Here is a 72,089-nt window from a genome sequence, read left to right on the forward strand (position 1 = left end):
GGTCAGCTCCAGAAGCACTGTGCTTCAGGTCAACCCAGCACTCCCACAGCTGAGGTGAGTATGAAAAATATTACCATGAGTGATTCAATTAAGTACTACATTGTTATTTTATGTGCCAATGGGTCATACCACACATGTTCTTGTCCTTGTGCCATTTATGTAATCCTCCGGTTTCACAGTTATTTCTGGACTATATGTGATAGCAGGCCTGCTTCCATTCTCAGCGGAGATCTCAGGATCTGCTGCGTCTTCGCCTTGTTCCCAGCTGAAAGTAATCCAGCCATCAAGCGCAGCCCAGTAAAAGTTGACACAGGCTGCAGTGGTGAGTGATCCACAAATGCCAAGCCTGGCATGTGGTGTGTCTCCTGCCTGCCCCTATCATGATAAAGCGATTGTTCATGCACGGTTATTTTATTACAGTAGCAGTCAACCCTCGGGGTCTCTTTCTGCATCCAAGTTCGGGAGGCTTCATCCTATTGATTTAAAGAATGAACGATCATCAAGGTTTGACAAGACAAGTCAGAAAAATACAACCTTATTCCTGAATGTCAGAGGATGAAACAGGAGTATCCTCTCGGCATCTGACGGGTCAGTGTGCACAGCAATTTATTAATGGTGTAGTCAGTCAATGTTCAGTATTTTTTGTCGGGAGATGTCAGTGGCCGTGACATACAGGATTCACTGTTCACCAGTAAATACATCTCTTGAGCTGGATCAATGAGAGTGCCACTGTAAGGTAAGTAATGGAAGCCGGCCATAAACTCCATTGTTGTTTTTGTCAGCAGTCTGAACACACTATTAATCATGGGACAGCACAGATAAAAATAAGTTACATGGCAGTTTTTTCCAGTAGAGGTCCAATGTGTAGGATTTAGGGCAGAAATAGAATACAGTACTCATGAGTACATTTTTATTAGTGTCGAATCACCTGAAAATAAGAAGTGTGGGGTCAATATAGGACCAATGCAGTGCTGGGTTAGTGTCATCCAGTACCATTTGGCTGTTTTGACCTAGTGTCAGTGTTATTTTACCCAGCACCCATGGGTAGAAAACCACCCAACGGAAGGGCTGCTTTGATCCAGTAACCCAACAGTAATGTAAAAATAACACTGACATTGGGTCAAAACATCCCATTGGTGCTGTGTAGAGTTATCACAGTATCGCATTGTTGCTATGTTTACCCCTCTCTTGCTCCATGTTTAACTCAGTGTTTTTTTAGTGTGTACCTGCTGACACAATAAACTCTTCAGAGTTGACAAAGGACACAAAAACTTGGCATTAGTTTTGTTTTTCTCTGTTATTGCATTCCCTGAATTGGGATGCAGTTTAAGTAAAGCTGTAACTGCACAGCAAAGGACACCAAGGAAACTGTTGGTTCCTTCATCAAAGTTTCAAGGTCAAGACTACAAACACACAGAGAAGAAAATGTCTATGTACTGTGTGTAAGTACTGATGTATACAGCTTTTAAATGTGGCTGTCCTATAGAGAAGCGTGCAGCAGTCAAAGGACAGTACACAGCACCTATTCACAGCAGCCACATCATCCACACAACATCCTTCTTCCAACAGACGTGACCAAGGGGAGGCACCGTGCATTTCAGGTTCCTCCCCAGAGGCACAGACTCATAAACAGCCACACATGTAGCTTGGCACACATGAATGCGTGCAGAGGGAGGAACATACGGATGTCCATACCCCTAAAACTCCCAAGCACACATTGGCTTATAATCCAAATAACACATGCTGCTGATACAGAACATATGGGAAACAGACCACAGAACTCCAGAGAAACCATAGCAACCACTTATTAAAGAATCTGTGTGCTTAATTGAGCAGCTGTTTTCCCACAATTCACTACCCTGTCAAATATTGAACATGATAAGCCAGCACAAATATGGTGACTAGCCAGCCCAAAATATAGCAAATCAGTAAAACCAATTTAGCCCCCCTCCCTGGTTTTTACTGGTCTGCTGCCCATAGGCAAGGACATATCTTCAGACTGTCCTCCAAACCAAGCTGTTGTGGTGCTAAATTAGTTCTGCTGCAGCATTAAATTTATGATCAGATGGGGAGCCCAGTTTACTTCATAGAGTCTCCCACAGAAAAGGGATATATATAAATTATTTTTGGAGCAGAGCTTGGACGATATAAATCATGTATAATGCAGCAGTACAAACAAAACTAAGCACAGGTGGCCGGGCTGAGAGCTGGAGGAATTCAGGGTTTCTTGCAAGTGACTGCATGTGTAAGCTTAAACCATAGGTGCAATGGCATATTTCCTACATCCCACTTTTAAAACTGTGCTTTACACAGGGATGATGCATTGCAGGGCCTCTTCCTGGCAGTGGATGCAGGAGCTACAGCAGCCGCCTGTTTCTGCACAAGCTGCTGAAAGAATCGCCTCATCGCACCGTCCTGCGCCTGGCAGTCGATGAGAGCGCTGCCCTTAGCTGCTGACACAAGTCTTGTCCTCTGTAATACCTGTGCTGTGTTGCCATCGTGGATGCTGATGCTGTTGGTCTGCGGCATCATCTTACACTTGCATTCCCCTTTTATCCTCCAGGCTGTTGTCTGCTTGTCTCATTGATCATTGATGATTGTAGTCATTGCCATTGTTTCTTTGGTTGTTTTACTGGTGGATTTCCAAACCCACTTAAGAGGATTGTCCTTGTCTCCTGTCAAACATGTACCCATGAGAATGTTATTGTTGTACATGTGAACAGGAACAAGGTAAAAACAAGGTAAGAAAGTAAATGCAAGATAATACTGAGTTTGCCACCTTGTTCTGAAGCCAAGAGCTCTGATGGCAAAGATCCATCGCCCGTAGATTTTAAGTTTAGGAAGCCAACAGAAACCTGGAACACAGTTGCGGGTTGTGATAAGTCTAGGTACCAAATCCATCTGTTTCATAAAAATGCATTACGAGCATCGAGTTTGGCTCTTTTTACTGTGTAAATATTTAAATCTAAGAAAAACAATCATGAAATATTTGTTTTAAATTGTGGAATTAAGAGGTTCAGTAACAGTAAAAGAAGATCTTCAATTAGACATGGACAGTTTGCTGATATACCGTCTACAGCAAGTCACAGTGAATGCAACAGTAAGATTAATTTTAATTTCTTTTCTCTCCAATCACAAGAAAAGCTCCAGCAGAAAGATCACATGATTCACAGCACCCAGACAATACTCCTCTGACCCTAGAATCATCATGTGAAGGGCGATGCTATGAGATGCAGCAGAGAAAAGGCTCAAAAGTGAGGTTGTTGAGATACAATCATTGTCGAAGCAGTAATACGATGAAGACAGGACACGCCGCAGTTCTCAAATGAGTTTTCAACCACAAGCTAAAGATGGGGAGCTGCTGTAATGACTACTGAGAGAAAAGAATGCAGTTCCTCAGTCAGAACTGGTGGAAAAAGTGTTCTTGCTAAGTAATAGCAACGTAATATATGAAAAACAAAGACAAAGGCACCATTTAAAACACACACAATGACATCTACACTGCTGCAAAATATAATATATTGACGTACATTTGACAGCCATGTGTTTCCACATGAAAATTTAGCTTTTGTACCCTGGGACCAAATGTAACAGTATTTCACACCACACAGAAAAATCTGGAAAATGCTTTGAAGCCACTTCAAAGGCTTCTTTCTGGCAAGAAAAGAGGGGAAAAAATTAAAATGTTGAATAATGACATTTTGAATGTGTAGGATACCTTTCATAACACTGTGAAGTCTGACATCTTGTTCGGGGAAACAATAGGTGGAAAGCTGTTTGGGCTGAGTGCTAATTAGGTGTTCAGTCGTCTATTATTGTGTGTGTGTGTGTGTGTGTGTGTGGAGGGGGAGGTGTGATGCTACACACAGGTACAGTATTTTTTGTCCATTCAATTAAGGAGGTAATTTATTTGTAAGATTGGGGGTACTAGAAATAAATGTGCAATAAATGTGCACTCGTTGAAGGCAACTTGTTGCCCTGATTCTGTCTCCCACCTCTTTCACAGCGCTCACAGAGCCTCAGTAGTACGTTTCAACACATGTTGACAGAGCAACCACAGAATGACATGCTTACATACACACTGCGGGCTGTGAACTACGCAGCCTTACAGTGGTTGAATCATCTCATCTTGAGGTTTGGGAAATAGGGTAGCATGATGTTGTGATACAATTTCAGCCCCACCGGTAAACTCAAATTAGTTCTGACATATGAACAATGGGAAATGGAGAAGCTGTACTCATTTTTGCAATTTAGCACCAAATACACTAAATTAAAAATTATAATAAATTATTATAATAAATGTTAAAGGGGAAGTCCACCACATTTTTTCACTCATCAGCGTCTGTTTGGGAGTCTATGGGAGCTGAAACCCAGCAGGAAGATATCTTCATGCATCATTTATTCACATTCTCTCGCTCTCAACTGAGCCAATCATCTCCTTACGGTTAACCTTAAAGCTGTCATATCAGAGTCAGATCGATGCAACCTACCTCCTCCCTGTTCACCTCCAGGTTCATCGCAGCAAGTGTCCCTCGCGCCTTCCACTGAGCTCATCAGAACTCTGATGACTCTCTTGCCGCACATCACATCCATATCGATTCTCAGCCATTGCTTTTCCTCATTTCCTCACCAACACCACCACCAGTGCATCTACTAGCATGTCACAACCCAAACTCCGCAACTGAACTGTTGGTGGTCAAGTTGCATTGTGGGTGATGGAGTTGCCAGGTTTTGAGGAAGAGGGAAGAAGAATGCGTGGATTAAAGGTGATATCTCTAGTTCTGCTGCATCGATTTTGATGCTTTTTTAAACTGTCCATCATGAGTGCGACAATGCTAAATGAAGTAAAACCATCACTTTTCACTTTTTATTCAATTCTTCCATCAGTGGAATCTCTCCATCCCTCAGTGCATATTGTGTGACGCAGAAAAGACTGAAACAAATAAGCACTGTAATGGGTCTTTAATGAGTGAAAATAAAAGCACCTAGAGTAAAAGCTGGATTGACTCAATAGGACATCCTTCAACTATAAGGTCACATTTGCTGGAATTCTTTTTGAATATGATATGAAGACATGAGAGTGAACACTGTGCGTAACATCCAAATTAACATTATTAGACACCAAATTTAGTATTTCGGTGTCACAATATTAATGAACAAGCAACTAAAGTTGGAAGACAGGGAGATCCCTGAAGGGCAGGGTCTCTAAGATAGCACTTATCATATCTGTGAGAAGCTCACACAAAATAAATAAAATGCCATCAAGAAACAATTTCTGTTTCCAAGGATAAAAGAGGATTTTTGGAGAAAAACTGAAGATGGAGCATAAATATGACTGTCCCAAATTTAGGTGGGTACACTTTTCACAGAAACTCTATCTCATCAGATGAAGAAAGAAAAACACAACCTCCTTCTTGCTATTTATGCACCCAAATCAACAGCATCTTCAAGGAGTGGTGGGCGATGCCATTTTTCCCAAGTTGACTGGGGAGATTAAGGAAGGCATTTCATGTATTTAAAGACGATTATAATCAGAGCAGTTGCCATGGTGATGTACCATCTTAAAAGGGAACTAGCATCAGGAGGCTGTCGATGCCGGGGTTAAGCCCGAAGTTAGCTCACAAACTCATTAATCCTGCTTCACGAAACTCCTGATGACTGTCGATTTTTGAATTCTCTCCTCTGAGGTCCAACTGGAAGAAAAACAAAAAAAATCAGATCTTCTCTGTTTATAAAATGCTTTGTATTTTTTAGCAATCTAAACCATAGTTGCACAGCAGTGCTGTCGTTAGGCCTGGTCGTCCGAGGCTACGGTGCCGAATGTTTTAAGAATAGTGCTGGATCTAAAAAAAAACAAAAAAACAAAAAGAATGTCATTTATAAGACATAGAAATGTTCGTAGTCATAATACACATTACCCTGTGAAGGCACAGCACTGGGAAATACTGTATATACTATACTATTTTCTAAAAAGATACCTAAATTCATCGAGCCGCCATCTTGTTTTTTTACGAAATCCCAAAAAACCCTTGGCAATTCTTCATCGTCAATGCCTTGAGCTCATGTGGACAAAAAAATAGGCTCATCGGATGTACGGTGTAGGACAAGTACATCAATTTCCATTGTATGTAAATTTGAAAAGTCCAATTATCTCACTTCCTGTTGGGCGTGGCCATGGCCTCGTATGACCTTTTTTGTTCATCTTGGTATGATACACACCCCCATAGAAGGATTAGTCCATAACCTACCGAACACCGGTGCAAAATTTCCTTCAAATTTGCGCATGGCAACCCCCCCTCAATTGCCCAAATGTCCGTGGAGACAAAAAAAATATAATTAAAAACATTACTAACACAATAGTGCTCGGGCCCTAATAATGGTAATCATAAAGATGGCCAGGGATTTATTCATCTGTCTTTCCCATGGTGCATTCAAGCCCTTGAAAATAATATGGTATCACTGATCAAAAACTCAAGTCCAGTTCGGTCCTCCATGTGTCATTCAAGCGGCAGATTTACTTTGCACGACTTGGCACATGTGTTATGTGCGAGCGCGCAAGAGGGTTGGCATCTGGTGGTAGCTGGCTAGCTAACTCGCTTAGGCAAGACTTGAAGGCTATGGATGTAAGGCACACTTTCAAGGAGAAAAGGGATGAAGGCAACAAGGCGGGGCCTAGAGGAGGAGGAGGAGGAGGAGAAAGAGTTATTTCCTGTTGCTGCAGCGGCAGGTGAGTCAGGAAATGAGAGTGCCACCGCCTCATGCACGAGCTCAGTCTAGTGAAGAAGAGGAGGCTTTAACCTGCTGGCTGGTCTCAATGGTTGTCATACGTTTTTGAGACGAGGCGCACCTTTTATGAAAACAAGTGTTTCCAAGACACACCTTGACATATGAGCATAGCTACTGTATGTAAACCATCAGAGAGAGACAGAGCAACAGCAGAGGAAGGGCTGACGGGTGTTATCAGATGGAGAGAGCACAGAATCCAGCAGTCAGCACTAAACAGCAACAGGATGCTGATTGATGTACATCTGTTGTTGAATTGAATATTGGCCTGTAGCTGGCATCCAGTGCAATGTTGCTGTGTTGTGTGACTGTCAGCCCAGATGGAATAATGAGCACTGATGACTGTTTAGCCCCTAACAGATGGAATAGTGCAGGAATGGTTTGCTTTTGTATAATCTAATATTGATTGGTGTGTTCAAATGATTGGCTAAGTCTATGCATAGAATAAATTGCTAAATGTGTTACGATCTAATCATCACATGAGAGATGCTGATTACGTCCTCTTTATGAGCAGGACAGGAGAGGGGAGACGAGAGGTGGAGGAGAGAGCAGAGGAGGTGGTGAAGAGGTGAAGAAGACGAGCATGTCAGATAGACAGATACGACACAGAGTCAACACAGTTTGTCACAGTTCAGATTTGCCACAGGTCAAAAGCAGTGCTTGTTGCACAATAGAAGCAGAAGCTGTGAAGACTGATCAAATTTCAAAGAAAAAAAAAAAGCAGTGGCAACATACAATCTAGCATGTCATGGCTTCATCAGTGTCAAGGCTTTTATTTTTCTCAGGGCTTTGCTCCTGCTGCTGAAAATAAGGCTGATCACAGAGTTGAATGAGAACTCAGATTTCACTCACCCAGTGTCTCACATTTTGTATTCATTCTCCTCTGACATTACTTGAAAATGGTACAATCACTGAGTGAAAATTTAAAACAAGGCTACATTTCAATGTTTCAAAATGCCGTTACACAGACTGTGTTCCCTATTACGTGACATGGTGCAAACAAGTCTATGCCATGCTAGCAGCTCTATGAGCGTGTAGGACAGCAATGACCCGAGCAAAATGCGAACATCAGCATGCTAATATACAACGACATGGTCATAGTCATATTTACCAGATTCACCATCTTAGTTTAGCATGTTAGCATGCTAATATTTATTTATGAGTACTAAACACACAGTACAGCTGAGGTTAGTAGGATGTTTTGCAGGTGTTTGAATATATGAACCAAAGTACTGGATAAATTAAAATGTTTAATTGATCATGGCTCTGCATGAAAAGTCATTAGATTTCATCCTCAATCGAACTTTGAAATACCTGTAGTACATTTCATGGGAATCAACCCAATAGTTATTAAAAACTATTAAAAAAATTTTCACTCTCAACCAAAGATGGAAACACGATGGTGCGAGATGAAGTTATGGGATCACTCAACATTACCAGGGAATCATGAATGTCTGTATAAAACTTTGTGCCAATCTGATCTGGGCTGGATGCCAAGTTATTTCACCGAATCAGTGAAAACTTTGATCCATTGATGGCGCGACAGTAAAACTCAAAATCATTACAATTAATCCTTTAGGGAAATCTTGAAAACAGCGCAGAAATCCATCCATAGTCACGTTATTAAACTTCACTCTGGACCACAAATATCAACCTTATGGTGGTGCTAAAAGGAACAATCAGAGGGTCATGAAAATCAACTGGAATTCATCCTCTTGGGAGCATGAATTAGTCTGGACCAAAGAGGTGAACAGACCAACTGACTGATCCTGCAAGCTAAAAAAGTGGCATTTACACTAACCCGGCATTTAAAGTCTGCTCGTGTTCTCCTATCATCCGACCTATCATCTCTTTTTTTCCCTCTGCACAAGCCGCTACTTTCTAATTAAGAAAACAGAATTTCGGTGTAATTAAATAACTATAAATAATTAAAATGAAGGCTCTATTTGTGCTTGGAATGGAGCCTCGGTATTCCTGCTGAGGGATTCAACGGGATTCTTTATTCCTCATCACTGATGATGACAACAGGGATGCTCCATCAAAATCAAGCTCCCAGTCAAACATTTCTGTGCTACTGATGAAGTCGCAGGACAGTTAATTAGATGTCTCTGCTTTGGGATTTATCTCGGTGAACACTTATTTTATGCTCAGCTTCGAGGATAACAGGGTTTTCCCCTCGAGTGACAGACTATCACGTTTTTAATTTGATGTAGCTGACAAAACATGTTACCTCAGTATGTTATCTTCTTCTTTCTCTCTGTATATTTCCCGGCCTAATGTTCTTGCCTGTGTATGTTTCTGTCCCTATATTTGCTGCACACATACACACACACACACACACACACACACACAAATCCTCCACAATCCTCCCAGGGTTGGTAATAAACAATCGGTTTGTATATACCTCCTTGTTTGGGTGTTTGTTTGCCAGCTGTTCTTCTGTTTGTCTGCAAAGAGGTCGGTGATACGTGGAGAATACTGAGAAGGTGGTAAGATGCGCGTCAGTCGTGCTGCACATCAGCAAACTCATCTGTCACCGCTAATGTTATGATGTGTCACCGCAGATGCCGGTGGAGAGCACAGGATATTAATGGGGTGTAGTCTCCCCACCTCATTTCATCTGACGAATATCAACAAAGATTATTATCAGGATGGAGAGGAGAGAAGGTGCATGGATAGAGAGGAGAGCAAGGGGCAGAGGAGATAAGTGCGCTATTGAGGAAACGAAAAAGTTGGTACAATATGGCTGTTTCTCGAAAACACATCATTTGATCTTCAGAGGAAGTGTTTTTCCACCTGACATATTATACTCTCAGTTTGATGTAAAAATGTCAGTGACAGAGATTTCTGCAGTTGGGAAATATTGTCTGTTTCCTGCATCACGCCATGAAGATTCAATTAAACATCTTGTTTTTGCCAGGCTCAGACCCCCCTTAGAGGGCAGAGGAAGCTTTATTTTGTCACAAGGTTAAGTGTGCGCTGACATACGAGGTATTTCACTCAATGCCAGTGTGGTGCTATTCAACTGAAGGCCTACCTGCTGGATTCTTCATTACATTTTCCATCTCCTGATGAATTAATATTTAAGCTCTTTCCCCCACACCGTCAGCCAGTTATGCAGACAAACAGGCAAAAGAAGACAGCCACACAGGCCGAAACAAAACAGACAGTCGTGCAGCTTTGATGCGCTGTTTGCTGCCAGGCCTGTCCAAAGCCGGGCTCACCGGAGGAGACTGTTATGTATTTCTACCAAGCTGCAGCTCTCTGGAACAAGAGGTGCACTTGGAGGTATGCTATGGGGACTTCTTTATAGGCTGCCCCTGAATGAGCAGTTTGTGCAATTATTTTTGCGTATGTGCAACAAGCCGGAAAAGAAATCAATCTTGATAAATTGTGGAGTAGTGAGATCAATTCATCAAATCAATTCATGACATTAGCCCGCTGAGCCACCATGTGTAATTGCTGTGCCTGGGAAAAATCCCCTTGAGCTCTCCTTCCGCTAGATTAACCCCTAGCACACACCAGCTCATATCTATATACGCATAACACTGTGCAGTCTCAGGATTTAATTTATGCAGTATAAACATTTATCAATTAGGGAATTGATTAGCGACTGTCTCTACGGCTTAGTCACAGTCACAGTCTTCTTGGGCAACAGTCTCTCCTTTAGTGCTAAAACATAAACTAACTGTATCAAACCAAGTGATAAAACACGGACAGCAGCGCTTGATAAACACAGTCCTCAAACTGTTTCTGCTCTTCATGAATCCACAAATGATGAACTGTCCTGTGATCACATTTTCAGCTGAATCCACCACAACCTTCCCATTGCCTTTTAATTAATTTTTATCTTTTGAATCTTTTGCAGAACAATTTTGTCTCTTGTATAAACTGCAGAGAGTTGCAAATTGACTGTTGGACTGTTGGCCCAAGAATGTAGCAGAGAAAGTCTGTGCATCAACAACAGGTCTGTAATTTCACAAGGCTGCCTGCGAATGTTGATTCATGTGCTAAAGCTTGATTTTTAAATAGTATTTATGTAAATATGTATTAAGTATCCACAGTGTGTTAGCAATGATAGCATATGATATATGTCGGCATATTTTATTGAAATGCTTTCTCTGCCAGCATAAATAAACACTTGTGTGTTAAACACATATTAAAACTGGACAAATACAATTTTTTCATAGCAATGATTAATAATGGAAATAAATGACTGCATTTAATAAGAGCACTTTAGCATCTTTAGCTCATTTATGGGGGTTTTAAGTGCTGCAACTCAACTGTTTTGGCTCATTAACCCTGTTTTCAGGGGCGGCAAACAGCTCTGATACACCCACTCGACACTACGTGCCCAGCGTAGCTGATGAAAAATGACGATGCATTTATTGTAGCTTCCCTCAGGAGGCGGTGGCGACCAGAGCAGAGCAAAAAATGAGAGTGAAATTGTGCACTTGTTGCACATGTTGGTGTCTTTCTCTTGGATCTAGCACAGGAATTTCCACATCATCTCTATAAAGTGACATTATCTGACTGTTGTGTTGAAAGCATGTCAAGCAGCAGGTTACATTTTAATTCGAATTTATGACTGATCTGACACAAATGACCACTTCTGGGTGAACTATTCCTTTAATAACGTGTCTTATTGCCGTTTACCCAATCAAAGGAATACTGCAGTGTTGCAACTTGGTCACGCACAACAGCAAAATGTCTACATCTACACTTTATTTAAATGCTGTGTCTGTATTGCCCCTCTCTGTTTCCTCCTCTCTTCTTGCCCTTCTGGTGAACTTGGATCGCAGTTTTGCTTACAGTTATGTTCTGCCTGTCCTCTGGAAAGTGCGCCGTCCTGCCAACACATTCCCAACACACAGTCTCTGTGGTGTCTGTCTCACTCGCACACATCAATATGCCTCTACCTCTCTTTCTCTCTCTCTCTCTGTTGTCTCCCCTCCCCTCTCACCCGGTCACCCCTCTGGCGGCAGCTCGGTTTTTGTTCAGCAGCAGTGTGCTTCTGGCCTTTGTTGTGTCAAAGTGTTGCCAACTGTCTCCTCTCTCTCGAGGCCTCTGGCTGTCTATTCCCTGTGTCCACCCCCGGTGTCCCTCTTCCTCTCGCAGTCTTTCTGTTTTTTGATCCTTTCTGTCGTCCTCCCATCTTCTATCATCTCCTGTCCTCCACTGTACTTTGCTTTTTCTCGTCCTGTTCTGCCCTTCATTCCTCTCATCTTCTCTACTTACCTCTGCCTCACAGGACCCCTCCCTGAAAAAGAAGATGTACAGCTTGAGCACAAACGCATTGTAGTATAAAGGGACTGCAGACAGTAAAATGAATGGTCTGCACATCAAGTCATGGGTCTACGTTGGTGAGTATTTTAAGATTGGTTTTATTTGTAGTAAATAAGACTTGGCAGATATGAGGATGTCAACCCATCACAGCCAGAGTGACATTTAAATAAGACATAAATAGACATTTAAGGAGGCACAAAACAAACATGATTCAACCAGTTCACGGTGGCATTGACAAACACTTTTTGCTCAAAAAAACTGTCGCTATGATATCTCTGCAGCTGACGGCACAAATGTGTTCAGTAACGTTTTGTGTCGACTCTGTAGCCTAGTAACCGCTGTCTTAAAAATGGCAGGTTGTAAATGTTGCTCGTCAAGCTGTGTGGGTTGTTTCAGCTCTGAGGAAAAGGTCAATGTATGTGGAAAAATTGAGAAATGTCAGAAATGTTGATACGCATCGCCACGCTTCTCAATCTAGTGATCTGACAGCAGTGTGACATGCACAATTACCATAAAAATGTGACAAATATAATTGGCGCACGTGGGCATTGGATGAACCTTTTAGTTCTACAGTTTGGTGGACATTATGTACAAAAGAATGAACAGCTGCATCTCACTGATCATTGTGGAATGAATAGATCAATAAGGAAAATAACTGACAACAAATAAATGGACAAACTGACATGTTGTTTGTATGTGAAACTTAATTTGGCTCCATTCTTTGCTTTGTCATTCTGTGTACAGTATTACTGTCATCACACTCTTATCCTTTGCCCGCTAGGCAATAATCCCCTCCTTTCTTCCTTCACAGTCTTACAGTTGTGAGTCTGAGTCAATTTAGCGGAAATCAACGATTCAGTGAGCCGAAATGAAACCTAGACTCTAAAATAACTGTAATTTTAGGTGACAACCTCCACAGTTTCAGAATTCCTGCCTTTCTGTGGTGCTTTCCACCGTTTGCACCGACTGTTTTGGCCAGTGGGACTGATCATGTAGTCTGCACTCCACTGCACCCGCTGTACTGCTGCTGCACCGTTTCTGCTGGAGGGCCTGCACTGTACTTAAATAGGAAGCTTTTGTCACTTCAAATCACACTTTATTGATCCCAGAGGGAAGAATTCGAGTCTTAAAGTGCAGACTTGTGCAGTCAGGGTCAATGCAACGCTGCTTTGAAAATCTTGTAGGACAGCAAGGGATTTAGTTGAAATGTTGTAGAGTAAGTATTCATACCTCCTATAAATTCTCACAGTAATGGATGGCGATAAATTCTTTTCGGATTACATTGGAATTAAATTACATCCAGCTGTTATGGAATAACTATTCATTCGTTCAGCCCGTCCAGGTCCATACTGGATAATTTCCAACAGGATTTTACAACTCACAGTATCAATAAAGCAAAACCTCAAGGATAAACACCAAACCTACAAAACATCCGTAGCATCTTTATGAAATCGATTTTCAGCTGCTTTTGCACAATCCACCTCTCAGCTGCTTTAGGCCGTAAGTCTCAGCGCACCCACCTCTCAAGGTTATTTTTTCTTTGTTTCATGTCATTCATTCCTTGTTTCCTGTTTAATTTTGTGGCGCTCTCCTCTCGTTTCAGTTTCTTCACTTCCTGCCCTTGTGTGTTTGCCGCCTGTGTGGCTGCCTGCCGCGCCCTGATTGCCTTGGCAACACTCACACAGATATTTTGCAAAACAAACATTTTCCTCTGCGTTTTGGCCTCCAGTGAAAACATCAGCTGCATTTTAGGTCATGTCATCGACTCAATTCGTGCATGCTCATTGTTGCTTTGTATAATTAGCATGTGCAACAACAACAACAATGCCAGACTACTGGTTAGTATACGTTTGGTTAGCATGGCTGGGCAGTGTGCCAGAAAAGTGTTAAAAAATGCTGAAAAATTGTTTGTGTTTTTAAGTTACTACCACCAAAGGAAAACACACACAGGCTCATGAAGCTCTTCTCTGGTGCTTGACGTATTCTTGATGTGATGTGATCTGAAGTGATGTTTTTAGTTTTTTTTGTTTTTTTGCATGGACAGAATGTTGTCTCTGAATGTAGGGGGAAAATATCTGTTTTAAAATATCTGTGTGAACAAGGCCTTCATCTGTGTGTGTTCCCCCCATCGCTGTGACACTGCATCTTTGTACCTTGTGTCAAGCTCCTGGTGTGTTTCGGATCTTTGCTTTGTTTTCCTGGACTTTGCCTGTTTATTGGCTTTTTGATTCCTTCCTGTTCCCTGTTGGATAGTTTGCCTGTTTGGACGGCCTTCTCTGGATGCGACCTTTGGCTGCCTCACCATCCTCTAAGCTTTTGTACCCTTTTTTGTGTGAATAAAATCACTTAAGTGCACCAGCTCTGCCTCTGTGTTTGGGTTCTATTCCCTGTGTTCCTTGTTACCCTGCCTGCATTACTGTGACACCTTGAATTTCTATTCTTTTTCACCAAATTAATGTTTCATGAGGTCTTCTAACTGGGTTAACCTGCAAATTTGTTGTACCATCACTGCATGGTATAACAAATAAGGTGTAATTAACATTGGTTTATCATAGATTTATCCTGATAAGTTCTTCTTATGTCCGTTTCATGAAGCAAGTCTGGATGGCACCTGTTAAGTCGCCATGGTAGTCTCGGCTTTTCAGTTAAAGTTTACTCTGCCATTATGTTAGCATCATGAATGAAGAACTGCACGCTACAAAACATCTGATGGAGAAAAGAATCCCTTCAGGTGATGAATTAGCAACACTAATACTTTATTATTTGCAACATAAGTCACGATTTACATTTTATTCGTAGCATTTATATTTTAAAGAGGACACGACACTTGATATTTAGTATGAGAGAATGTTTAAACCAAGCAAAACTGCACTGATTCAGGCTATTTAACCCTGATCATAGTCAGGGTCATTTTGCAGTGTGATATTAGTCTGATGTTAAATGGGTATCAGCTTCAAGGACAATTGAAAATTCTGCTGCGCTTCATTAAAATTCGAAACCACAAACATAATAGCCTACCACTTAAAAGAAAACCACTCTGAATTTTAACGCTGACTCATTCTGGTTCCTACACAATGTTTGGCTGATACTAATGAAAAATCAAGAATATTCAATACTTGTACTGCAGCTATTTATTTATTTCTGCCATCAGAGATCTCTCCTCCTGTGCATTAATTAAGTTTTTTTGCAGCAAATATTTCCATTTGACATACATCACATAACTGGAAAGTTCAATGGAAGTTTATTTCAAAAGTAATTTGCAGTACTTTCAGTTTCAACGATATATGCCAGAAGCTGAATTATTAAGGTCTCTCATTGCCGTTCCTCTTCCTATCGCCTCCTCTCCTCTGCCTTTTGTTCTTGCCAACCATTATTCTCTGTGGAGCAACCGAACTAGGAGGAAGGAGAAAGTGTGTGTGACAGCTCTGCATGTGTGTATTTTTGTAGAGTATGTGTGAACGTGCATTTATTGGATTTGTAAAGTGTGTATGTCATTACACTTTCTGTCTGGGTGCCAGTGTCTGATATCTGACATCTTCTGCTGTAACTTGGTTTTCTGCTAAATGAAGAGTCGGGCCTTAAAACATACCTCACACACACCAAAATAAAAGTTTGAAAAAAGACCCATGATCCACCATAATTTTGAGGAATGAATTTTCACAAACAATTATGTTACAAAAATAGCGACACAGAAACAACAAAAACATGATGATAACATTCATTCTTTAGGAACAACTTTTATTTCTGTCTTTGAGTTCGATGATACACACCCATCTTTAGTACATCGTTCTCATCTTCAAAATCATCACCTTTAATGCATCTATTTTTGATGCGTCGTAACTTTTACCTTTTCAAAAGCAACCCTGGATCGACCGCAGCAACTGGGAAAAAGTCCAGCAATTAATCAACAAAGTTAATGGGTGTGTAAATTAAGGGTTAGACCTTTTTGTCTATCCTGTCTTCAACCCTGTTATTTCTGTAGCACATCCTCCTGTCTTTCCTGTCCGTCGTTCATCCAATTAACTCCGCCTTTCACTGAGCCTTTTGTTTCCTCTCCTCATCTCGCTCCCTCTTTCCTCCTTTCTCTCTCTCATTATTGTCCACTCTTGTTTTCTCTCTCTCCTCACCCCCGTAGCTAAATCCAAGTGCCAGTATGCATTTGTATGGCCTTATTTGTGTGTGTATCTGTGTGCTTGAGCCTGTACGTGTGCAGTTTGCGAACTCACATTCAGGGTTTGACCTTGTGCAACCGACTGTATCAGAGCTCCTCTTTACTTTCCCACAGGTGTACATGAGCGTGTGTGTTTATGTCGGTGTGTGAGTGCGTGTGTGTGTGTGTGTGTGTTCGGGCTAACATGGAGCATTTGTCCTTGCTCATTGAAGCACATCAGCACTTGTCATAATTTTTCACAGGCGTGTGTGCATGTGCATGTATACATCTGTATGTATAATGCTTCTGCATTTGTGTGTGTGTGTGTGTGTGTGTGTGTGTGTTTTACCTGCAGGTGCAGTCTATTCAGTTTAGCAGCTTTGGGAGAAGAGCAGGTCACCAGTCAGACATTGTTTAGTCAACTCGCACCGAGCTCATACAGATACACACAAATCCACCTGTATGAAAATAAGATACGATAACTTGACATTTAATTCAACAGCTTCACTCTTTACCAGATGAGGCTGTTCTTACTTCTCTCACAGCATGATATGGAGGATTTTCTCCTTACATACACAGCGGGAAAGGCCAAGTGGCCCCCTGTGTGTGAAGTATCCTAATCTGCCACAGTTTATTCACTGTGTGTCTTAGTCAGTGTCATGGAAAATATTGGGGCTTTCAGCTATGTTTGGGAGTGTGTGTGTTTGTTTGACAGGAGTCTTAGCCATGATTGCTCTTACTTGTCTCTCATTAGGGCACCCAAGATTTTATGGCTCAAGTTATGTTTAATATCCAGGTCAAGGTTTGAAAATGTTCCTTCAAAACCCACAAGGCAGGCATGTCCAAACTATTCCATAAAGGGCTGTGTGGCTGCAGGTTTTCATTCAACCAATGTGGAACACACCAGGCTTGGCTCATTTAATCAGCTGATCTCAGTCTTCAGCTGATACTTAGGTGACCTCTTGACTGGTTGGAACAAAAACCTGCAGCCACACGGCCCTTTATGGAATAGTTTGGATATGCCTGCCATAAGGTGTTTGGGTGCATACACAGTGCACTTCCATGATTAGATTTTGTCCCAGTGTTCCTGATCTTGTTCATGTGTTTAGATTCTGTTACCAGAAAAGTTTCATTCGCTGGATTGGGTCAAGCTTTTGTTTTTTTCATCCAATAATGCATCTCAGTGCACCCCTGCTTCCTACACTCTAATTCCTTTCAAATTCCACATCCGTGATTTGTAATGCATTAGGAGGCTCCCTCCAGAGCTGCAGAAGACATTAAACAGCTGTTTTCACAGACTGAGAAGTACTTCTAATGACAAGTGAACAGAAGTTAGTGTGTAAAATCTCAACCGGGACACGGCCAACAAAGTTCAAATGGCCGTGCTGCTGACGTATCCACGAGCAAGACTTGTTACTGCAGTGAGAAGATCAGCTGATGCTTGTAACTGTGGAATCTGTGTGTGTGTACGTGTGTGTGAAGTGCTGTTAAATTTGATGGGAGAAAAATGTGAAACTGTCAGTCGGGGCATTCCTGTAAATAAGAGTTTAAGTGACCCTTCTGGTAAAGTACAGCTAAAAGCTAAAGCTGAGCTGTGCTTGTGATTGAATTTGTCTGTGTGTGTGTGTGTGTGTGTGTGTGTGTGTGTGTGTGTGTGTGTGTGTGTGCTTTTAGTGTACCAGGTGCTGATGTAATCTGAGGAAGTTGTGGGTGTGTGTGTAGGCATTCAGTACTTCTGCAAAGCAACACAAAAAGTGTGTTCGCACTGTTTATGTTTGGAACAGTTTAGTCAAGCTCTTGAGCGTTTTCTCTTTCGGTTTGGTTCAGTCGGAGGGTGAGAAAGAAAAAACCTATAGGAACATTGCACACCCACTCGATGAAGTGACCTCAGCCCTAGTCATGGGGAGTATCTGGGGTCCACCTGTTCTTTTTTTCTTGGTTTTAACTTGTATAAACGCCACAGAATAAAAGATACACACAGACATCCATCATGCTTAGCTCAACTTGCAGGTGTTGACTCCCTTCTCTGCTATAATCTCCTACAGAACCTCCCAAACTGGCATCAGAGGTTGCTAAACGCTGGTTACACTGGCAGTGAAATCGAGCAAATCAAATACTAACACACAACAGAGTGTGGTGCAGACCAAAGAGAAGTTGTGATTGTACCAGAAAGTCACCAGCAGTCATAATATGAATTACAACAACATGCAAATGTCAAACCTTAATCACTGGTATTAAAGATCGCCCTATAAGGAGCTGCTCCATAAACCTCAAACTGAACCTGTCAAAACAATTCAACTCACTGTATTTTTTATGCACCCTGTTTTCCGTCAAGTGTTCAGTTCAGTTTTATTGCAGGAGAAAAAACGGTCCGAGAGAGGGAGAAAGAGAGAGGGGAGCAAGAACCAAAGAAACCAAGAAATGGATGGAAAATGAGAGGAAGGAGGGAGAGGAAAGAGTCAAGTGGAGCTGATATCTTTCTTGTGCTGGATTGTTTTCCCCAGAAGATCCTGAGAGGGCAGATATCTTGCTCCTAGATTAATGAATCTGCATCCAAATCTCCCAGGGAAGGCTCTATAAAAAACAATTCAACAATTATTCCTCTCCTCCCTTCCATCTCTTTCACACACACACACATACACACACACAGAGTTATTGACCAGCTTCACCTTGTCTTTCTCTCTCTGCACTCTCCTCCACTCTTGCTCGCTCACGGAAAACCAGCATAACCCAAGAGGTGTACCGCTGAAAAGCCTTGCAGGAATTTTAAAAGACACTTTTAAAGATAGTGCCGGGCTGCTTCTGCCAGGGGAGGACATGCATCTTCTAAATTTATTTTGTCACAAAGTTTCAGGTCAGGTGCTTTAATATATCACTGTGTTTGCATGCACGAAGGAAACCAGGTTACTGGGAGAAATAAGGTTAACACAGGACACAGAACGTACAGGACATGCTCTGAAATAACCTGGTTACTCTAACCAGTGTCTTTCACTAACCTTTATTCATACAGTCATTGTATTGGGGAGACAGCAGAACTCTTAGCAACAGATATCGAATTGTAAACATGACTATATTGTAAGGAAAATATCTTTCTTCGCAACTGGTTGAACTGATCCTTTACGTGCATGTAAACACTTTGTTTTTCTGTCTTGGGAAAAGCAAATCTCTTAGATCAATAAAATATTTCAAAGCAGAAGTGGGAGGTAAAGCTGTTTTTGAGACAAACTAGAGGACGAATTGACTCATCTAATTCCTTCTCATCCCCTCATTGTTTTTTTCCTCACATATACATAGTTTATCTCTTCCTCCAGCTCCGTCTTTGTATTTCTGCCTTTACTACACCCTGTTCTTTCAAAAACTCTGAGACTTTCCGCTTACAGCCCGCAGGGTGTGGAGCGCTGAAAAGGAGTCTGAAAAGTTGCCTGAGAAGACAATCTAAGGGAAAGTAAAATGTATTTGGTTCTGTGAAGCTGCTGAGAGATGCCGTTCACTGAATGTAAAAAGGACATGGTCTTGATGTTGGGTTGCTTATGCACAGTTTGTGCCAGTCATCTCAAGCATTAAAAATCCTCCTCCTCCTTTTCTACTTAGACAGAGACCATAAAGTGTTTCAGCTCTTCATTAATCTCATCAGTCATCAAAAACATAATTAGCCCTATATCTGCTGACTGTTTGTGGAGAATGTTTAATGACATCTGGCTGCATTTTTAGTCTCCTCTTTGTTACCTGCAGTCTGTTCAGTCAGAAAAGCTCCAGCTAAAAGCCTCCAGGATCAGTCTAGAGCTGTGTGTTCTGGTATATGTGCTAAGACCAAAGTGCTGGTTACTTTTCCTTTATGTCTGAACATTTCTGTCTTTTTTGTTTCATTGAAAGTGAACTGAGGATTGAAGAGATAATACATTCAGCCAAGAAGAAGCAGCACATTCAATGGATTACTTTATTATTATTATTATTATTATTATTGTGACAGTAATATTATAGTTCAGTCAGCCGGTCAGTTGGTTTTTATGGGCGGGCCTGTAAACGTATATGTTAGAAAAGACTACAATTAAACGTTATCCTTATTTACTGTATATTTTAACAATGACACTTCAAGCAGGCAATACTGTGACAGTGTGCAGCTCAGAGGACTTCGCATTCTAGTCTCACACATCTGTGACGTGATATTGGCAAACACGCTGAAAACACACTGAAAAGCTGCAACACAATTCAGGAAAACATTTCCCACAAAAATGATACGGCAAATATGATTGTGACCTACTTACTACACTTTGGTGGCTCAGGCTGGCCCTAATGAAGCTGCAGCCAGTGTTTCCCAGATGACTGGACTGGAACTCCCCAGCAAACTGTCTTCCCGCTCTTGCATTTCTCAGTAAGGTCCTTTTCACAAGCAAGTTGAGCTTTCATGGGGTGTGACGTGCTTCCTCTGTGCTCAGCGAAGACAATTTTCAAAAAGAGTTCTCACATCCTTTTAGTGTAAACCTTGAATCTGACGATGCATGAGCCCCAAACTGTCTACAAGGGAAACAGTATGCAGCATCACCTTTCGGAGAGTTGCCTACTGAAGCCAGGGTCTGTTTTGGTGTCATGCACTGGGGCATTCACAACTAACACATTTTAGTTGCGATCAACTAGTCCCAAAGAGTGGTCGAGTAGTTGCAGGAGAAGTATCAATTTGCCTAAGCGGGAGATGCTGTTTTAATGTCTGGATAGCAGAAGCCCTTTCTTCTGTAAATACTTGGAGGTATGTCATTGCAACAAAGCATAACATGGAAAATGATTGTTCAAACAAATCAATGTCTGCTCTGATAATGTATTTCCACTCTGCTGATTGTACAGCCATGTTTTTTTTATCAGCCTCCCGGGACATACAGCCCACACAGCACACTGTTAAAGTCACACATGACAACTATGACTCGTCAACAACAGCTACACACAGCGTCCCCGGCTGCATAACTGCTGTAGATGCATTGCCACTGCTTTATTACTGCGCTGTGCTAAACCCACAGATGAACAATTAGTCTACAACGATGCAACGTGCTGACTGGTGGTTTTGAAAGTCGACCAGTCAACTATTCTGTGAAATCCCAACCATGCACTGGCAAACGTACATTTCTCCTCCTGAGAGGAGTTACACTATCCATGCGTACTTGTTTGGGTTTATCCACCCCGAGGTCATCTGGAGTTACACTGATTAATTCTCCTGCTAACAGATGCACAACTGTCATCTGCTTCTGACGTTGCTGCTGGTGGCGAAAAGGGCGACCCAGGCCCCGGTAGTTGGTGGTGGTGGTGGTGGAGGAGAGGAGAGAGCAGATGGCGGGAGATGGTTACTAGCTTAGTGGTAACGTAGGCACTAGTTCCTCTTTTATTACTGGAATCTACCACACTGCTGCTGATAGCTGATCCTTGCAGTGTGGTTCCATCTGCTGAGTGACCGTCCTCAGTAGGAGAACTTTTCCTGTTGACAAACAACTTTCTTATGTCCATTTCCACAGAGAAATACAATTGCTAATACTTAAGACAAGTTAACCAGATGCTGGCTGAAGTGAAGCAGCAGTATGTACAGACTTAAAGAAAAAACAAAACATGCACAAGGATGGCGTCACTCGCATCGTTACACACAGCTCAAAACCTGTCCGGCAGATCACCAGCAGCAGATGTACTTCGACCATATTATCAGAAACAGAACCACTTCTTCAGACTTTTATCCCACAATAAAAAAAATATATTCTGTACACTAAATTTGAAAGAATGGATAATGTGCACATACCCAATAACAACAATCATGAAAAGAATACATCACAACCAAAGAACAATTTCCTGAGTTTGGGAAAGTACTACATGAACACTCTCAGTTTCTTGTAACAGACCACTGTCTTCATATTCCTGCAGAGAAGTCTACTTTCCTCTTGCACCAATAGGTGTTCTGGAAATGAATAAAAATGGGACAGGGAAAGAAAACATAATTCGAATTTCAGATACTGGTAGTACATTTTCAAGGCACGCACTTAACAGCCCTCTAACAATCCTTCTGATCGTATTACATGGTCTGTTGTTTAATGGGACCCCTGTAGAGTTTGGGGGATGTTTTAACATGAGGATAATCCATTCAGTGTTGGTATTTGACTTTTGTCTTTTGAGGTTCTTTGATATTTTTATGCTATTGTCGTCACACTTGAGGTGAGTTCAGATACGCTTGTAATGCAAGTGTTCGCAGCCTGACCTGCTGGGTTGAATATGTGCTCTGTTTTGAGTTGATTTGGTGCAGTCCTCAGTGTGTATATTTTTGGAAATGGAAGACAATATGTGGTGAAATACATTTTAGGGAACGTTACCTGTGCAAGTTGAAGACAGCTGACAACTGTGTCGGGCATTGTCAGCAGAAAACATCACACTGCAAATGCAGGCATGTATGGGAAGAAAACATCATCAGACATGATATCATGCTTCTTTTTTATATTTCACATAAACCAGTTTATTACTTATACTTTATTTTATTAAATACCCGCACTGATACAAATAAGGTAAGCATTAGAAACTCCTATAACAATACAACCGTACAATTTACAACTCAATGGAATCATGATCTACAGCATCCAAAAATATCATACATTTGAGTTAACACCTCCCTGAAAGTGTTTCAACAAAACTGGAACGTTCTAATCTTTCAGGATTACAGGGCCGCTGTATTAGACTGTATGACTCTAGGTTTATCTATGTGTACCAAATAAACATCACCTGAGTGTATGTTTCACATGGGGAGGAACAAAAAGACCATTGAGATATGACATATTTAAAAGACACAGTGATCAGCAATCACAGGTATCAGGAAATCATCATAAAACCTCATAAAAACCTTAAAACTAAAAGCAAAATAGTTAAAAAAAACAACAACTTTGGACTGAGGTGAGTGTGCAACAGCTTTCATAAGCCAGTGATTATCTTAGAGTAATTATTTACAGAAAGGTCAGTGCTACACTGAGCATCATGGGTCATTAGGGGAGCACACTGGTATCTTGTTTGATAATATTGAATAAATACAGGAATAAACACTGAGTTACAGTCGCAAGCTCGGGGTTAAAGATGTTGGAATGAGCCTGGCACTTTCATTAGCATAGCATACAGCCTCTGGCTATTTCAGGGTCACTCCACACTGGTTAGACCCTGCAGAGTTCAGCTACACTAACTGGCTATCAGTGATACCAGTCTATTTCATGCCTGGGTGATGCAATTTAGATAGCAGCGAGAGTAAACAGAATAATCTACACAGCTAACTTCACGGCAGTCCACCAGTATCCAAAACCAACAAACATACCCTGCAACTGATTACTGCTGTTGGAAATTAATAAATAAATTCAGTGCACCTGTAGTGTCTTGCCCACGCATGAGGGTCCACCAGCACAAAAGTATGACAACGTGCACCTGCCAGCTTCCCCCTCTCCATCTAAATGAGCATTAACAGGTTGATTCTAATATAGCAGGAAGAAATGATGATCCCATTGGTAACATTAAGCACAGCTCACAGCTGTGGGGTTTTGTTGTTGTTGTTGTTTTTGACATCAAAATGTGCCCATGAGGCTGTGTGAATCTTTGCATGCAAGGCAAAAACAGCATAAAAGTCAGTCTAACCTTTAACCTGCTGTGGAAATATTCTAACAAACATCACACACACTGACTCAAAGCCACATAAAAGAGTGAAGAACGAGACTCCCTGTATGCATAAACACAGCTGCTGAGCTCCAGAAATATGTTGTGATAATGCAGTTGTGCTGCTGGCGTCCAGTTAACACATTATTGAATTGGCACATTCTGTCACTGCATGGTGTGTGTGTGTGTGTGTGTGTGTGTGCATATTTACTATGATAACATCATTATTCTGAGCCCAAACTGCTGATGAAGCTATGTGTGTGTTTGCGTGCGTGTCTTACAGCTCCGTAGTGAGTGTTCCAGCTCAACAAGCTCATGAAGACTTCTTCCATACACCAAGCAATAATATCACTGGCTTAATAGACCTCTGGGGACTCACACACAACATGCAGCAATGCACGTTCTGATTACTCTTCATGATAGTTCTAATGAAGCTCCTCTGCTGATTCGTAGATTTCAGGGTCAGGGTGATGTGTGTGTTTGTGCTTGTGTGTGCGTGTTTGGCTGCATCTGTGAATCCTACTAAAGATAGTGCCGTGATCTGGACAGCCAATTAAACAATCTGCAACAAATCCCCGCAGAATACATTTACTGCATGTCTTATAGAGACAATACGTGTTTTTTTTTTCCTCTCGTTTTTCTTTAAGTAGTCTTATTTTAACAAGACGATTCCACTGAGGCTGGAGTCTCCTTTGCAAGACAGCCTTGTGTGAGAATAAATGAATAAAAAGCAGTCAGAAGGATAAAAATAACAGGCAAAAAGAGAACAATATTTTACAACAGGGTAGTGAAAATAATGTTCTCAGTGGATACCACTTTATTTAAAAATCCAGACATGTTATTGTCAGGGCTGTGCGTAGTTGAGGCACTATATAACTCCTGGATAACAGCAAACATGATGAATTAAATCTGAGATTGAAATATTGTAGCGGTGACTTCATAACTTGGTCCATTTTCCCCCATAGTTTTGTGAAGTTGAACTCAAGATTAAACTGTGTTTTGCAAACATATGCCTACATACAAATACTCACTTCAAGCCTTACAGATTTGACTGTGATCTTACATTAAAACGAATTAACAGTGATTAATGATCAACTGGGACAGATTCACTGGGTCACTAAAGTTACAGACCTCATATCAAATAAGAAATATACAGTATTTGAAATGATGTTTTATTGGTCCAGTGTGTAGGATTTTAGGGGATCTTGTATCAGAAATGGACTCTAATATTCATAATTATGTTCTGGTTGGCGTACAATTGCTTGAAAATGTGAATTGTTTTGTCTTTGGTTACCTTAGAATGGCTTCATATCTACAGAGGAGATCAGCTCATTGCAACGCCATGTTTCTACAGTGGCCCAGAACGGACAAACACACTAGTGCTTTAATACTTACTTATTTTAAAGTTTAAAAAAAGAAGAAAGAATTGACTGAGGAACTTCAAAACCCTCTACACTGTAGACATGTAAGGATTCATGTTACCTGATGAATGAACCAAAATGTTGCAAAGAGAGTATCTTTGATTGAGAGTATGTAGGATCTTTTGGGGGTGTAGTGCTCCCACTAATGTATGTTCAGACAGCAGTATCCAAGACCTGCAGAAGATTCTGCTCTTAGCATGCAATAGTTTTTCATGAGTGGCAGACAGAGTTGAACCTGTAAAAGCCCCCTGAGGATATAATTGAGAAGTGCTAACATCTATTCACCCAGACCAAGTAATACTGTAACATGCATAATTTCTTTCTCTACAGAGACATCTTCTCTGAGACTCAAAACCTTGCCTTTATGTCGCTGTTGTCTGATCACCTCTGTCTTTGTTATTTTACTTTTTTCTCTTGTACTGTCTCTACAGTGTACCTCTCTCTCTCTCTCTCTCTCTGTCTCTCTCTCTCTCACTCTCTCGCTTATGACCTAGATTTCAAGCCACCATGTTCTGCTGCAGTCCCCCTCTCCTGACACACACATCCATACACCGTAACACACACCCTTACCTAGCATGCATGTTTTATTAATCGCTGGGCTGAGCTAAGGCTGATGCAAAACAACAAACGGACCCCACGAACACAGCGACAAACTTAAAACTCTAACACAAAATCGTGAACTTATACACACTTCAATGTGCATACTACTACACACTAGCATACTCTCTGTGCATGCACATACAGTAAAACAGCTGTATGCATAGGGCCACATCAATAACTTAAGTGTCTTAAAGCCATTAAAAACTTCTCTCAGCAATTTTAGCAGGTCTACTTTTATTCCACCCTCAGCATATTTAACTTATTGCTATAACTGCTGTAGAGCACTTCTTTATGTGTGTGCGTATGTGTGTATGTGTGTATGCATGCTTCAAATATACTTTCATAGATAAGACAGAATATTTCAAGTCAAATCATAAACATGGGAAGGAACAGACAACCCACAACAACAGAGGTCGGTTTACAATTTGAGTGGAAATATTTGAGAAAGCCTGCTAGTTCACACATCAATGTGACTATTATACTCGTGTATAGAATAATAATAATAACAATAGTAAATATAATAATATACAACAATTACATTTTTCCATATATTTTCTAGAAAAGAAACATTGCAGACAGTTAGTATGGAATGTATTTAACTATGACAAACATGGGGTAAGCAGGACAATCCAAAACAACCATCACCGCCACTTTAATGAAAAGTTGTTTTTTTCAAATGAGTGAAACAGCGCCCCCCTGATTGTAAGGGCCCATAATGGCCTGTCTGTGTGGTCAAAGCTGGCGTTGCACCCTACAGTTGAGGCGCTCCTGAGCACAGGTTCCAGGTGAAGTTGACATCCAATTAACGTCAAATATCAAACAGTTGATTACACTTACATGCGGTCACCGTCAAGCTACTTGGACACAGAAGCTGGACAGGTCTGCGGAAGAAGAAACTCTGAAGAAAACTGTGAAGCCAGCCACAGTCAGGACTCCCAACAAACAAAACAAAACCACAGTAAATAACGGTATCAAACGGGAGAGTTAGCTCGTTTTCCACTGTTGCGAGCTAATGTTGCTAATGTTCTCTTGGAAGACAAGCTAACCAGCAGCGAGAGGCGGGGAGGACAAACAAACATTACCAACACAGGAAGAAGTGCAGTGGAATATTATGGACATGGACCACTTCATCTCAATCAAAGAAAGGCCGTGGACGTCAAAAACGTGAGTCAAATACACTCTTGTCCATACCTGTCCTGTGTCTTTGCTGCTGGTTTTCTTTCCCGATGGTTAAATGTCGCCAACCTGTATTTAACTCCATGCAGTGTGATTTTATGGATGTTTTGTTATGTGCTGCGCCTTGTTTGTCTGTATAGTCAAGCTGCTGTGTTATAACAAGCTGTCTACACACGTTAGTTTCTCCGGTTTTGCAGGTATTGGGCGTTCAGTCACCTGTTGCTGGTGTGTGTTTTGTGAGTGAGCCTGAGCAGAAGGCCTGCCAGGTGGATTTCTGCATTCTTGTTTTGTTTTTAAGATGTCCTGTATGATGAGCTGCTAGCTTTATTGTCAGGCTACAGCACAATGGGCTGTTTAGGTTATGTTTTCTTAATCACAAGCATGGAGACAACAATTTCCAAGTCATGTTTTTGATGCATACCTGCAGATGTGATGTGAGCCTGCCTTTTTAGATCTGTGACTGTTATTGCTCAATCTTTTCAGTCTTCAATCCTGATCTTTACCTGTGCCAGAGCAAAAGACAGGAAACATGGTTTAAAGGGGGCAGGAGTGCTCTTGCTTCTGTGAAAAGTTAGTTGATTCTGTTGTGTTTTTATGCACATATATTTGTGTGGGTGCATATGTGCATTTTAGTGTGCGCGCACATGTGTGTTTATCAGTGCAATTGTGTCCGCGTGTTCATGTTTGTACACTCCACTGGATAATCCCATTGTGCAGATGAATCTTTATTTAATCTTGTGCTTCTGCTGCCTCGGGCTATGTTATGTTTGTGAGTGTGTGTGCGTGTGTGTGTGCTTTTGACTATGTCTGTGTTTTGTGCATGCAGCTGTTTATGCGTCAATGTACATGGCTGTATGTGGATGTGTGAAACATGGCTAGATCAGCCAGCTTTTGTAGAGCGAAGACGTGAACCTGACACACGAGATAATGGGCCTTGTACAAAAACTGGGTATACACACAGATACAGCAGCACACAGGTGCAACCTCAGTATACTCTTACCCAGTTGAAGTTGGTGAATGTCTAAAAAATGTCTAAACCTGTATAACGAGTTTGATTTAAGGAAACACATTTGTGGTGGTTTATATAGGATCATTGGGTTTCCTCTTACTACCTCCTCATAATTTATCCAGCAGCAGGCTACACTGTCTGGCTGTGTAAGTCTAGTGGAAAGCCATAGTTCACTTTCATAAATGTAACCTCTCCAATTATGGCTGCAATGCTCTCATCTTCGCTGCTTTGTTTGAATCCTGTCCTGCCCCATTAGGCATTACACTCATGGCATTATGTTAAAAAGGTCAAGTATCACAACTGCTTTTGATCATATTACCCACTCTGCATGAAAGGTTATAAAACCTTTTGAACATCATGGGCTGTCAGTATTATAATGGCTCAGGAGTGTAGTAATGGCATGGCATAACACCTTATGACAGCTGCTTCGAGCTGAAGTAATGCCCTTACAAACTGCAATTTTCTTTATTTTCTTTATTTTTTTCAGCGTTTAATTATCTAGCCAAGTCTATTTAAAGCCAACAATGCCATCATTATTTTCAGCTTATGGTTCAAGCTCTTCTAAAACCAGGAAGTCACTAATTTAAAGGACAGCTTCTAAGCCACACTATCTGATTTTTGATGTTGAATGCAGTCGCATGGGCGAACCGGTTTTTCCTCGGGTGTCTTGAGGCTCTGTCCTCACCAGGGCCAGTTTAGTTTGATAACTCTCTGTGTGCTACAGCGGATGGAGAGGTGTGCTAGATAGCGATGCCAGTCTAGTGGCATTACTTTATTTGGTGAAGGCACACTCATATAAACCTCATTAACATTACAAAGAGGCAATGGGGTACCCAGTGCCTTAAACAGTGACGCCAAGGGGTCCTAACTTAGCATCCTTACGGTATGTGAAGAATTGGGAGTGAGAGCGTTTTGTGTGATCTCATTGCAAGATGGTCTCTAGTTCTGCTTTCATTTTATTTATAGTAATGCGGAGGTATTAACTACAAATTTTTATTATATGGTTAAATTTGCACCCTATTTCTCATGGAAGCATGTCCAAAAATGAATTCCCTTGGCAGTATATTCAAACTGCTGTATTCACATTTGAAAGTCTGCACCTCTCAGCCAACAATAAATCCTGGCCACAAAAATACCAAAAGTGCGCTTGGCATGCCCCTGATGCTCTGGGCATGGTGCACTTGACTGTGATCTGTGCAGCGCCGCAGGGTTCATGAAAATAGAGCCCTATGTGTGTCTGTCATGTGTGGATTATACACCAGACATCCAGCTGTACTGGCTGCAGAAAGACTATTTTTAGGGTCCAACTTCAGGTAGATTTCCAAAAATGATTCTCAGATGTAGGATGAATACAGACCCTAAATGATTCTAATGGAAGTACTCTTTCTGCTTGATTGTTATGATAAAACATGTCAATGGTTTGAAGTGCACTTAGTGTTGCACTGTGGGGGAATGCAGTTTTCTACACTATCTTCCTCATGAGGGGTTTTCAAAATGTAGTTATACTTAGAAACCTGGTGCAGCAATATACTGCCATGCACAGATACCCAGAGTCGTGTCTTTGATATTTTCTTTAAATATAAAGAAAATCAAAGGAATATGTTTGATCATCTTAATGAGGAAATAGCAAGATTAAGTTGTCACATCCCTGCCCTCTAGTACAAATGTGTTTTTTTAGTCAGGAGCTCATTCCTTATTCTTTTGTGTGATTCCACATACCTTTACAGTCTGAGGAACTGTTAATCAAATCTTCTGCTGAATCCTGAATTTAGTGTTATGTTACTTATTTTGTGTGCTGGCCTCAGGAATCAGACTCACTATTATCTCTAACCACTTGATAGGAAAAGACTGTTGCCAAGTTCTGTGATCAGTAGTTTATGATGACCCGTCCTCACATTGCAAAAAAATCTATCTATATCCAGCCCCAATCTGCAGATAGATAAAAGACCTTTTTTATTGGCCACAGAAAGTGATCAAGTTGGCTGCACCGGCTGAAATATTTTTCACCTCTGGGTGATAAAAACACTTTTGCTTACAGGGGATCTTTTGCTTTGAGATATTGCTTTTAGTAAGTTTTTGAGCTGACATTTCTCGTGGACCTTGGTTGAAAATAAGGAAGTGATGAGTATTTTTCTAGCTTCTGTTAGACTCTTTGAACTTGTCAAAAGTCCTGCAGTAAAAGCAGAAAAAAAAAACAAAAAACAAAAAGCAAGCTGTGTTAAGAGGCGTCGCTCGTAGACGCTGCAGCCGTGGTCCCCTGTGAGACCTTTCACATCTGGGTTGCATCTGGAGAATGCTGTGTCATCTCTGCGGTGCCAAAAAGGATTGCGAGATAAAATATCTACCAGAGATCAAAGCACATATTCTGTCAGCTCTGCAGTCTTAAAGGTCACATTGCACATCTGTTCATAATAGAATAAGATGTCAGGAGAAAAGGGAGTGAGATGAGGATAGGGATAAAGATTGTGGAAAGAGAGTAATGGTGATATAAAAGAGAGGTGGGGGTTACAAAGGAGACTGGGTGAGATAAGAAGAGGAGAGGTGGACAGAACAAGGTGTCTGACAGAAACTAGGACATAGAAAAGATTATGAAGAGATTCTCAGAGTTTATATGCTGGGACCATGAAGCTGGGAAAGACAGAAGCTGCAGACCAGCTACGTTTTGCTAGTTAGAGGTTTTGTATAGTTAGAGGTTCTTTTGGGCCATAGTCAATCATTCCTGCTAACTACCAAACAAACATGGAAAGAAAAGACGGGCCAAAACACTTTTACTTTTGTGTCAAACAGAGCTCTGTAACCACATAATCTATAACACATCATGTAATATCTCTCAAAAGTATGAAACTTGTGTCAGATGGTAGTGTGTCCAGCAAAAATAGACCACAGACATGAAAAGGAAGGACTGGCATCTCGTCCAGCTGCCTCACTGAGCCTGTGGACACATCAGCGCGGGATACAATCACTGCTTGTCAGCTCCGGCACATACAAATCTAAATGCCAGGTCAGGCTGACATTGGCCTGTAATTTCCCTAGCTAACTGAGCCGAGCTCTCTGTGTTTCTTATCATTCAGGCAGGCAATATAACAGCATGCTGAATGGATTATTGGCTAATCCTGGTGAAAATGTAATATTCTGGGCAAAGAAAAAAGTGCCTGAAGAAGTTGGAGCTCTCAAGGTATTGAAAATATGCAAGACAATGAGTGCCTCATCAATCTATATTATCAGGGACAGGATAATGACCGGTAAAATGGTTTCAAGTGGTTTTCACAGTCAAAGTCTGTAACTTTCCACATGAGTCTAGTAGTATGTTTTATTCAATGACAAAAGTGGGAGATGGGAAAAGGAGAGGATGGTAGAAAAGGTAGGAGGGATCAGACATGATAGGATTTCATGTTATGTTAATATTTTCCAATGCACTCGTTATAATTTGTAGTGTTTAATGGGACAGATACATAATAGACTGCATCAGTAATTGGTTCAGAGCATATGATTTTCTGTCATCATCTGCATTAGTGGAAAATAAATCAATTGCCATAATTATTTAACATTTGGATTTCTAGACAAAAGTATACAGAAGTGGATAGGTCAAATGAGCAGTTTACATAGCTGAGAAGAGGATTGTTTAATTTGACTAATGCAGAGGAGGAAATAAAGACAGAAATACAAGAACAGACACTGACAATCAGACGGTTCTGATCTGTCTGGGAGTCTTCATGGCTCGGGTTCACAAAGTTCTCTGAGATGAACATTTGCTCCTACTGTAATTGGCCAGTTGAGTTGTAAATTCAAAGGATAATGGATTCTTTTCACTTCTGATTTTAATAAGTTCCCTCAATAAGATTTCTCAGAGCAAAGTAAAAAAAAAAGAAAAAAACATGAAAGACATGACAAGTTGAAGAAGAGTGTTAGCAGAGATTAAAAATAAGTGCTGTCGATACAGAGAAAATTCTCGCTGTAGGTTCTAAGCTGTCATCCTCTCGATTTGTCACATGCCATGTTACTCCACAATTTTTCTGGGACATGACTAAGTCTGTGGTGCATGACTCTTAAAAAGTTTCAAGACTTGTCACTCATTTTTTAGATCTTTCACTTTGGTTTAAAACAGCTCACTTGAGACAGCCATCTGCTTGTCTCTGATGGTCATCAAGGAGGCTTCATGTTGACTTTCCTAAATGATACTCTTTGTGAACCTTGTGATACAAATCACTGTGATAAAATGTCTCCAGGCAAATCTGATAATCCTTGCTCGTTGTGATATGAAATTCAATAAAAAAATTAAGAGACTTCACGACTTGTGCTATGGTCTTGTTGGGCCTGTGCTTAGATGTTAGATGCACTAAAGAGGTTAAGAAAAGGTTTCCTACATTCTACGATCAGAGGCTGGATTTACACTGAACATGATCCTTAGCCTTAAAAATTCCATATACTCTGTATTTTAGAGCTACAATTCTGGGTCACACAGTGTTAAGAATCAAATATCTCTGTTTCTGTGTCGTATCAGAGGGACAGATAGAGGGCTAAAATACTGATGGAGCCGTTCTTCCTCTGAAGACCAGGCAGAGCAGTGAAAGGACAAGAAACGGGAACATGAAAAAAGAACAGAAATGAGTTTCTGCCTTGAGGCGAGAGCAGCAGAGGAATCTGGCAGCCAAAAAGGAAGTGTCCAATCAAATAAGCTGCTTTAGTCTTATGGGAGATTTGAGTGACTGACTGGTTTGCTGGCGACCTCAGACTCCAGCTGCATGTGTTGATTCTTTGACTGTCTGCGAAGGCTGCTGGTGCAGTCTGGAGCTAAACAAGTCTCTGTCTGTCTGAGGGGGCTGCAAGCTGTTGCCAAAGGTCTGTGATGTGATACATTAGCTGCTCTGAGTAAGTCCAGGTCCGCCCGTTTCTGCCCTTTACCTTTGTAGGCAGATAGAGGTGGTGCTGCATGCTTTTGATGCATGACCACATCATTTTTAACAAGACTAACAGTCTCTACCCGTGGTAGCAGCTTTTGTGAAGCTTGAGCATAATTGTTAATGCTAGCATGGCAACATGATACCAACGACAATGCTAACATGCTGATGTTTTCCACTTATGTTTACCATGTTCACTATCTGACTTAAGCCTGTTAGCATGCTGACAATGATTTGATAATTAGCACTAAAGAAAGATAACACTCTGACTGCATTCAACACCTCAAGTGTGATTTTAATTGATGGGCTGGGTTAGCTACTCACCCCAAATCACATTTAATTGGATACATTTATGTAGCTGCCCCTTTAACAGCTTTGCTCATTCATTACCATAGACATCCAGTGTCTGTAATACAGGCTTCCTTTGTACAGTATTTAAAATCTTATGCACAAAGATCCAATAAAGACTTCAAATGTAAAATAACAAAGTGTCAAAGTCAATATAGCAAAATCAGCACAATTGTCAGTTCTGTCCTCAATCTTTCTGTATATCATAGAGTATAATGAACATGGCAGCCTCTAGGGGCTGTGAGCTACACTTTAGAGTTTCAGTCTTGTTTTTATTTTTTGAGTCCAATGTCTCAATCTACGACTGAGCCATCACACCGAATGAATTTCATGACAGGAGCGCACAAGTATCTGCCCTGAATTTACTGCAACTGGATGTTAGTCTAAAGCTCTGGAATTGCTTCAAATGTAATCTAGTTTAAGGTCAGCATTAGCCTGTCTCGGTCTCACCTCCATTTTTGCGGTTGGTACTTTCTGCATCTGCCACCATGTGCGATGTGACTCGGTGTGTTGTCTCATTACTGTGAGCTGCAGGAGTCTCCCACTCCATAAAGTTTGAGCTGTCTGTCTCATAACCCTGGCTAGCTGGGACCCACAGTCAGTGAAAGGAGCTAATAAGCCAGTTCAGACAGAACACAGGAAATTAGTTAGTACCAGGGGGCCTGTAGTTGCATGTATATATATGCTGTAGATGTTTGTCTGCTTGGCTTGCTATGACTCTGTTCAACTACGTGACATTGTAAGCGGTGGTCATCTTATGGTGATACAGTGATCTTTTTTTAAATAAGATTCCCTGATAGTGTCTGTATATGAATATATTCTGTATTCCCATCTGATGTTTATATAACTGAACAAAAATTCATTAGACAAGTCAACTTTATTTGTGAAACCCTGAATCGGCCCCGCAGGACTTCAAAACACCCATATTGTTAAACAATAAATGAAACAAAAACAACACCCCCTCAAGAGAACAATAGAAGCTCTGACCAAAATATGATTAGATAAAGACTTAAAGATTAAAGAAAAGTGGCATCAATGCATATTCGGTCCCTGTTGCTGTTTCTGTTGTTATTGTCATTGCATAATACCACAGTGCCATCAGTCTCAAGAATGGAGGGAGACACATTTCTGGACACAATTGGTGAATTGTTTGTTAAATAAGTAGATAGATAGATACTTTATTTATCTCCAAGGAGAACTTTGCAACCTGCTGGCATAATGTCCGAGACTTTTTAAAAATAAAGTGAAGACATCAGTCCATGAAGTTGAATCAGTGACTGGAGGGTCATCAGCTTCATATGCCACTGACTGGTTGGTTTGGTGAGTGAGATGTCACTTGAATTTTGCTTTTCTCGACAAGGAGTTTGTGTACCTCTACAAAGCTTGAGGATTTTGTAGTGAGATCGGTATTTTTAGGAACTTTGAATCACGTACAAACGCAAAATTGAATAAATTCTAGCCCTAATGTCACTTTGAATGATGTGCCACCCTGACTTTAATAAATCACAGATCATAATGACCTATTCATTAGGTAAACAGAAACTCATTATTTACAAAGGACTATTAAACATCGATTGTTTCGAAAGGTTACCAAACACAAATAACCAACTGCAAACAAAGCATGTTAATGTTGTGAATGTGGCTAGACTGCATGTTGAAGGTACCATTTCTCCCTTTTGTTGCTGTAGTGTTGTAGCCAGTAAGTGGAGCTGATTTATGAGTTGTTTTTATGCTATGGATTCATATGAGTAAGACTATGACTACTTTTTACATGATCCTATTAATGTCAACACAGTCCTCCTTAATCAGGTCATTAATCAGCAGTGCTTTGAGAGTGCTCTATCGATCAGGCCACACGTGCTTTATTACCCGATTTGCTGGCTGTATTTATAGCAGTATCTCCAGGTATAATTGCAAGCAAGCAGCCATGATCAGTCAGGTAGACAAGCACATGCTGTAATTTGCCAGTGAGGGCAGTGAAGCAGACACACCGCACCACAGTTTACAACTCAGACAAGACGACCACAAAGTCTTATCAAGTGCATCTTCAACAGTATTTTAATGGAGGATGGTAAGTAACATGACTAGTGAAGACATATAGTCTCTATGTGATATGGCATACACATACACATTTTCAGAAGATGTATGCCTCCTCCTTTTAGGAGAACCATCAGCCTGATGTACAGTAGACAAAATAATTGCTTCTGACCCAAAAAGTAACCAGAGGTGTAAGACAACTAAGTCAGTTTTCTTTGCAATAAAAGCAGTGATTCATACTTACCTGCTTCAAACATTGTTACCCCATCTTGGCTAAGCAGGCTGTCTCACTGTTCAAAGGAAAGTGACCATAAGGCTTAAAGAGACTCTGTTGCAAGCACATTTTCCACAGCTCATTTCTCTGCAGCACAAAAGCCCTCTTGTAGTGGAGGTATTTACCACCAGAGTGAGCCTGACTAACATTAGAAAGAAGAGATTATAAGTGTATGTGGATATAAAAGTACACATTTGTAAAAACTTCAGTTTGTGCACTGTATTTCTTTAAAGCCATGAGCATACAAGGCACAGGCGCTTTGGCACTTTTTTGGTGAGGGTATGCATGAATTGAATGAAACTACACTGACCATAAATGCTCTACTTCTTATCAACAAAATGTTACAGTACAGTGTTGTACTTATCAGGGTCATAGGTAAGATGCCAGATGCTGCGTCGGTTGTCTCCCACTGTGACACACTGTACTATGTACTCTGATACACAGGGTAAAATTTGCATTTGTCATTCCCATCGCTAATTCTTCAGATAGATGTTCAATATTTTTGGTTTAGGACAAGGGTTCTCAAAGTTTTGATGACTGAGTTCTCAGTGGCAATGAACTTGTAGTACTTGCCCCAGGGCTACGAGGTTGTACTGAAGCATCAAGGTTTTCTGTCGCACATATTATCGTTAATGTAGCCTTGGCATGACCTGGTCTCAATGTTGACTTACTTTATGATTGGTTTTGACAGGAATTTTCAAGCTTTATCAGACATGTGTGAGTTATTCGTCTCAGACAAGTTTGCTGAAAGCTGGACCTTCACCGATGGACCACTTTTCCCATCATGCTGGACTGTGTCCAAACTGCAAATGTTTTACAGTAGTGTTTATAATGTGTGTGTTCAAAACATGGTGGTTTGTGTTGGTAATTTGGTAATTGTCATTTTTGTGCTGGTTTATAGTTTAAACCATTAGTGAGGTGGCTGTTGACAGTGTTCTTGAGGCCACTGTGTTGAATATCATTAAAGAGGTGACATTGCTGAAAGATGCTGTAAGCTTTATAGACAGCTGTAACATTTACCTGATTATAGTAATTGTAATAATAGTTCTATATTACAATATCACTATTGCACCACTGTATTATAGGTGTGTTCTGGCTGGACAGAAAGCAGACTTCCTACTGTGCCAGCTGGTGCACCTGTTTCAGGTCATGTTAATTGACTCTAGACAGAATAAAGCATGGCTACTCATTTACACAGAGACACAGAGAGAGGGAAGAAGGGGAGGTGACACTGCCACCTTCTGCAGTTGTCCAGTCCATGTGTTCATGAACAGACCCGCGCTCCGGTGGTCTGTTCCTGAATCAAGTCAGCAGGGTCACCGTGGAGCCTGGTTGAGCACATACTGTGACGGGTTGGCGACCCGTTTAATTGCATCCTGTGCTCATGACCTCGTGTGGGACATTCAGATTGCAAACCATCAAACCATTTGATATTTATGTCAAAGGCCTTGCAATGTGAGTCAGCTAAAGAGCTAAACTGTCACTCAGCAAAGATCATATTGCTTCCTCTTTTCACCAGCCTTGTATATTCAATTTCATGAAATGTGTTTTTTTGATATCTGATTATTCTCAGGAGGTGAGTAGCACTGCCCCTGTAGCTGATTTACTAATCTGTTCATTAAACTGCTGATCCTTAATTGAATTCAGTATACGAAATACATGATTTTAGCAAAATACATCTGTAGATTTTTTTACTCGTAAGAAGCAGGTTCAAAATGCATTTGGTTTTCATTCTTTTTGCACAGAGAAAACAAGCAGTTTAAACAAATTGCAGTTGGGGGTAATTTGTCACTGACATTGTATAGCATAAAGTATGCAAGGATGTCTCATATAATTGCGGTGGCATTTAGGACAGGAACCTTATTATCTAGCCAATCATGTTCAGTAAAGTTCAAGCTATTTTTTCAATCAACTGAAGCTCAAAGCGTTGTGTCATCTTTCACACATACAGTACAGCTATGGATTCGGAAACCAGACCTAAGAGAGCCTATTTTGACTGCCTGGACTATTTTAGGTGACTCATTAGTGAACACCTTTTAGTGATTTTCAGAATGTATTAAGCTTCTTTCACTGCTCTGTCAGCTGTCGTTCTGCAGTCATTTATCTCAGTCCTCTGTCTCGTTTAGCTTACTGTATTGGCGTGCCTCTTCTGTCTTTCAGTTTGTCTGTCTGCTTGTTTACTTGTCTGGTGAAGCCATCTGTCCATTTCCCTATTTAATCTGCCTTTCTGTCGGCCTGTGTGACAGTTACCGTCTGAATGAATAAATCATCAGATGCCAGGTGAGACGGTTCTGAGGTCACGGGGTTAAGTGTGGTAATAATATTCACTCATGGTTGATTCACTTCACACCTCCAGAAGTCAGAGTCCAACCACATTAAGGACAGGCAGTATGATGCACCACCTTTAACAGTACAGCCACGTTATTACGCTTCCACAGTTACCTGTCATATAGTATCTGCTCTTACAGTGAACATCCAACTTTAGAAGTAAGTTTAAAATACTTGAGCCAGATTAGTTTAACCACAATTATAAATCTGAAAACTTAAATTGTCTCATTGGCTGTTTTCTTTACTGTTTTTACATTTCATTACTGTCAGTGGCTTTATACAAACTCTGAAACTCATAAGCAATTATGAGTTTTCTAATTCTCAAACTTGTTTTTCAAATGAAATGTGTTGACAGTCTTTATTCGAAAATTACGGGGTATGCAAAGCGGAGAGGGGAAAGTAATTTAAAGACGTAATTGTGAAAACTCCAGCTTTGTTTCGCTTTCATTTCACGATGTATGGATGTAAGAAATAGGATTTATGGGCTGGCTTGAATAATGTGTAAATCCAAAGAATAGTGTATCACTTGTTTCAGTCTTTGCACGCAAAGTCCCTGTTTTACCATCATTTTGACGATGAAACACATAAAAATAAGCTTTTAGAATTTTCCAAAGCATCCAGAGGGTTTCTGTGATGATCAGTGGCTCCCTGTTGTCAGTGTTCAATATTTTGTGCAGGGTGAGGGTACATCGACAAAAAGAGTATTTGACATTTTCACTGTGAAGACGTGACGTGAAGAGACGCGTAGCAAATGAATCAAATCATCAGCTCGAAAAGGGTCAGCCCTCATTCTAAAGTTGTTTGAATTTAAATAAATACAAAGGAAAAAAAAAAGTGTTTTTACAATGCCATTCAAAATCTATTCACCTCAAGCCTTTATTGTGTTAGATGTGCAAACTGAAATGAAGGAATGCATGATAAATGTAGGCAGTTTTACTGACCCTTTTAAATTGCTATTTCTACCTTTTTTCTCCATTTCTTGAAACATCACACCTTCCACACACAGAAACCTTCCCATCCCACTAAACAACCCATCTCAATTTACTCCTCACAGCCTTATATTTGCTGCCTTCAGAGTTTCTTGTGTGTACTGAAATGACTGCCCTACATTTGAAAATGCCACATCAACTCTATTGCTGTTTGTCAAATCCATTTGAATTTCAGTGGAAGCCAGCCCACCCCCAGCCTGCACCCGCCTCTTTGAGCTCAGAGCGCCGTCAGTGCAAGCGTTTTAACACAGGCTCTTTTGGAGTAGAGAATGGTGTATTTCTGATTTTCTGTCTAGTTCAGTTCCCTTATAGTGAACCGGGTTGACAGCTTGAATGCTGTTACATCCTGCACACCTCAGTTAGACCCAGCTATAGCCCGCCACTACACACTCTGTGTTTTACTGTGCTCTGACAGAAACACAAACCTTTTCTACACACCTGTTTCTCCTCTGAATACACACTCAAAGCGGGTACACACAGCTACCCACGCAGACACAAACTACGTGCAAGCTTGAAACGTGGTCTTATGAAATCCATCCAGACTCATGTTTGTGTGAGCATGCATGCATGTGCGCACATTTGCCATGCACAATGGAAGACAAGCAAACAAAATTTACAAAATGCACTCCACTGAAGAGATGAAAATTAGGAGCAGACTGAAACATCAGATCCGTGCAGAGTGATGGGAAGACTAGCATTCTACAAATTCATACATGAAACGAACATAAATGCCATATTTCCATTGTGTTTTATTGTTTTTTACCAACTGAAGTCATTTAATTACTTTATCTCGTTGTGCCCTCGCTTCAGTGGCTTAGTTCGACCTACTCGAGAACTTATCTCGATGAACCAACTGATTAGAATCATACAAGTCATGGATGGAAACAAGCGTTTACATTCTCATTTTGCAGATTTTCTCAAATTTCCATTGCAATAAATTTGGATGGAAACCTGACTTGTTTGTTACACACACATTTGGGACCACTCTACAAACTCGAGTCATAAAACCAGACCTGCATTTTGTTGTGCTCCTGCACCATTAGTGCAGATTCCAATACAGCTAATCCATTCCAGTTTGAGGGCTTTGAAATTTGTGTCCACCATCTTGAAAATATCCTCTCGCCTTGTTGTTGTTGTGTGCAGCTGGTCACAGTACAGGAACTCCTCCTTGATATCCTTTCAACTGATGTATCTGGCAAAGACCATTAACTGGGGAATCCCAGCAACATCAACAGACTCATCTAGCTGCAGTGAAAGAATAAAAACGTGTTCCAATATTTCCTCTCAACTTTGTTCTCTGCCCCTCACCCAAGACAGAGAGCAGCTCTGCCCACAGCATCTGAGCTGAACAGACAAACCCAACAAAGTGAGTAAACACAGTCGTTCCACATTGATGCTTCTGAAACCAATCAATAATAAAGGACATTTTGAAAAATGCACTTTTTGTTGCCAAGAGTAAGATGTGAAGATGCTGTTCTCATGGCTATATAGTCAACATGAAGCTAAAGCTTGCGGCCAGTTAGCGCAGCACAAACAAGAACTAGTGAGCTTTAGAGGTGCTGTTGGCAGGTTTTGTTACCTTCAAACTGAGCCAGGCTTGCTGTTTCCTTCTGTTTCCAGTCTTTGTGCTAAGCTACGCTAATTGGCTACTTGTAACGTCATAAGTACTGTGCAGAGGTGGAAGTGGTATCTTCTCACCTAATTCTCGGTAAGTAAACACATAAGCATGTTTCGTTGTACGTAAGTATTCCCTTTGAACATTAAATGAATAGCAGTCCGAAGGATTAAATGGAGAAAAAGACAATTGGTTAAGTACATCCAGTGCACACACACACACACACACACACACACACACACACACACACACACACACACACACACACATTTTCTTTACTATCTACATACTTGCACACAGTCTTACTCGCCCATAAGTGCTAATGTTAAAAGGCTTTTCAAACCCTATTACACCGCTCTCTAAATTCCCTTTATCTTTTTCTCCTGCTCTTCTTTCCTCTCCACTTTGATTCTCAAGCCTTGCTTCGTCCTGCTCCTTCCCCTTGTACCCCCCCACCCCCTTCCTCCCTGCTGTCTTTCACTCTCACTTATACACACAATCACATGCAGTGACATACGGATTTCCGGCTTTATTCAAATGCTGAATTATTAAGGGAGCCAATTTTAAGGAGGTCTGCTCTGCATTGCTGTGAAAACACAATCTCCATTTCAACCGCAAATGTGAGACGAGATGCGAGCGAGTGAGCCAGAAAAGCAGAGAAGAGGGAAGAGAAATTAGGGCAGTGATTTGAAATTCCATTTATGAATAAAAAGAAAGTTTAGAAAGTTGTTCACAGGCATTAAACATTCTAAGTGTGTGGGTTTTTGGCAGCGCTGCATCACTGAGTGAACATTACAGCATGTTTGCATGTGTGTATTTGTGCGTGTGTTTGTCTCGGTAGGCTATAGCTATAGTATAGTGTGTTAGAGTGTGTGTGTGTGTGTGTGTGTGTGTAAAAGAGAGAGAGAGAGAGTGAGAGAGCCTCCCAGTGTACAATAGGTGTCACTGTACACCACAGGTATCTGCTCCAGTCCCTGACCTTTCCTGTTTCACAGCATTTTATTGACCTACTCCACTTTTTGTCTTTGGGCCAACATTTTCAACTTTATTTATTTATTTTGTTGTGACTGCAAATAGATTTTGCTTTTTTTTTTTCTTTCTTTCTTTTTTTTAACTGGAGCAACAGCCAAATGGTGCCAGCATCAGCCTGCTAGGAGGCTGCTGCAGGGGCGGGGTAGTGCACTGGTTTCATTTTGCATATAGAGACATTTCTGTACTGCTTTTCACACTTGGACACTTTCTTGTTCAAGCTCTAAAAGTATGTCCCCACATGCACATTTGGCTTTATTTTTTTTAACAATGGTGCAGGGTGCGGAGCAGATCAAATGCTTATTTCCTTAGCTCACAGGATGCAGAGACTCTACTGGTGATTTTGGGTGACAGTGGAGTTATATGTAATTTTTGTTTTCTATGTAAGACTGTGCACTCTGCATCTCAGTGGATCAGCCTCTGAGGGCAGATCAAGTTAACTTAGTTTGAAAGATATGCTGCTTTTGTACAATTTTGTTTTTGTCAATATTGAACTAAAGCCCGGTGCCATACATTTTTGGAGTAATCTCATGTTTAACAACAAATTTGTGCTGCCTCAAAGTGACATTTTTAACATTTCCACCCATTTTACATGTTTATTACCTTTTTTTGGGGGCGGTTTAATATTCTGTCGTTCCTATTTTCCATATATTTGAGTTTGCAAACCCCAATAATACAATGCACATGTTCCTGATTCAGCTATATTTATGTTTCTGTTCTATTTTTATGATCGTTCTTTGTTTCTCTTTGCTCTATCCTGTTACTTCCGCTACTGCATTGACCCACTTTCACCGCAAATCACGCTTGTGTTGGTTATGGCAGGTGATTCTGTCATGTTGTGTACCACATGAGCTGACCGTGAGTTGATCTAACCAATTTGTAATGTCTGACACCTCAACATGGTGATCTGTTGTAAGCTGGTTTCTTCCCGCACTTGTGTAGTCTCCTCCTGTTCCGTATATATGTTAATTATGACAGTTATTGCCTGTACATTACAACTGTATAATTATAATCCCTGATCAAAGGATTAAAGGTGAAGTTTTTCTTATCGTTTCTGGTAGAAATGTACCTACTTGCAAACCACAACATTTTGTCCAGTTTGTCCTGAAGCACTCTGTTAAAAAGTCTGTTTCTGACCTACAGCATCAGTGAATCGTCTGTTTGTGTCTCATAACTCCATCTGGAACAGTAACAAGATCCGAAGGTGGACAGACACGTGGCAAAGAAACTAGGAAGAAATACACACACGTTCTCTCTCTGACACACACACACACACACACAAGAGGCACAATAAATCTGTGAATCATGGGTAAAGGAAAGAAAAAAAGGCTTAAAAACGGTTATCAAATAGAACAGGCATGTCTATCCCATTATCTTATCCCTTACAGCTCACCCTTAACCCTGTGCGCTGCCTCCTCAAAAACCTTTTTAGAAATGCGTAGATGCTTAGAAATGGCAACATTGCAGATAGGATTTCTTTCATGTGGGGATGGTGGGTTTAAGACACTGTGATCACACAGATCGCCTATTAGAAGACACTTTGGCACATACAAGGCGCACTATAAATGATTTGGAAGCTGTATTACATAAGAAATATATTAAATACAGCCAACTTACCTTTGAAATATGAATGTTATACTACCTCCAAAAATTCTTAGATGGCTCATAACCGAAGGGATGGAGGGCAAGCACAGAACTAACTGGCCTCTATGTTGATATCCATCGACATCTCATAGACTCTGCAGCAATGAGATAATGCAAAGATGACACAGCGAAGATGGTCACGGTAGATACAACTGTTTCTCACATTGTAGCATCTTGACACCCAGAAAAAATTACAACAAAATATAGCTCTCATCTTGTTGAACAAATGCTTTGGCCCCGCTCATTAATGTAAGACAAGGCTGTTTTGTGCTTTTGACTTTTATTTTCACCTTTCACAACAGTAATCAGAATTCATGTGCCTTAAATGTGCCTGGCAGCATTTGCATTAGTGCTGATAATCACCTATTTGCATAACAGCATCATCAATGTTGTTAATGTTAGCCAGCTGGAAGACAGTTTGGAATGACACATTAGTGTTGTAAATATATCTTTTTTTTTCCATTTCTGTCATATTGAATACTGTAAAAATGTTTTTGAACTGGCAGAATTGTACGTTTCATAATACTGTTTGTTTATTGACTAATTTTAAGTTAATCTTGTATCCTGTTGCATTAACCTGTTGAGCATTGGGGAGGGATCAGTAGTGCTTTGCTCAACTATTATTTTTCATCATTGATGAATCTACCAACATTTTTTTTTGTTTTCGTTTGTTTCATCTATAATATATCAGAAAGTATTCCATCACATTCCAAAACCGAAAAATATTCCGTTTCTAATGGTTTTCAACAAAGAAAAGCAGCAAATCCTCACATTTAAGGAGTTGGAACTAAACAATCTTTGAGATTTTTGCTTGAAAAAACAACTTAAATGATTATCAAAATAGTTGCTGGGTAATTACCCAGTTATCAACCAATCAGTTAACTGGTTAGTTATTGTTGTATTTTACCTCTTTATGTTAACTATAGTACACTTTATTATGCTGCCAAACACAACTGAAATGTGTTCCAAATGCTCTTGGTGCACTGACATTTCAGGCAAATCAACGTTTTCCTTTTTTTTTTGTTCTACTTGTCAGCCAAAAGGGAAAGGAAAGCTTTCCAAGTGAAGAAACTTCAACGATTGAAATGAAGACTGATTTAAAATGCTGACTGATGATGTCTCAAGAGAAAATGTTTACTGCTTCAGTGATGTGGAAATACCATATCAAACTTTACTACCAACATTTTTGTCAAAGTTTTTCCATAAATGTGTCTCCTCAATCAGTGTAAATGCCAAAAGTCTAGTAATTGACTAAAAGGTCTCTGGTTTTCCCGGGTCTTCACAGGAAGTGAATAAAAAAAGCATGTAAGCAGCCGGCGACTGTGTAATATTCAGTGACATGCAAAAGCTTGGGGACCCCTTCTTTTACTGTGAATAGCCACCTGATTTCCAAAAAGCCTGAGCTTAAAGACACATTTATTTGATAGTTCAAGCAAGATTTTTTGTTTATGTCCGTTTTTTACATTTTGAAGAAAAAAGAACAAAAATGGAAAAAGGGCCTGAAGCAAAAGTTTGGGCACCCTGCATCCCTGCATGGTGATTTTTCCTTTTAAAATGCTTTTAGTTCTGTAAGATTCTGGGGCTGTGCATTGCTCTTTTGAAACGGATCCACAGATTTTCTATGATGTCCGGGGACTGTGAGGGCCACTGCAAAACCTTCAGTCCAGTGTGGATTTTGAGGTGTGTTTAGGATCAATACTCTGTTGTAGAAGCCATCCTCTTTTTGTGTTCATCTTTTAACAGATGGTGTGATGTTTGCTTTCAGAATGTTTTGATATTTAATTGAATCTAGTCTTCCCTCCACCAGTGATATGCTGTATGTGCCACTGGCTGCAATAGCAGCCCAAAGCATGATCGATCCTCCCCCCCTGCTGAACAGATGGAGAGGTGTTCTTTTCACAAAATTCTACACCCTTTTTTCGCCAAACATAACTGTGCTCATTGTGGCCAAAAGTCCTATTTTAACTCCATCAGTCGACAAGACTTGTTTCCAAAATGCATCAGGCTTGTTTAGATGTTCCTTTGCAAATGTTTGACTCTGAATTTTGTTGTGAAGATGTAGAAAGTTATCTTCTGGTGACCTAATGACTCCTCCATGGAGCTCATATTTGTGCAGGTGTTGCTGCACAGTGGAACAGTGCACCACCGTTCCACACTCTGCTAGATCTTCATGCAGGTCTTTTGCAGTCAGACAGGGAGTCTGATTTGCCTTTCTAGCAATACTACAAGAAGTTGTTACTGAATGTTTTCCTCTATGAGACCTCAACTTGACCTCCACTGTTCCAGTTTACTGACATAGTGAATTTCTCCATTGTGAGATCAATAAAGTCTAATCTAAATCTCATTTCTCAGTGACATTCAAACTGAGGAAACAGCTACCTGAAAGCACATTGCTATTGTTTTTTAGCCTTTTTTAATTTTAATTTTAAGAGTGCTGGGCAGCTGCTTAGAGGAGTCCATGTCTGCTGATTGTTGGGACAAGGTTTGAGCAGTCAGAGCATCTATGAAGCTCTTAAATTTGCATAACTTGGCATTTTTTAACAATGATTGTCACTTTTAAGCTCATTAAGGTCAGAGACTGTGGTAAAAGTTTATCTAGCTCAAATCTCTTTGGGTGCTCATGGTGCTCCTCTTCTTTTTTCACTCTAAACTTGTACCAAACAAAAATAATGCAATAGTCTTGTTTAAAATGTTAAAGAGAATGTTTAATCCTTATAGTTATGCCTTTTGGAGACCTGTGCAGTCACTATCACTGACTTGGTCATGTATTCTCAAATGTGAGTGTTTGCTAATTGCAGCACACAGTCACACACTCCCTGTCATTTAATTATCTGCATCAGGGGTATTTGAATATATTTCATTTGCGTCAGTTGTTATTGCTGCATATACTTTTTACTCCTGGCTGAGTTACTATATAATTGGTTTTCTGTTGTTCCTGATTAGACACTTAAACATTTTTCTCAGTGGGTTTTATTATTTATATCTGCAAATAAACTAAATTAGGAGGAAATGTAAACAGGCTTGTGCTCCCTAAATATACTGCACAGACTGGTACATATACACACATACACATTGACATGTTTGCACATACACCCTCATTCATCTGATCCCCGCCCTTTGGCTCATAAACATTTCATCAGTGTGTCAAGAGACAAAATCATCCTATCAAAAATTCATTTTCACATGGCAGGTAAGCCACTCTGTCCCTGCCTTCACTCATGCAACAACACACCCATTCCCTCATATTTCTGTTGTGAAATTAAACGCATTACCTCTTTCCTCCGAACTGTGTGCCTAAAGCTGCCTTAAGATGATAAGAAATTTGCTCTTCGTTCACAGAGAGGTAGGGTGCAGAGCACGGTGCAGACACTTGCAGAGGCAAAGCGCAGCGTAGGTATAAAAGCAAGAACAGTTGCACTTGGAGACTGTTTTGATTTTAGCTTTTTTCAAATGATGGCCCTGGCACTTGTGTGTTGTACAACATATATGTGCAAGCTGTTTGTGTACTATTCTTCGAACTACAGTTATAATAGAAATCATAGCCCCTGTCACTGTGCATCTCTGACCTTGCAGAGCAACTTTACCGCTCCTCATGTGTGAGCATCTTTAACCTCTATTAACAGATATCTGCATAGACTTTGGTAGCAAAAGCCTCCTGGATTCTGTTTGTAGTCTGTTAGTCGTCTGAGTAGTATTGACCAATTACGTTTGAGCAAGTAAACAGTCCATGTGAAGAGCAAACGAGGTGGGCTGCATTGGCTGAAATGCAGTCTCAGAACCCATCAGCTGTCATCTTCACATCTCAAGTTGCTAATCGGACTGTAAACAATGACTGGTGCAAGGAAGAGGAGGTCGTGGCCTGCATATCTACTATGATGATGTCCATTGGCTACACCGGAAGCCCTGAAACATCAACCATTGCCCCCAGAGGCTAAACCATCCTCAAACAATAGAGGATGGGTTCCGAGCTTGACGACGCTCTCATTTCTTCATGTGTCTAATGTACGATATGACCACATTAAAATTTAAATGAGAGCATACAGGGAAATCTGTAACCCCCTTTTTCCCTCACACACATACAAACCACATACTGATAGGAAATGTTGTTGCTGTGTCTGAGACTGTCCGCCTCACGGGAACCTCTACATGCACTGCAGCAGTCACATGCACAGACAGGACTGTACATGTGGTAGTAGCCAGATGCATTGATACATTTAATGTGTAGGAGTTCTGTTTACCTCTACATCCTCTCTCCCACTGTTTCTCAACTGTGTGTGTGTGCAGTTCTATGCATTGTTAGAGCTTGGTTATGTAACATATGGCGACTTGAGTTCAGACATCTTTTAAGAACGATTTTCTTTTTTTTTCTGCAGTTTAGATGTGAAGCATGAGGGTATCCTTTTAGTATACTGCGGAATGGGGGAGATGAAAGGAAAGGGGTGAATAAAGTGAATAAAGTAGAGGACGGGAGTGACGCGTGAAGAAGAAGAAAGGCAGGTCATGAGAGGACAGGCAGGAGAGGAAGACAGTGGGGAGGGATGAGTGGCGAAGAGAAAGAAAAGGGGTAAAGTGGGTAACAAAAGTAGAAATGTTTGCTTTAAATCAACAGCAGCCCTTATCTAACAATCTGGAAATACACAAACAAACACACTCACATTTTCTCTTTAGTGTTAGATAACAACAGAATAATCAGCAGGTACCTGCCTCCTCTCACTGGCCTCTGGATGAGAATAAAACAACGCATGACATACTGTTCCTCCTCCATCCTTCCTACTGTTGTTCCCCCCCTCCCTCCCTCCCTCCCTCCCTCCCTCTTCCTTCTCTCTATACTCCCACCATCCTTCTATCATTCCTCCATCTCTCCCTCCATCTTTCCTGCATCCCACCTGCCCTCCATCCTCACTCCCACATGATTTCCATCATCCCTCCATCACTCACCCTGCCCTCACGCTACACTCCGTTCCTCACCTCTGTCACCGTCTCCCTCCTATTTTCCTTTCCCTTTTGCAACTCCCCTCTCTACCTCCAGATATTTCTCTACCGTCCAACTAAGCTTCTCTATCTTCAGATTTCAAATATCACTGAACCATTTACACACACACACACACACACACACACACACACACACACACAGAGCAAAGCAGAAGAGAAAACAAAACATCTTCCCACAGATGATTCTAGGTTACATAAATGTTTTGCTTGGATTGACATTAGCTGTTTATTTTATTATTGTTTTACACTGATTCTATGATGTACAAACACCTTGAGGTTGATGGGAACTGTAGCAACCCATATTTATCAACTGCATGAATGAATTAGTTTTTCTCATCTGGAAAATCTGCGTTGAGAAAGTTGAGGAAGACACAAGCTAATGTTCCAGTTAATACTGCTGTGCTCAAATTATCCAAATGGTTTGATATTGACTAGGGTTAAATAATGAATTTACAGAGTACAAGTTCTGAGTTGCAACAAATTGACCTAATTGTAGAGTTTGCAAAGATTTGTATCTGTTAAACATTAATCTATTGTGCATTGAAATGAACGATTGCTGTATTTGTCTAAACTGGACAGTTTTTATCTCATGTACTGAATGTGCAACATGCCATGTGAGAGGGGAGGCTCCATGTGGTTGTTAGCCTTTTTTAAGAAGGTGACTAAAAATAAAACATTGCTGCACAGCAACACCCCAGGGGAGTAGTTGTAGCAGAATAGGTCGTACACAAACATACACCCGCATGCACAGTTGTTTGAATTCTTTTTCTTTACAAAGTGGATTAAAAACCAGTGTGTTGGTGGCCTTCATGATACTTTTCTCAACATGATCTTTTGTGTATGTGTGTGTGTGTGTGCATGCAGGCAGGGGGACTGAAGGTTTGATCCATCAAAATGATTGAGGGGACATGGCACGGTGTTGTTCTTCATTTTTTTCCCCCACCCAAAAAAAGCTATTATTGACCATGGACTTTTGCATTCAGGGCAAACAGAGAAAACTCACTAAAAATCTGTCTCTGGAAAATTTCGATCTGCCATGGAGTCACAGATCCTATATCTTGACACTAGTCTGACACAAAATCACTGTTGTCAGTATTCTGGGAAGACATTTGTCAAAAGATCCCCTTTTCTCACTGCCCAGACACCTTTTTCATCTGACTATGGTTTGGCTATTTAGTCTGGACCCGGTCTTGAGGAAGGACCTACACCTGTACAGATACTGTGAAAGGGCCCCATGAGTATCCTTAGTTGAGACTGCACCTAGAAGTCATGTCATAAGTGATGACGGACAGATAGAGACAGGACAGGACTTGTTCTGTAACATTTTGTTGATTGGGTAGGGGGGTGAGGATAGCTAAATTTCACCAAGTAATCATTCAGTAACTATGAAAATACTGAAGTTAGGACACAAGCCGTACACACCTATGCTTTAACTCCCCTTTACTTTCTGATCCCTGCACTCCCTGCACATGACAGTTCCCGTGATCAGCAGAATCTGCTAAAATCACATATGTACCGTCATTTGCTTTCACACCACAAGTAAACCGGAGCAGAGCCCAGTTTTAGTTGTTTAGTTTGCGCTAGAGTTCGATTGATGGCTTTCCACGCAAAGGAAACCAAACAGGAAAACACACCAGTTTGTTCGAACCAAACATGACAGTGCTTTGTTTTTGGCCAATCTATACCAAAGAATGATCAGTAAACACCCAAAATTAAATCAGTCCCGGAACAGAGAAGTAACAAATGTGAAGATGCTGATTTCAAGATGATGCAATCATGTCTCAAGATTTCAAGCTGCTGCTTTTGCTGCAAGTGGAGTTTTGTTTGAGGCAGTGATACAGAAAGATGAAGATGAAGAAAGAAATGTTGTAAGTAACAAGAAACACAGAAGACTTAGCTAGCTCAGATTGCTTTAGGATAAAAACTGCTCAATTTCAGAGATATTCTTTGGATAACAGAAAGGAGACTGCACTACTTTTTTAAACCTGCTAATCAAAGTTCAAAGAAGAATTGAAAATTGAAGTGGCGGCTGATGAAATTGGTTATTCATAGCGGATCAATTTAATGGAACTGTTTGGTTGCATTTTCTAATAAAGAGTTCTGTTACATTCAACAATATTGAATATTTTTGAGTTGCATTCAATCAATCAATCAGTTAGTCAATAGAAAGAAAATGAATCTGCAACAGATTTAATAATTGATTCATTGTTTGGAGGCCTTTTTTAACGTTTTCTGGTTAATTAACTTAACTAATTATTCAAAGATGTCAGCCTTAGCTCTGGGAAAGTGGAATAGACATTTTTTACATGTTCTGACATTTTATAGACCAAGTGATTAATGGAGATGCTACGTTGTGATGTTGAAGTGGAAAAATGTAGTGTTAGACTTTCTCTAAACCACTGAGCCAGTGCTGCCATGCAGCTAGTGATCCAGCTAAGCCCATAGTCACTTAACTGAGAGGTTTACAGTTGGGTCATTGTGTTAGCCCCTTTATCCTCTGCTAGCACTCCATTGACTGGGTCTGTGCACGCACACACGTACACACACACAAGCACACACACATGTACACCCCATTCATCATCGACTGGATGCCTGTCAGACTGTGCTACTGAGCTCTGGCAAATAACTTCCTGTAGCTGATTGTGGTTTTTGTTTTTTTGTAGCTGCAGCTGCTCTGCTGTTTCATAGCCAACAGGACATGGAAATGTGTTTATATAGACATTATATATATCTAATTATCTATATATCTCTATATATTTCCCCTCATGTTAGAGGGGATTAATGGCTACATATAATTAGACCTGAACTTCATAGCCAATGTAGTGATATGGCAGTGCCGTGCTGTGCCTCTGTAGGTTAGTATTATGGCCTATGTATCTCTTTTGTTACATTAACTTCAACAACACTGGCTTTACAGACAGACTTTGTTTAGATGTACAGAATGATGAGACTGCACTTCGACAGAGCTGTTCTGCTCATTTACTGTTTGCTACAAATCTCACTAACAGCCACTTCATTAAAGCAGGCTCCCAGTAATCTATGGCCCTGTGTTGTCGATGTCCTACTGCTCTTTGCTCGAAGTTTCATCTGAAGACACTGCAGCTGAAAATCTGGGACATTGCAGTTGTTGTGTACAAATGGATTTGAATGCAATAGTTAGATAGAGTCCTTCAGAGTTAATAAAATTAAATTGTAAAAAGGGTCTGTGCAGCTCAGTGTCTGCTGAAAAGCCTTCCCTGAATGCACTTAATACTAAATGTTGGTTTGCCCTTGAATTAAAATCCTATTCTGTTCTAGAGTCAGCTGCATACCAAGCGGCAACACGGCTCTGCAGTGGGTGTATTTCATTTTGCCTCAAAATTTGATTTTATAACAACCACTGGAAATGTTACTGCTGAAAATCAATCAGTGGAGCACAATACCGTGTGGTCTGGGGCAGCCATGAGACTGCTGCATTGTCGGAGGCATTTGTTTTAGCTCCATACAAACAGGACATTGCTCTATTGTGTTTCTGTGCTTGTATTTTCACTGCACCTAAAAAAAATCAAGTTTTCCTGCAAGGGCTGGGGAACAGTGTGGGCTGCTGAAAATCTGAGACCATTAAATTACAAAACTCTGTGTTTACCCATGCTTTTGTCAGTCTATTGTCTCAAAGCTGTTTACATTCTGCCTTACTGCTTACTGAAAACTCAAAAACCAATAGCAGGAAGTACTGTCAGTATTTCCATTCCCTCCAAACAGGGAGTGAATCATTTATAGGGAAATTATGTGTATCTAGAACCATGAACTCCAGTCTAGTCAAGTGGAATAGTCTGACAGATTTTTCAGATCACGCAAATCTTTTTCTCCAGACGCTGGTGCATGTTGTGAACTCTCCTCGCTGATGCACATCAGTCTGTCTCACGTGTGCTGTCATTGTGTGTGTTCAGAATACAAAAAACAAAGTAAAAGTGTGGATGGAAAACCACCCATGCAAAGCTAATTGTGGTCTAGTTGAGGTCTATTATATATAATTGATGGACTATGCATGGTGAATTAAATGTTGCTTAGCTACATGTTTCCATGTTCTTCTTTCGTGATAGACAGGCAGTATATATAGCAGTACTAAATTTGCTTTTCTATATCATCAGTCCTTTTGAATAGCCTATGAACTCAATTTACAGACCACTCTGCATTGGCTGTGCTTTTAACTAAAACTGTTTATCTCTTTTATTCAGCCTCTCGGGTTGGGCAATTAGACGAATATATCGACTATCGGTAATTGGCTGGGTACATCGCCCGCTGCTTTTTGGAGGGCAATTTTTGTAATTTTACAAAATGATTTCTCTAATTTGTCTCCCTCCAAAGAACAGTGAGAGATTCTGCTCAGTGACAGACTCTGTTCAGCGAGCCCAGGTGCACAAAGAGGCCAGCAACAGCAGCAAGTGGGGGAGGGAAAAAACAGCGTGTAGAGCCAGAATGTTTTGACATCTAACTCCAACAGACTTGGTAACTGTTGGAACGGTTGAAAGACAAACAAAGACAGTTTGGATCTTTGGTTTGAGTTTTATTTCTTTTCTGTCGAGTTTGAATGAAGTGTGTTTTCCGATGATTTCACAAGGAAAGTGAGCTTGTCTTATTTTGGTGAGAGAAAGAAACTTGGATGCAGAGGGTGTTTGGTTATACTTTTCTATTTAGTGAAGAAAATACGTTTAAGATTTTTTTTCTTTCATGACATTTTGTATTTAGTTTGTTTATTCATTAGACTAAAGCAGGAAGGAAGTCACAAGAAAGGAGACCACACCATGACAAACATTCAAACAAAGAAACTTCACCATGCACAACCACCAAATTAGACCAAAATAAATCAGATTAACGATGCACTGTGTTCCTGCAGTAATTACCTGCGGGGGAGAGAAGCTTGCTGTATTCAGAACTGCGTACTACATACTGCCAATAGTATGTAGTATGAAACTGTTGTATCGATTCATGTTAAATCAATTCACGCTATATTATTGTTACCATTGATTTATCGGTGGTCATGCTCAACATGGTCATACAACAAGCCCCAAGAGGCCGTAGTTTACAGTGATGTCAGAAGAGCTAAGGGGCACTATTTGGCACGACGCAGAGTGGAAGCCATGGCCTCATGTGACTTATAGCAGCAAAAAAAGCAGTCCAAGCTGGCCTCCCCCAGTCTTAGAGGCTGTGTTTAGTCCCCATCTGGTCATATTCACCGGGTGGCTGGTGCCCACGATGTAAACACCAACAATGCCCCAGTGTTTAGAGCTCTCTGTCGGGGTTGACTCCCGTCAACTATTAGCTGCATGGCTATCTGAGCTAAATAGCTAAGGGCAGCTCGAAGCAACAGCAAGAGCAGCAGTTTGCGGTTGCCCTGGTGATTTGCTGCCCCCTATTTGTCTGGAGCTACCCTCAACAGCTCGACAATTCTTACACATTGTACCTACCACGAGAGCCAAGATGCTACTAGCTATGAATTCCATTAAGCAACTATTTAATGGTGAATATGTGTACCTTCATGTGAAGTGTTACCTTGCATTTTAGCTAGCAGTTCATGATTTGTATTGCTGCTCCCCTGTAGTGGACTCAACCCATTTGGTGCAGTTAGGCAAGGCAAGACAGGACATTATGGAAGTTGCACAGGTACAAAAAAAGCAAAAATTACTAGTGCCCAATGTAACTGCCAATTTTGCACTGAAACAGTCGTTCTGCTTGATCTGTGCTGCTCTTAAATTAAGACCCTCTACATGAACAAGGCTGCCCTTCAGCTCCAGCACTGCGGGGAGAGGCAGCGGCAGTCAGGCAGAGCTCTCATATTCAGCACTACATCCTCTCTTGTCTACTCACACCACATACAGGGTATCATCGCTTCTGGCAATCCTCCATCAAATTGTCAGCCATATCAGCTCCTCAGCACCAGCAGTCAGAGCCAAGAGACTCATCAGGGAGAGGAAGAGGGTTTACCACCTCTCTGAGAATTGGGCCTTATAGTTTGACCTTTTGTCAAACTGCTGTTGGATGCAGCAGTTGGGGGTGATGAAACCTGGACAAATAAGAATATAGTAACTAAAAACTTGTTTTCCTAGAAAGAAAAAGGTTGGCAGCTTTAAGCTTAGAGCATTTTGAAGGGGAAAAAAAAAAAAACCTTTTGCTTTTGTTGTTATCTCGTTTCGGAAGCTGTGAAATAGATTGCATGCCCGGTTTTGTGATTCTTACTGAGAGTTTTCTGCATGTGGGAGGAAGTGCCAGATGTGCTTATGATAAATGTCTGTTATTTTAAACTAAAAAGGTGAACAAAGCACTCTCAATTAGTTGATTATGCTATTTCCAGAAGAAGATCTAGTCATGACATCACAAATCCAAACACTTACTCTTTCAAGCTTTGCCAAGGCACTGCTGACTAAGTGAAGGAGAGGCTATTCTGCAAATAAAAGAAGACGGTGGTACACTCCTTTCTGCTGCCATGTCCTCTATCTGACTCTGTGCCGTGAATTAAAGTCGTCAGCGTCGGGCTAATCAACCAAATCAGCTGATCAGCTTCTCTCTGCTTCACTCTCTCTAATCACAGGATTTAGGTCGCAATTACACTCTTGTCTTGATTCTCATTCTTTCTTGTTGAGTGTGCGTGTATGTAGGTACTATGCATATGAATGTTTGTGATTGCGTGACATATTGTGTGGATGTATGTGTGTGTGTGCGTGTGTGTGTGTGTGTGTGCGCGCGCGCACGCATGCACATGCATGGATTTGTGCGCATGCTTGACAGAGGTTTATTTTATTTTTTTTACAAGGTAAGGGATAAGGGAATGTAATTTATTCGCAGCTTAAACCAGACTATGCAACGTTTTGAAATCACAGCCGCTGCCACCACAGTTATGGGATGATTATAAGATAAAATGCCACAATGTAAAGAAAAAGTGTCAAAAAATGCATTGAGACGAAAAACCTTAAACATGATTTGAAATGTATATTTTTGCTGGACTTCATATGCAAGGTGGTTGAACATTAAAAATAAAAAACCTGCGCCACGTGAATTGCTGTCTTCGTTGCACACATTCAAAATATAGAAGTCGTCCCACATGGATATGAACTGTCAGAACCAGATGCTTCAGACATCCACTTCAATTATCAGTTTCAGCAGAGATAGAGCAGAATGGTCTGCGGACCATTTCATCTGCTTCTGTTCTTCGTGTTTCCCAACAAGACCTCAGCTTGATGTCTGCTAACAGCTGTTAGCTAGCGTTAGCTGCCCAGAAGGAATAAAGTAGAATCAGCACACTGATCAGTCGACTAACCAGGGATAACGTGTAGTGCAGACCAGAGTGCAGAATCTTTTTTCTTTTTGTTCTCCCCAGATAGGACTGTTCTGTTCACTGCAAATTAGCTGGAGCCAGTTGGCCACCTGGAGACAGGTGGAAACACCGGCTCTCACAACAGTCCCACAAGCTGCGGCATGTGTGCGTATAGTGCAACTATATGCTCTAAAAACCACACCCTTTCCATTCAGTAAGTTTGGAACAACTGGACAAAAAGAACTACAGTATAAACAGTGAGAGTATTTCCTCTTTCAGCAGTGGCCTCACCTGTATGTAGCCAAATCATGATAAACACTGGAACTACTACAAGACAGTGTCATAATACAATATTTAAATCCAGCTTGTTGAGACACTTTTGCAACCTGCTACAATGGTTTACCTTACATGTGCATGTTTAGCATAGTTACAGGTTTTACATTATCTGTCACCACTGCATCGAATGCATTTCTTGGTAATTTGCTAAGGCCCAGTCTGGTTTTGGCCAGCAGCCCCTTTGAAAGAAAATTACAATCAGTGATGGAGTCACATTACAGTCTTTGTATAGCAATACTTCGTTTTTAACCAGTGGAGGTTTGCTGTGTATGAATGCACCTTCTTTTCCAGGAGTTTTCCTGCTCTACACTTGTACAGTTATTTATACAGACCTGAAAGCTGCCAGGACAACCAGAGGCTGATCTGTTAGCCACTGAGCTGCTCCACTGCAGCAGCTGGGGGGGTGGGGACTGGGGGTTAAGTACCTTGTTCAAGGGCACCTTAGCGAGCAGCAGATTGTTCGCTTCCCCCGGCCATATTTATCCTGCTGGTCCTGCTGGGAACAAACCGGCAACCTTCATTCACAAGAAGCATAAGAGAAGCTAGAGAAGTGCTGTGAAACATGCACAGATTTGTTAAGACCATCACTGGCACTGAAACACTTCTGTTTTTCAAACGTTGGCTGGTGCATCTCAGGCAACAAATGTTCTCCAAAAATGAATTATCACCATTTTGAAATGAAAGTGTTCTACCAATGTTTCCAGGCAACGTTAATTGAAGGTTACACTGTCTTAAATGGCTTGATAGATTTTGTTATTTTAAGTTCTCAGCAGCGGTGCTAGAGAAAGTGAAACTCTGTGCGCTGCTGACTGATTGAAAACAGCAGACAGGTGGAGTTGAAAGACGGGACCCTAAATTGACCCGCCATATCAAGGCCTTAGGGGAGCTTCAGAGACTGGCACAACTTCACTAATGATGGGTGAAATGTTTCATCTCTTCATCACGTCCTCCCACCAACCCACTCTGTCTGTCTGTCACTCTGTTTCTTGTTGTCTATCCTCTACTCTGTCCCTCCCCGTCCTCTCTCTAGCTCTCTCTCACTTCACTGTCCTTTTCACATTCTCTCCTTTAGTCTCTGCTTACGTCTCTCATGCTGTCTCCATTCACAATGCGTGTCTGCAGCAGCTTAATGAACCGGTGCTGCGATAGAAAACAAGGGGCCCTGGTTTTTATAGGTCTGATGACTTTTGAATAGACCTCCTAAGAAAAACCACGTTGGTTTCAACCATTTATATATCTGTTTTACACATTTTGTCCACAAGAGGTAAAAACAATCCAAGAAACATCCTACTTCTAGTGTTTCACAAAAAACGTCTTTAAAAAAAGCTACATACCTACACATTACAAATGGCAAATTCTAGTCACTTATTGTGTAATTATGGACCCTATTTTCCCATATTTTTACCACGGAAACCTTTCTCGTTCGTCTTTTCACTGTTCCAACCATCACCGCTAACTCAGGAGAGGAGCGAGAGAGATCAGCAGCAGCGGGGGGAAACGGCGCCTGGAGCCGGAATATTTTCACATTTAACATCTGGGATTATTTTCACATTATGGAGAGAGGAGAGACTTAAATATGTCAGACTTCTACAGATTTTCCTGGTTTTTATGACTTTTTTCTGTCATGTTGTGTTTTCAGTACAGCTGCAAGTGGGGGTCCAATATTAATCTTCACAGTGGAATGTATGGATTTTTTTTACAATTTGAATTTAAAATATCAATTGACTGCTCTAGTTCTGTATTATCAACTACACTCCAGGGACAGTCTAACTTATGTGTGTATGCCCTGCGTTATTAAAGAGTGTGTGTGTGTGTGTGTGTGTGTGTGTGTGTGTGAGAGAGAGAGAGAGAGAGAGAGGAGGGGTTGGCACAGAGCTGTTTTTTTTTTCTCAAATATGTTTATTGAGGGTTTTTTTTTTTTTACATATTAACATAACAACAATAATACAACATCAACAGCGCTCAGTACAACATTGGTCTAGACAGCCGGCACAGAGCTGGTTGATCTGTTATCTGTAACACGGTAAGACAGGAGACTCATTCTGCAGCAGTCTTGTGTCTGTGTGTGTGTCTGTGTGTGCGTGCGTGTGTGTGTGTGTGTGTCTGTGTGTGTGTGTGGGTGGATCGTACTGACAGGGATACTGACAGGAAATGTTGAAATGAACAGAAAAGAATGAAAGACTTTTACACGCGTCAATGTGATATTTGTATATATTGTGAATGTGTATATACATGTATGCACATGCACATCTGTATGTATATATCTGTGCCCAAATGCTCTACTTCCTCTTGAGGAGTCAGTGTTTAGCATGCTGGACCATTATTGGATATGAATGGGCCCTCTGGCCAGTGTTCTGCCGTGTGATTGGGGGATTGTACTCCTTTGTACATTGATCCACATTAATCAGATACGGTGTGGCTCATTGGCTGGTGTGTGTGTGGTAGTAGGTACTTTACTGTGGAAGGGCACATACTGCTCATTGAAAGCTGCACTAATTTATGTTTTTTTTTTTGTAGCAATGGATCAAATGAGTTTTAAAGGTTTGTCGCTCACAGTGACAAACCCATAGATGATAACCTCCTGACTGTGCACTTGACTTCAAACTCTACGGAGCATTTTTATTGTCTTTCAGCTTGTTGTTTTAGTTTTATGGCCTGCAACTTCACTGTTTTGGTTCACTTTCACTGGTCTCACAATGTCATTTCAAACCACAGCAGGCAACTGTCGTCAGTGAAACTGCTCTAAAACACAGCTGTACGCTAAATGCCCACCACCAAATGGCACAAAGATAGCAAATAACTACTAAACGTAGTGGAGCATTGAGCTGTGAAAATGCCCGAAATTTCCCTTTAAAAATGGTGGAGACAAAACAGATGTGAAAGGGAAGTGAAATAATGAACTTACATTTGCCAAATGGCCAGAAATATGCCTCCTAATGTGGTGTTGTTGTGCGTCAGCTGTTTTCCACGAAAAAATCTAAAAACCCACTCTGCACTACCTGCTCAGCACCAAACAGCAGGCAGACACAGGTAGCAAACAGTTGGTAAACATGGTGAAGCACTTAGCAGCTAAGGAGACAGATATTTCTGGGAGGAAATGGTATAGACCAAAACAGAGCCATTGTGAAAGAGAGCGAATGCATTTACCAGCTTGCAAGAAACACAACTCGAAATGAGTGTTAATGTTGCTCCTAAACTTATATGTGTAAATGAGCGACCCTCAAGTGACTGAAAAAATAGTTTAAGCTTTTAATGAAAGTGGAGATGGTTCAGAAAGGAGACTAGGGACTAATTTTCTGTGTCTGTGTCACATCTTCATCACAGCCCTGCCCCTTTAGGAGACAAGTAGTACGTCCTTAGTTTATTCACACCAGTGGGAGAAGGTAACGAAAGCGCAGATTGTGACAGACTCTTTCTCCACATATTTTGACCCATTTTTCACAAGCCACATATCTTCCGAACATTCTGACACTTAAATGGCTTGTAAGGCGTCATCTTTTGTTCTAGAGCAAAGACACGCTGTCCCAGAAGCAATATCCTGTCTTAGGTAGGTCATTTTAAAGTTAAAGAAAAAAAAAAAAGATAATCATCATTGTTGTTGTTCTATCTTGGAGTGGATAGAGATGGCACAGGCAAAGAGGAAGTGGTAGTATATTATTATACACAGAACTATAAAAAACTATAAAACTCCTGATATACAGTGAATATCACAGGTTGAAGATGACAGTGTATGCTTATGGAAGGGTGGAGCTTTTTCCCCCTTTATGTATTATCCTTATCAGCCTACCAAATAAAGAATTGCTAATTAGAGATTCCCAACCAAAAATAAAGCATGCTTTGTATTTTTCTGAAGCTTTCTTTCATCTGCAACTGGAAGCCTTAATTTAGCAATTATGTGTGAGTGAATACATTCTTGAAGTTGCAGAGAGATACATATTTAGAAAATTAGACCAAAGCTCTTCAGGCATACAGTAAAAACAAAGCAACCAGCAGTACACTGTTATTACTGCTGTTTATTACTCATTTTCTCTGAATCCCGGTTGGCCCTGGTGAAAGATCTCCTGCAGGTCTGTGTGCCATTCTCATGCTCGGGCTAAAGAACACTTTCCTCTCAGGACGTCTTCTTACATTGTCACTCGCCTGCTATCACAGTGCGAAGGATGAGCTGTTGACAGCACAGAGAAGTCTGCATGTGTTTTAGCACTTTAAGTGTAAGGTGCTGAAAGCTAAAAACTTTCTAGTAAAAGATACAGACGGTCTCCCAAAGCAGTTGTTGAGTACTTCTTGCTAAAAATAAATAAAGGTGAGTGGTGGGCACAGGTCCATAGGGTTTATATCCCAGCCAGTGGCTTGTTGCCTGTTGGGAAGTGTATTCATCTTATCTCCTTTGTCCCATTTCCGCATTAGTCATACCTCCTTTGGTGCTATTATATAATCCCCTTTCGACTATCTGGCTGTCCCCACAGTAACGCAGCCTCCTGGCCTATACTTAATAATGCTGCCAGAAACATGTGCTGTTGGCATTACTACATTACTCATAATCTCTTTAACACTATTTCATGCATTATTAAATAGTCAATGGTGGTCTTTCCACTTTGGAGTATTTAGTAGTACCTGGTGCCCCGACTGCCGGGCACCATTTTACATACGCTGGCATCAAAGATACCATGACAACAAAGATACCATGGCAGAATAATCACGCTCCAGAAGAACAGTTATCGTTATGGATATGATTTAGTTTGTTATATTTAAGATACTGATGTTAAACGGAACAAAGGATAAGTGTTATTCTTGCATATTGTAGCACAGTTACACCTACTTTTTAAAGGGTCCTTCACTGGCCCACCTTTGGGATGTGGGTAATACCTATAATACCCCCAAATACATGATTTCCTTCAACACCCAGACTAAATTATCTGTGCCTGGTAGTTCACTGCTGTTCTGTGACACAACAATAAAATGTTGCTAAAACAACAAATATAACTGCATAAATGCCAGACTAACTAACAATGTTTTACTGTATGCTCCTCTCAGGTCCTCTGGTACGGTGTTCCAGCAGCTCAGAGTGTAACGGCTGAAACCAGCATCATCAAATGTTTTTGTTCTGCTTTGTGGAGCAGCTAAAAGAGATGATCCGGGGGATCTACTGGACCCTGCTGGTTCATAAGCAAGCATGTCTGAGAGGTAGCCTGGTGCAAGGTCTTGAAGTGCTGTATAAACTAATCAAAGAAAATAGGTAACCAATGTATTATGTTTGGTCTCGTGCAGCAGGATTTTGAATCAACTGTAGCTGATTTAGTTTATTCTTCAAAACACCAGAAAGGAGAGCGTTACAATAGTCTAGCTTGCTGGATATAAAAGCTTGCATCAGTCTCTCTCTGCTGCTCAGAGGGAAAATACAGTGAGTTTTAAGTGGAGATTAGCAATAAATCAGAGCAAAACACAAATAATGCATTTGAGAAGGAAGGTATGGAGAGAAGTAGACCAACAATTATTTCTGGCTTAGTGGCTTTAGAATTTGTTAGTGGATTTAATACTTTGGTTTCTTTCCCAATAAATATTTGACTTATGGGGTTGGAATTGGTCCCCTGTTGACTCTGCTGAGAGAGCTCCATGATGAGTTACTAATAAACTGAAAGTATGTAGTCATTTTTACTATTCTTCACACACTCAACTTTATGATGCATGTGTCTCCCATATAATGGACAATGCTGTAGAGATGTGGGGCTTAAAGGAATCTAAAATTGTAGACCCCACACAGAATACAGTTATACAATGATTTGTGGAGCTTCATAGATTCGCTGTGATCCCTGGGGGCCAGGGTCAGTACAACAAAAGTGAGATATGATCTAATTGTGGGACCATCTAAACGAAAGAATTAGATCTTAAATGCTCATCTAGAAGCCAAACTTCTTTGTTTGTCTTTGTACTCCTCCCCTGGCCATTGAGGTTGGTATATTAAAAAATATTCAAGAGGAAAACAGACTGTTTGAGCAGTGTGATTTGGGTGAAATGGGAAGTGAGTCCCATTTCCTTTTGTACTGTACACATTATGATGACTTCAGAACAGTTAATATTTCATGACATCACTTGACAAAACCCTAAAAATATTCTGATGTACAAATGAACAAAAACTGGAATGGCTGTTTCATTTTTGTGTTTAAGTTTGCCAACTTTGTGGCAAAAGCCTGGAAAAGAAGGCAGCATACACTCTTTAATTAGAATTTCTTTTGCTGTTTAAGTACTCCATAATAAGTTCCTGTTAGTGATGGTTTGAAGATATGAATGTGAATGATGCTTTAGTTTACTTGCTCTGGCTGTGTTTAATTTATGGTGTGTTGTACGCCCATGCAGGCAGGTCATAAATGCATGCACAACACAGTTAATCAAATTTCATTCATTCGTTCCTTTTGCTGGATGTGTTGCTGACCTGCCAGAGTGAAGCAACTCAACCAATGATACCTAAACTGTAAATACAACAATTAATGCAATTAGCATGTACAAAGCTTTATATGGTGAGAAGTGTTAAAGGACCACGATGTAAGATTTGGGCAGATCTATTGGCAGAAATTGATTAATATTATATATTATTATATATAACATAAATAAGTATGTTTTCATTACCTGAGAATAAGAATAGAGTGTTTTTGTTACCATAGATTAAGCTCGTTTTGTCTACAGAGGGAGGGGATCCTCCTCTGTGTGCCTTATGAAACCATGTTAAGTCTATACACGGCCAACAAACATGTTGCTTTAAGTCTAGTTGCTAAGTGTTTCTGTTCACCCCTTGTCTTGATAAATAAAAGTGTATGACATGACCTTAAAACAAGGAGAGAGTGGCTTGGTTACATTAGTGCACGCAGCACCTGGAGCTCTTTGATGATAATGTTTGTTTCTTGCCTCTGCAGTTCTTAATATCAAAGAACAGATAATATCTTTATTCTGTGTAACACAGAAAACATCATCAGCCTCTGAGACTGACATTGGTTGTCAAAACAAGAGATCAGGAGAGAGAGCAGGAGATCTTCCCATCGAATCATCACTGCGTCTGTCTTTGAGCAATGGAGCCATCGTTGGCTGTTTTTCCTCATTTCCAAGTAGGCGAGCTACATTTTATCAAAGACTGGCCCCTCTCATGATTTGGTGTCTGGAGAGTACTGATGTTTTCTTTCGTGCTTAGCATAACCGCGACAGTGCATGAAATTCATGAAACTTTGGATGCAACATGCGCATTTTTTTTGCCTCACAGGAGGTGAGTGATCAACCACAGTGGGTCTTGGCCTGTCAGGCAGCAGTAGCACTTCATAGTTAATTTAGCCTTTTACACATGTTGGTTGCAGCTGTGAGAACAACCCAGAAACATACATATGCATTAGTTACAGCACACAGAGATATGTGCCACATGCTATCTGCCATCATGCTTTTGCATTTTTTCGTAACCTGTTGGGAACCGTTCTACCTATGAGTGCCAGCCTCTACCTGCTTCAAACAGGCTCGCTATAAACAAGCATTGAATATGTTTCAGTCGTTGAGGCTTCCTACCTGTAGTGCTCTTATACATGACAAGAATGTGAATGTGGTTATTATATGTATCATAGCTTTTAGCCTGAGTCTTAGCCTGAGTCTCTCTCTGAGAGAGAGAGCGAGAGAAAAGGTTCACAGGGGTCGCGATTTGAAATGTTTTAAGAACCTCCAATTTAAAGCCAAAATCATGTTCCAAGCACATTTATCAAGAATTATCACAACCTGACAACCCATGACAGAAAACTGGCAAGCATCCATGGTGAAGCTACAAGGATTAGACATTTTTTGGATGGCTGTTTTTCTTTTCTGTGTGATCGTAGGGATTTTCACATACCTAAAGAGAGATTAATCAGGCAAAAATAATTTTTGATAATTTCCAGCGTCAACATGTGCTTATCTCACAGTGACATAGATAGGTGTCCATAGCAGCAGGCTTTTGTTCGTGCACCTTGCAGTTTAGTTATTTAGTTTGAAATATATTTCTATTCAAAGCCTGTTTCCTCTACGATTTTAAATATTTTCAGAACTTGCATGTAGAGATTTATTTTATGTGCCAGGATCAGATGGTATTAAGGAGCTCAAAGCATTATCCAGTGACTATTTCATATTAATGCACACTCTGTGGAGCAATGAGGTAAGGTATGAGTGTCCCTGCTTTTGCATTCTTTTCTCTCACATAAAGTCAATCAGAAAATATAATATCCTCTGTTTGAGGCCAATAAATAAACCAGGATTAAGGCAATTTGTGTCAGTTTGTACAAACTGTAGGTGAATGACCGGATGACTGCTGTCTCACTGTGAGACCATGACTGACACCCTGTGAAGTTTGGTTTTTGAACAGTAAAATTGGGCGCTCTGATCCAAACAACATTTTACTGACGTGAAGTTGTGGGGCTACATCAAAGCAGCTCTTCAGACTTTTGTAGTTGAAAGAGTCTGGTTAGGATCAGCATTGATTTCCCGAAAGCCAAATATTCTTGTAGCTGCCTCCACGCTGACCCACGAGCCTCCTCGGATCTAAAATAAGTCTCCTCAGTTCGTTCTCAGCTCTTTTCTGACCTATAGGCCCTCACACACTACCAAGTGACATGTACATGCAGACGTCTTTTGGGGTCTTTCTCTTTCCTCATCCTCCTTTTTCCAACTCTGACTCCTCGTCTGTCTTTTTTCCTTCTGTGCTGCCTGTCATTTTTTTTTCTTTTGTTTACTAAAAGAGATGTGTTTTCGAGTGTTTCTGGCACTCCCGTACAATTTGTGTTGTGAAAAGCAACAAGAGCCTGAGCACTATAAGATGCACTGCATTATTTATCCTGTGCTGAGATGACACAGGTGGAATCAGAGTGGTTTAGAGAGCTGGGTGGGGCTGTCTGGGAAATAATATCAAGCAGCTCCCCAGGGTCGGTCATATCATACCGGTTTAGCAGCGAGTTTTAGATGCCAACGCAAAAAATTCCTGCTGTAATATTTTGCATCCATTCTATTTCAGCATCAGTGCCAAGTGACCCAAACTGTTGTGCTCTACCGCTTTTAATGCCAGGTCTAAAAATAAGAAGCCCGTCCTACAATATGAAGCTATTACTTGGAGAAAACATTGAGTGACCTGGGTTATTTTATTAAACAACTCAGCAGACAGTGGAAAAAATGGTGCTCCAATAATCTGCAGAAAAGAGTTTGTATAAATGAAATGACAAAGGGGGAGGACGTCCGATAAAGGTCAGTTTGAACAAAAGACATTAGGCTTTAACGTGATGAGAATATTAAGATACACACAACCATCATTTTTCACTTATGTGTCAGAAAATAAATTCAACTAAGTGCCCAGTTATTGCTGGTCCGAACAGGTTTAATTGACCATGTGTGCCAGGATGAGACTGAGCTACTGAATTTCAGACTTGAAGAAGTTTAATTAAACAGCTAAGCCAAGCTAAGAGCTCTGAGGCCTTGTAAGGCACAGCACGAAGCCGAGTAAAGTCCTGGAGCCCTGTCAGCTGAAGTACCCCTCCATCGAAACCACCTGTCATGTTCCAAATGTGTACACATGTAATTATTTATTCTCTTCACTATTTCAACTATCTATCCATTACCTTGAGCTACTTCTGTCATTCATCCATTGCTTTTTGGATGTCAACTCAACTATTTATCCATGTCTGTTTGTCTAGTTCATCCATTTATCCATTGCGTCATTCTGGTGCATTGTTCAGGTGTTTTTTAAATACAAGTACAAGTGGCCTTAAGTGCTCTAAACTAATTAATGTACACATAAAACAACAGTAGGAGATTAATGCATTAGTCAAAGACTGAATCAGTTAAAGTTTTTAATTATAAACGTAAAACACGTCTTTTAGCTTTTAGCTACAAAATGTGAGGGCCAAGGTCATTTTGTTTTAAATAATGCAGTAAATTTGCCTTGAGGTAGATTTGGCCTGTTGTTTCTTGTTCTGTCATCTTGACCGCAGTCCCAGTTCTCACTGCTGTCTTTATGTACTCTTGTCTAAGCTATTATTCTTTTTTATATTGTCCCATCTCACAGTCCTCTGCACCGCCTCCATTTACATTGTTCACTTGCTCACAGCTCCTAAATCATTTTGATCATCCCGCCCTCCTGTTTTTTTTAGGCTTCTGTCTGCTTGCATCTTAAGAGGCAAAGTGGATGGACACAGCAAATCCATCTCTCCTTCCATTCCTGTCTTTATTCCTCGTCCTCCCTCTCCAAATCCACCCCTGCTTTACTCTTACCATGGGGAGTCTAGAAGATGTCTTCCATTTATTATTTATTTTCATCCCTTTGTCCAGCTGCTCTCTGCTGTCACACATGTACGCGCGCGCACACACACACACACGGCTATACCCACAGTCGAGTCTGTCTCTTACACTCCTCCCATGGGTTTATTTTGGTGAAGGCAGCAGTGGAGCGAGTTGTATTTTGGTGAGCTGCACCGAGGATACAAGTCACATCTCAATTACTGTACGGATAGATATTAAATCAAGACCAAAACAAGAACACTTACGCTAAGAAAGAAATGGGACTAAAAATAGTAAAGAAGAGATGTGAGGCAATAGAAACAGAAGGAGAGGGAGCAGCTATCAGAAGGCCAGAGTAGAAAGGGACAGATGGAGAGGAAGATAGAGGGGAGGGAGAGTAAAGGATTTATTGGACTGAATGGGTGCCAATTGAAAAACTGACAGGGCCATTTGAAGCACCAGGGCAAGCCTGAGTTTGTTGGGCTTTGAGTCTGAATCCATTGGCCCATCACTTTGGGTCCAGTCAAAATCCAACCAGAGCCCAGGCTGGAGCCGTGAAAACTCTTGACTGAAATCTAAAAGACATCTTGACAAGTTTTGATATTGTTTAGGCGAGGAAAAACTCACTTTTAACAACAAAAGCAAGAGAGAATGGTCAAGTAGTTCTTTTTCAAGTCATTTTGAGACAGGGAGGTAAGAAAAGTGGTCAGTTTCATTCATTTTTATTATTTAAAAGCAGAAAGGATGACTTTAACATCGACCTTTTTGCGTTGTAATTTGTAACCTTTTTTGCATAAAAGGCAATAATCTACTTGAAGCTGTACTAAAGTGATTTTAGAATAACTGAGAGGGCTTCTCACTGCAGAGCTACGAACACCTCTTAGCTGTTGTAAAATCACTGTAAAAATACCATCTTGTGGTTTATTGGTTTGAAAAAAAAAACAGAAATCTGCCAGCACTCTGTAATACAAACACTCCAATTTTGTGCCACTCTGATTCTGGAAATGCCAATATGCAAATGCATGCGTGATGTGTGAAGAAGTGTTCCTCTGTCATATTATTATACTCACTGATTTAAGTAAATCTGTTGCTGCTCCATTTATTCTCACCACAACTGCCTCCTCTCAGAGGCAGCTGGTACGGTGACAAAAATCCAACAGTTTTTCCTCAACATCTATTCGAAAAGTAGAAAGTGAAACCCAGGAGAGCATCTTCTGGCAGGGTTCGATCCTGGAACAGCAGGGGCACCGGTGTAGTTCCAGAGGCAGCAAGGGTTTGAACTCTGAGCTCAAATCGTTTTTCAGCCACATATTGAAACCACAGTTTAGACAAGTACAGCAGAGGAAAAGGCAAGAGCAAGTACTTGACAACAATGTTTTGAGTGACAGCACTTGGATATTTTCTCCCCTGAAAGAGATGCAAGCAAAGGAAAGAGAAAGAAACAGAGGGGAAGATAGAGGCAGCACATCATATCACAGGGGTTGGGAACCTTTTTGTTATGAAGGGCTATTTCAGTTTTTTCTAATATCCTTCTAGGACCATACTAAATTATTGAACACAAATATCACACTAACCTCTGCGATGGCTGGAACTGCTTCTGTTTGGTGAGGTGTCTGATGTCAGATAGTAGTGATGATGATGATGTTGCTACTTGCAGCTGGTTTTGCAGGTTTGGGTCAGTCAGTCTTGTGCAGAACTGAGTCTTTTTTGGCAGTTTTGAAAAAGTAGAAAAAAAGCTCTCAGTAGTTGGTTGTTACTTTGCAGCTCTATGATTTCATCCTGTAGGTTGTCAGGAACATCAGCTGGTTCCACGTCAAATGGCAGTTGTTTTCACACTCCTTCAGGCATCCAGATGTCACTTTCCTCTACCCAGCTGCCCTTGCCACAGCTTTGATTTCACTTTAAAAGATTTCATGTTTGAAAGCAGAATGTGGTCATGTAAAAGCTGCTTGTTGGGCACCCGAACTCCACCAAAGAGGGTTAAGGTTTATCCTTGCAGGTCATCCAGTTCAGCCTGTGTGTAGCTATAATGACTCCTGAGATTTGCCTTTTTCATCACTGCAAGTGTGTATGACACAGACACATTGGCTTGCCTTTTAGTTCAACAAAAAAATAACTGCTGTATTTGTCTTAGAAAGTGCAACACTCTTAAAGACATGCTGGTCTGCTCTGGTATATCATTTTACTTTATCGCTTAAAAAAGTAATTTGCTGCTGCTGTACATGGCCCGAAGGCCAGAAGTTTCCTATCTCAGTCTTAGCCAATACATATAAACAAATATAAAATGACAATGGAAAAAAAAAATTAAGTGCTGCCAGGACTTTGTGAATGAAAATCTACAGCTTCACATCACTGTATTTTTGGCGATACAGAAAAGCATTTTACAGTGTTAAACAACTGTTAACTGTTTCATTATAGGCAGAGCAGTGAAATGTTTTTTGATGCAAAACAACTGTACAAAATGAGAGAGCAAGGAAAGTAATTGAAGGTAATTTCCCAAAATGTGTGGTGGTGGTATCTCTCTCTCTCTCTCTCTCTCTTTCTCTCTCTCTGTGTGTGTGTGTGTGTGTGTGTGTGTGCATGCATGCATGTGGAGTTGTTTGACAGAGTGAGACAGATTCCTCAACTCCTTTCAATTATCTGGAACTCAAACTGTTCTGATGCTGATAACATATTCTGCAGCCCACACGGCTGCACGGGGGGAAGAACAACATTTTGCTTTCAACACACATTCCTTGAGGTGTGTGTTTACTTTTCGTGTGTGCTGTGTTATGGCAAGAACTGAGATTTTTTCAGTGTGTGTGTGTGTGTTTTGTATACGTAGGAACGTTGTGTACATGCATGTGTAGAGAATGAACATGTTTTTACCATTTGCATATGTCATAGGGGATTTTGATGGTACCTTAAAGGGAAATCTGAACTTACTCTGTGTGTGTGGGCGTGTGTGCGTGTGCGGATGTTGGGGAATTTGGGCTACGCATGTTTTCAAGAAGTACAGTATGTACTCTGATATCAGTATAGAAGTCCTTGAATTGTACTTGAGAATAAAATATGAGCCAAACGAGAAACCGTCTGTTTGGTAGCATAATGATGCTTAAAAAGGACACTGCCTGATAAACACTGACTCTTAGTCATGCAAGAATACAAATCTCCTGTAATGAACACCACCTTAATTGAAATGTTTAGGCTAGACTGCTTCAGTTATTTGTGTGTTACAAATCTGATATATTACAATAATGCACTGTGTATTGGGCTACATTATATTGAAAGGCACTGTTATAGTCAATTCAACCTCATTTACAAGAAATGAGGAAGACAAAAAGTGTCTCCCAATCAAATTCAATACAGCAACACAAACTGGCTTTAAAATTGAGAAAAAAAAATGTGATCTGTTTCTCTGTGTGAATTTATGTGAGGTTGAAAAAAGAAGCAGCCGCGTCTTCTATTTCACATGTGACGAGGAGAAAGGAAGTGTCTCACACTGCAATATTTTTCGTGTTGTTGTTGTTTTTTTTTCTTTTGAGACACTAACTGGTATAAATGCAGTCCATGGATGGGAGGTGAAACCCTGTGAGTGTCGGTCGTGTCTGTGTGTATCTGTGCAGGGCTGGGTCAAGTCCGAGACTCAGTGTACCATGTGAATCAACCTGGAGTGCAGCAACTACCTGCTTGGCTTTGTTGTTAACCGCATGACCGGTCACACAGAGGCAGAGGAAAGGAAATGAGGAGAGAAGCGACAGGCGCGGGAAGAGAAGATAGAGGGTAAAAATAATGGAGAGGGGTTGATGGAAAGTGAAGTAAAGAGAGAGAGTGAAAGTAGGGGAGGAAGAAAGGATCAGAGATGAGGACAGGTTTGCTGTTAGCTGCATGACTGGACACAGATACAAGACAGAGGGAGAGGATGGAAGAGGAAGAGAGGAAACCCTCGCCAAATGGAACATACACAGATGGAAAGAAAAGAGTGTGAAGCAAGGAAGCACTTTGGTTAACTCCACCACGACACACTGAAAGGGAGGACAGGATGGAAAGATGAAAGAGGGGAAAGAAAAATAGAGCAGACACAGGTGTGCTTCAGTCCCTGAAACCCATTTTCACCGACTGTGACTGGCGAAGGTACAGTCATGCATGATTTAAGATGAGATGTTTTTAGAAAAAGGTTAGAAGTTTGAAAGGCACAGGACAGTGGGCAGGGGCTGCAAAATTGTGCATTTATGCTCCTTGCACCTCCTAAAATTGATAGTTCACATTTGTTGCAGCAGGAGTTGAATGTAGAGGAAGAAGAATGGGTCAAGAAAAAGAGGTCAGACAGGTACGTGTACAGGGCCATATTTAGAGTTGGAGATGGAAGTCGGCCACATTTTAAAAGTCAAGTCAAAAGATGTGCAGAAAGTTATTGTTGACGTAGGCTGTGCCGGTGCTTGAAGGTGCTTGAAGGTGCTGGTGTTTGCTTACCTGGCCCAGGCCTTTCAGGAAATGTTGCTATAGTGAAATTCGAGGGGAACGTGAAATGAGAAAAATAAGTTTATATTTTAGATGCATCATGAACTCCATGTTTTAAAATTTCTGCAGAACTCTTCTGCATCATTCTTCTGGGATAAAAGCCATAACAAAGAGGCAATTACTTTTTTATGAAGAAATTACTCAAGTTAGTTATTCCAAAATCTCCAGACAAGACAGCACAACAGGATGGATAAAAATACAACTGCAACCACAGCCGCTCTCAGCTTTGTTCCACCAACCCCTGAGGAAACTACAGCATGCACTGCTGTCTGCCTCTCTGTCATTTTGATACTGTGTCTGGTCAAAATTTTACAAATTCTACTCATTGTGGCTTTGAAATACCTCTTCCTACAAGCCAAACCTAGGTGACAATAGGTGAAAACCAGATCAAGGCTGTTGAAGGGAAGCCCATCCAAAACTCTGAGTGCTACACTGTGTGGCCTCAGTGCTCAATTAGTAATATGTAATATGTATGTCCTCACATAATTATTTTCTCATAGGAAATTTTGTTTTTTGCCTTTTTTGTGCACACAGCAAATTGTTTAATTTCATTACACGATGCTAACTTCAAGACATTTTGCAAGATAAGGCTTATGCAAAAGACAGTGCCCGTCGTCTGCCTGTCAGATGACGTCAGCTGCAAAGCACAGCTCTTGTCTACAAGCCGATCAGTGCTCAGCTAATGGATTTCTGCCCACATACACACATACAGATGCACATAGATAGACAGCATAGGACCGAAAGAGAGGGAGAGAAAGACGGATAGAGTCTGAGAGCTGATCAGTGCCTCGCTAATGGAGTTCTGCAGAGTCATAGCTCTCTGGTCTCCTAATTGACTTGCTGTCATCTGCATATCATTTACATACTGTTACCCTGGGCGACGAGGTGCAGGAGAGCCTGACATGTGTGTATGGATGCATTGTTGAAAGTGTGTACGTGTGCTCCTGTGTGTAGTTAAGTGGAGATGAGTGCAGTGTAAACGCTGTTAGATAGCCTCATTAATCATGTGCTTAACCTCATCAGGAACTCCGCACACACACACACACACACACACACACACACCCCTACACTGACAACAGCAAAATGAGTGACAGTGAGAATTGTACAGGAAGAGACAGACGGGGAGAGAGGGAGGGAAAAAGACTGAATGAGAATGAGTGACAGCTGTCAGGAGTGGGTCAGTGCAGTTAAGGTGGTTGAGTGAGGCAAACATTAGGGTTTTTTTTTTTTTTGTTCAGCAGCTCCTACTGGCCAAACAGCAACATGGGGTCTTGTTCATCATATTGTAAGAATCTAAGTCGCTTGAAATAATTTTTGACATGAAAGTGTTGCCTTAAGGTTTAATTGAAAATGAAAAGTGCATCATCTGTCTCCTTATGAAAACACTTGTTAATCCATGTAACAAGTCAACAATTCCTCCACACTGCTCTTGGCAGCAGAGTCACTGGGTTCAGAAATAATAAAATT

Source organism: Chelmon rostratus, chromosome 7, assembly GCF_017976325.1.
Source record: "Chelmon rostratus isolate fCheRos1 chromosome 7, fCheRos1.pri, whole genome shotgun sequence".
Lineage (NCBI taxonomy): Eukaryota > Metazoa > Chordata > Actinopteri > Chaetodontiformes > Chaetodontidae > Chelmon > Chelmon rostratus.